The sequence below is a fragment of the Coenobita brevimanus genome, chromosome 25 (assembly GCF_032717465.1).
Source record: "Coenobita brevimanus isolate Jiangsu-jjx chromosome 25, ASM3271746v2, whole genome shotgun sequence".
NCBI lineage: Eukaryota > Metazoa > Arthropoda > Malacostraca > Decapoda > Coenobitidae > Coenobita > Coenobita brevimanus.
This window is the reverse complement of record NC_136978.1, coordinates 10631763-10703851: the sequence shown is the minus strand read 5'-3', so window position 1 is coordinate 10703851 and position 72089 is coordinate 10631763. Positions and strand designations below refer to the sequence as shown.

At 42.0% G+C, this 72089-nt stretch overlaps 1 non-coding gene across 1 annotated transcript; it reads right to left on the bottom strand.

The window, feature by feature from the left end:
* Positions 1–44371: 44371 nt before the first annotated feature.
* Positions 44372–44490, bottom strand: LOC145393919 (5S ribosomal RNA). Its single transcript, XR_013896271.1, has one exon. It is a non-coding gene; the product is annotated as a 5S ribosomal RNA (ribosomal RNA).
* Positions 44491–72089: the final 27599 nt, after the last annotated feature.

Sequence of the window (72089 nt, the reverse complement as noted above, 5' to 3'; positions counted from 1 at the left end):
CCTACTCCCCCTTCCTCCTTCTCTTGTTATCCCCCTTTCCTCTCCTTTTCTACCCATCTGTCCACTCCCCCTTCCTCCTCCTCTTCTACTTCTCCATTCTTCTTCCCCCCGCCTTTCCTCCACTTCTCCCCCATCCTCTCTTCTTCTTCCCCCCCACCTCTCCTATTCTACTCCCCTTTCCTCTCCCATCTACCCCCCCTTTCCTCACCAACTCTACCCCTCCTTCCATTCCCCCCTTCCTCTACCCCTGCTTTCTCTTCTCTTTTACCTTCTTCCTCTCCTACCCCTCCCCCCTCCTCTCTTCTTCTACCCTCCCCCTTCCTCTCTTCTTCTGCCCTCCCCCTTCCTCTGCTCCCCCCCTTCCTCTCCTCTTCTACCACCTTTCTCCTCATCTCTAACCCCCATTTCCTTCCTCTCCTCTTCTGCCCTCCCTTCCCGTCCACCTTCTCTTGTATCCCCCCTTCCCTTCCTCTCCTCTTCTGCCCCCCCTTCCTTTCCTCCTCAACCTTCACTTCTCCCCCCTCCCTTCCCTTCCTCACCTCTTCTGTCCTCCCTTTCCTCTTCAACCTCCCCTTCCTCTCTTCTTTTACCTCCTCCCTTCCCTTTTCTGCCCCCTCCTCCTCCTTTTCTACCCCCACTTCTTCTCCTCTTCTACCTCTCTTCCTCTATCCCCCCTTCCTTTCCTCTCCTACTTCCCCCTTCCTCCCTACTTTTCCTATTATCCCCCCTCCCTTTCTCTCCTCTTCTTTCCCCCCCCCTTCCCTTCCTCTCCTCTTCTTTCCCCCCCCCTCCCCTTCCTCTCCTCTTCAACCTCCCCATTCCTCCTCCTCTACCCCCCCTTCCCTTCCACTACTCTACACTCCTTTCCTCTTCATTTACCTCCTCCCTTCCTCTTCTACCCCCCCCCTTCTTCCTCTCCACGTCTTCTACCCCCCCCTTCTTCCTCTCCACGTCTTCTACCCCCCCCTTCTTCCTCTCCACGTCTTCTACCCCCCCCCCTTCTTCCTCTCCACGTCTTCTACCCCCCCCCCTTCTTCCTCTCCACGTCTTCTACCCCCCCCTCTTCCTCTCCACGTCTTCTACCCCCCTCTTCCTCTCCACGTCTTCTACCCCCCCCTTCCTCTCCACGTCTTCTACCCCCCTTCTTCCTCTCCACCTCTTCTACCCCCCTTCTTCCTCTCCACCTCTTCAACCCCCCCCCCTGTCCTCACCTCTTCTACCTCCCCTTGCTCTCTTTTCTAACCCCCCCCTTCCTCTCTCCGTCTTCTACCCCCCCTCTTCCTCTCCACGTCTTCTACCCCCCCTCTTCCTCTCCACCTCTTCAACCCCCCCCCCTGTCTTCACCTCTTCTACCTCCCCTTGCTCTCTTTTCTAACCCCCCCCCCTTCCCATTTTTTTTATCCAATTATTTTGATGTAACTTGTGCTGTGTAGACAAAAATAATAAAATGGTATAGGTTTACTAATCCATTTTCTTCCCAGCACGATAATTTTATTTAATTCTTGCTAAGAGAGGAGGGGGGGAGGGAGAGGAGAAAAAGAGGAAAGAGGAGGAGAGGGGGGGAGGAGGAGGGGAGATACAAGAGGGAGGAGGGAGGAAGAGCAGGAGGGGGGAGGGAAGGGGGAAGAGAAGAAGGAAGGAGAGGTGGAGGAGAAGAGGGAAGAGGAAAGGAGAGGAAGAGCAAGAGGGGGGGGAGAGGAAGATGGAGTAGAAGGCAGGGAGGGGAAGGAGAGGAAGAGCAAGGAGGAGGGGGAGGGAAGGGGGAGGATAGGATGAAAAGAAGAGGGAAGGGGGAGGAAAAGAGGGAAAAGGGAAGCAGAAGAAGAGCAAGAGGGAGGAGGAGGAGGGGAGAGGATGAGCAAGAGGGAGGAGGAGGAGGGGAGAGGATGAGCAAGAGGGAGGAGGAGGAGGGGAGAGGATGAGCAAGAGGGAGGGAGGGAGAGGAGGAGGAAGGAAGGAAAGGAAGGGCAAGAGGGAGGAGGAGGAGGGAGAAAGGAAGAGCAAGGGAGGGAGGGGGTAGGTGGGGAGGGAGGGGGTAGGTGAGGAGGGGGGGAGGAAGAGAAGAGGGAGGAGGCAAGGAGGGGAAGAGCAAGAGGGGGAGAGAGGAAGGGAGGGAAGAGGGAAGGAGAGGAGGAAGACAAGAGGGAAGAGGGAAGGAGAGGAGGAGGAGAAAAGGGAAGGAGAGGAGGAAGGGGGAGGGGGAGGAGAAGAGGGAAAGGGGAGGAGAAGAACAAGAGGGAGGAGGGGAGACAGCAAGGGAGGGAGGAGAGGAGGGGAGAAGAAAGAACAAGAGGAGGAGGAGGAGGAGAAGAGGGAGAAGGCAAGCAGAGGAGGAGAGGAAGAGCAAGAGGGAGGAGAAAAGGGAGGAGGGGAGGACACGAAAAGCAAGAGGGAGGGGTAGGAGAGGAAGAGGAAGGGGCAGGGGAGGAGAAGAGGAGAGGATGAGGAAGGAGGAGGGAAGGGGAGAAGAGGTAGAAAGATGGGGAGGAAGGAGGGGGAGGTAAGGAGGGGAGGAAAGAGAGAGGAGAAAGGGATGAGCAGAAGAGGGAGGAGAGGTAGAAGAATAGGAAGGAGGGGAGGAGAGGATGATGGAAGAGAGGGAGAGGGAAGAGAAGGAGAGGAAGATGGAAGAGGGGGAGGAGACAGGAGGAATGAGGAGGGGACAACAGGAAGAGGGAGGAGAAGAAGCAGGAGGAGGATGGGAGGAAAGGAAGGATACGGAGGAGAGGAAAAGGGAAGGGGAGAGGAAGGAAAGAAAGGAAGAGGGAGGAGGGGAGGAGTGGATGTAGCACGAGGAGAGGAAGAGGGAGGAGAGTATGTAGCGGGAGGAGAGGATGTAGCGGAAGGAGGGGAGGAGAGGATGTAGCAGGAAGAGGAGAGGAGAGGATGTAGCGGGAAGAGGAGAGGAGAGGATGTAGCGGGAGGAGGGGAGGAGAGGATGTAGCGGGAGGAGGGGAGGAGAGGATGTAGCGGGAGGAGGGGAGGAGAGGATGTAGCGGGAGGAGGGCAGGAGAGGCAGAGGGAGGAGGGAAGGTAAGAGTAAGAGGGGAAGAGGAAGAGTGAAGAGGAGGGGGAAGAGGGCAAAAGGTGGAGGGAGAAATTGACAAAAGACATTTTTAATACATCAAGAATTAATTTGTTAACAAAATCCATTCACAAATACATGGAGGAAAAAAAAAATAATGCTTACTGTACAACTATCAACCACCTGACTGATGATACTTCTTGGAGTTGGTGCACAGTAATGCACAAATGCAGTTTCCTATTTTCTATTTAAAAAAACTCTCCTAAACTGTATTATTGGCATTTGAAAGCCATTGGTGCATCATTATTACCTTAACTAGATCAGTATTTATGTCTGTGTATGTACATTAAAGTGCTGACAATACTAACAAGAGTTATCAACATAAACAAAATAATCATGTAATGACATTTGGTAGGTGGTGGCGACCATCATCCACTCACTTGATGTAGTGCTGCCTACTTCTTCCTTAGCCTTTATCACACTTTTTATGTGCCTGCCCTTCTCTCTTCCTATTTCTCCCATCTTTCCTGCCACTTCTTATTGCTTTTGTTTCCTCAACAGGTGGCTTTACTACATTGAGTGAGAAGCCAAATGGTTTCCTGTAAGCCAAGAAACCATTTACAATGCTGGGTGGTAACCATATAACCAAACCATACTCACTCCCTACGTGTTAACAAGTGGGTTGGTGGAGGGTTAGTGCCCCTCCCTGTAAAACAAATAACTTAAAGTCAAATGGCCACCCCTTACGGGATTATGGCGTCTGGCAATAGATAGACAGATAGATAGATAGAATGACATTTGGCTATCATGGAAGGTGTAAACCATAAACTGCATTAATTAGACCAGTATGGTACTGTACTTTTGTTACAACAAAAATAACATCTACATACCAGTGTACCATAATAGTTGAAAAGATCTAAAACAATTATTATTATAAATATTAACCCACTGAGCAAGATGATGTCATTTTCATGTCACAGTACTATTATTATTATTATTAGTCTTTTATTCCATCTTGGGATAAGCTCTTTAAACTGAAGGAGTTCAATCCAGCTTCAGTTAAATTTTTCATAATTGAACCTTTCCTAAGTTGAATAAAACAATACGGTGTTGATAAAACCTTTCATAATTAAAGACATTCCTCAGTTGAACAGAACAATCTTGCTTCAGCAAGAACAAATTGAAATGGATATTACCAAGACTCAAAAGACTGACACTCTAAAAAGTTAATCATTGTTACCATCCCACATTCTTTTGCCCACTTAAGGATGGAGTACAGTGAGGTCCAGAGTGCAAGGACGGAAAACAAAAGTGGAATAAATGATCAACAAATTACTAACATTCTCACTATTCAAGCCCAAGAATCCTATATTAAGCTCCACAGGCAGATGTATATTGTACATATATTTTTAAACAGATGCACTTCAAATTACAACGAAAACAACTCATTCGGATGACTAAAGTGTAATAAAGTTAAATATGGGACATTAAACTTATATCATATACTCCTCCATACATACTTCATCCAATCAACTCAACCCAGTCCATTCCCTAGCCCCACCATCTTACTGTTTTTGTAAACAGTGCTCGTTCATCATAACCATCTACATTCTTGGTCTACAATACCTCCTCTCACTTTCACTCATTCAAGTATATTTTTTCACTATCTAAAAAATAATGAAATAAAAAATAAATTGTCTCAGATATAGAGTCCAACATGCTTGCATGTGTCAGCCTTGGGCACCTAATGTCAACTCTCCATGCTGCTTGATCTCGAGCAACTTCCCTGTTCAGTCCCAATAACCTAGCAACTGTTTCATAACACAAACTCATCAGTTAGCAGATAATCCCCAACAGTACCTATGGAATACTCACTCTAACACATGCTTATATAAAATGACTGCTACACTAACCAAATAAACCGTCACCTTCCTAAACCCAGACAAACACCTCAAACACACCCTCATGTTACCCTACTCAAGCAACCACTCCCACTGGAAAGACACTTAAAATTCTAAGATCTAGTAAGGGCACATATGACCTTTTCTCAATACATAGATAACAGAGCAAAGGCATATCATAAACTCAATGTCTTGAAAACATTCTATGAACAATTAATTAGAACAGTGACTTACACTAGCACAAGATGAGCCCCCCATTTAAATGGCACAAAAATGGAAATGCTTAAGACAACACAAAACAAAACCTTTGGAATAATGACTGGATGCAAAAAGGCCACCAATTCATATCACTTCTATCACAAAAACAAAAGTCCTTCCACACAAGGATCATAATTATGAGAGACAGAGTTCATTTCAGGTTAAAACTCTTCTCAACCCTGCAAATGCATGTTGCATCACCTTCCACCACAGAGAAACAAAGAGGAAAACCACCAAACACTATACAAATTGCTCCACCAACATTCCTCTTTCTCCACCCAGCATAATATTTCACACACACACACACACACACACACACACACACACACACACACACACACACACACACACACACACACACACACACACACACACACACACACACACACACACACACACACACACACACACACACACACACACACACACACACACACACACACACACACACACACACACACACACACACACACACACACACACACACACACACACACACACACACACACACACACACACACACACACACACACACACACACACACACACACACACACACACACACACACACACACACACACACACACACACACACACACACACACACACACACACACACACACACACACACACACACACACACACACACACACACACACACACACACACACACACACACACACACACACACACACACACACACACACACACACACACACACACACACACACACACACACACACACACACACACACACACACACACACACACACACACACACACACACACACACACACAACACCCTTCACAAACCTCCACCAGACAACACCCCTAAGAAACTACCCAACCCCAAAAGACAAGACTACATCTAACCAGAATGCAACACACTCACCACCCTTCCCTGCTACAACGCCAACACAAAATACAACTCAGAAAATTCAATATGCACAAACTGCAATGCAACCTCTCACACCACAATACACTTTCTCACACCAGGTACCACACAGTCATAACACAAACAATCTTTGGACATAAAACTCAACAAAACATCTATGAGAATGGCTACAGTATGCATTTTACAACTTTTCTAATTTCTTCACCTAAATGGCTACAGCATGCATTTTACTTTTCTAAATTGTTCTCCCAATTAAGACATTCTGTCAGAGTTGCACCCTGTGTATTCCACAGGTCTGAATACTACTCTTAGCAAACACTTCAGATTTCAAAACAGCATAGCCTAGACAGTCATAATAGCCAACCTACACAAAGCCAGGAATTGAGAGTTGCAATGCTGCATGCACTGCAAATTTTGTCCATAATACAGATAAATAATCCACACACAGCTATGTTCATGAGACTAAATTAGTGGTATAATAGGAAATATATCAAAAGCTATTTGAGGTAAGAGACAAAATATATCTGAAAAATATAACTAGCATAATACCAGACTTGTGGTAAAAATAAAATATACTAAAAGAAGCGATATGAGGTATGAGACAAAAATATATCTGAAAAATGTAACAAGCATAATACTGGACTTGTGGTATAACAGGAAATATACCAAAATAAGTGATACGAGGTATAACAAGGCAACATTCATCAAAAAAATGTAAGCATAACACCAGACTTGTGGCATAACAGGAAATATACCAGAAACATGTATGTCGTATAACAAGACAAAATATATCTGAAAAATATAACAAGCATAATACTGGCCTTGCAGTGTAACAGAAAACACCAAAAAGAAGCAATGTAAAGTATAATGAGACAAAATACTTTACCTTCATACTGACTTATAAATATGGACTTTTATAAAATATATTATTATTACACTATGCTTTGCTGCATGTTTTTTTTTTTTTTTAATGAAACTGATTCGCTTTAGGATGTCACCATTATTATAAGATGTCACCAAACCACAAAGTAATCCAAGCACCTCTTATCACTAAACCTCTAAGTAATGTCACCAAACCTCTTAGTAATGTCACCAATGATTTACTGTATATCACCAAACCTCTCTACCTGTCACTAAGAACCTCTCTGTGTCACAAAGCAAATACTGTAATGTAACCAAGCATATATTTTAATGCCAACAACCATATTTTAATGCCAGTAACTGTGTGTTGGTAGACGAAGTTTGTCAATAAATTGCAGCTTTCAGCTAGAGTGATCTTCATTCATGCTGAAGTTTATTGCTCATGTGCCACTCAGGGATGAGTGAGGTTGGTCACTCTCATCTTCATTGTCAGCACCAACTTGCCTAGCCCCGAGCTCCTACGCTCCTCATGGGGCAATGTAGGATTGGATGATGGATGGATGTATGGTTTCTAGTAGCTCTAATATATGATCGTGGAGAGGGATACTTCCATGTGGTGGTGCTGATATAAGTGGGTGCTTCTACTGCCCACCTACACAATCATCCTTTGATTCATCTCCCAAAGGTTGTGAGCTGCAGGAGGACAGTTTCAACATCCCTTGACTCATATCTCCCAAACGGGAGTCGTGGGCTGTAAGAGGACAATTTCAACATCCCTCGACTTATCTCCCAAACAAGGGTTGTGGAATGCAGGAGGGTAATTTCAGGCTGCGCTCCACAGGGTTCATATTTCCAATGAACCTGGAGCCACAGCAACAATATATACATGAAGATCACTCTACCCAGGTCCACCACGAGGAGGTAAGCTGCTCGGACCCACACCATGCCCGTCCCAACCACCCTACCATTGGACATGCTGCCGTCATCATCATTGCATAGGCCTTGCAGTTTTACATGATAGTCTGTCTGTGTTGACTGATGGCAGTAAACGTTTGATTTCAGGAGAAACGTTTCAAACTGGAGGCATTAAATATAGCTTTCAATTTCTTCTTGATCCTTCATCTTGGTCTTGATCATCTTTAGAATACACCAAGAACAGAAACTGGTGTGCGTGTGTGTGTGAGGACACAACACACCAATAGGAACTGGTGTGTGTGAGGAGAAAACACACCAACAGGAACTGATGTGAGAAGGAAAAAAACACACCAACAGGAACTGGTGTGTATGTGAAAAGGAGACAACACACCAATAGGAACTGGTGTGCGTGAGAAGAAACCACACCAACAGGAACTGGTGTGCGTGACAAACACACCAAGAACAGGAACTGGTGTGCGTGAGGAGAAAACACACCAATAGGAACTGGTGTGCGACAAAGAAAACACACCAAGAACAGGAGCTGGTGTGCGTGGAATGGTTAGCTCACACTGAGAACACGATCGAACGCCAACCACAAACAAATTTCCGGCTGCGCAAATGGTCGCACACACATGGCACCTTCCACCCAACTGCTCTAAGAGTTTTAACTAGCAAATCAAGTCAGCCATATCACGGCCTCTGTGCATTTACTTTTGTAAGGTGTAGCTTGGTGACATTTTGGTGACATCTTACTTTTCTAATTATAGAAAAGTTCGTCCAACTTGGAAACCTCATCGTTTGGTGACATAGTATATGTAGGATGCAGGATGTTTTATATTATATATAATATAAAACAATTTCACCCATTTAGAAACCTAACAGAAAGGAGGCACCCTAGGATTATGATGCAGAATATTCAGGTGCTACATGTAGATGTGGCAGAAACAGATCTAAATCATGACAGGTGGTTGGGGTTCTTGCCTACCTAGGCAATGGTGCGTGAAGACTGAGAGGATGTGAAATATGTGTCAGCGTCCCACGTATGACATTCAGATAAGTGCTGGTGCCCTGATTAACGAGCAACACATCGGCCCAGACTATACTCAATTCAACAAGTCCGACACCATCAGGAATGACATCAATGCCTCAGATGTTGATGACCTCACAGATATGGTGCCAGGCTGGGTTAAAATGGCATATAGCCTGATTGTTTGTTGTGCCCAAGGGTTATGGCCTCAAAAGCGTCCTCTCAGGTACATCCAACACCCACACGGCATATAATAAACATTTTAGATCTATCTATAGCCCGACGCCCTAATCCCGCAAAGACATTATTCAATGGAAAAAAATAAAAAACAAGCAACCACGTGATTGTCACACGAGAGGGCCGAGTGCATGTGATGGCCGGAACGTCCCACCTTTGTGACATCTCGCCGTTCACCTTACGTGCCTGTTGTGGGTTCGCGCAGTACATCCTAGGGCCAGGGCATCATGTTTAAGACCCCTTCTTAGCGACCCCCTGGTAAGAAGACCATCCCCACACAACAAACACGCATGGCGAAACGACATCAAATTGACAGAAACTGGCGGGTTGTGTATGTGTGGACTATTCTAAGTACCCAGCCACCCAGACTTCACATGAAGAGAGACAGTGAGAGAGAGATAAGGGGGAGGGAAGGGGGGGACATTTACTTAGTTTAGCCAGTGAAAACACCTGAAATTCAGTACGCTAAACGGTACAGTAATGAACCATACCATGTCAGGGTTTGGCAAATTTTTACGGCCGGATACCCAATCCTGACACCAACCCTCCCCAATTTATCCGGGCTTGGGACCGGCATTGAATTAAGCTGGCTTCCTCCTGGGATCAAACGCAACTCAATGGCTGGGTTAAAATGTCATATGCTCCTTTCAATCTAACTTGCCCTAAAATTGCACTTTTACTTCCATCCATCCATAAAAAATCAGAGAAATAGGACATAACCGATAAATTCAAAAAGAGCAGATGAGGCAAAAAGAGGAAATGTACCATGAAATTTATGACAGAAACGAAAGGAGGGAAGAACTCCATAGAGAGGTTACTTAAACACCTCCACCTCCGACGACTCTCACTGAAGACGAGGATTTAACTTAGATGTCAACAATGACAACAACATGAAGCTTGACTGCAGGAAGCAGAAGTCTGATCTGACTAGTAACTAACGAGATTCTAAAGCTTGACTGAAGAAAACAGAAGTCTGATTTGGCTCGTAACCATGGAGATTCTATAGTACGACTGAAGGAAAGAGGTTTGATTTGACTGGTAACCAACGAAAGTCTAAAACCTGACTGCAGGAAACATATGTTTGACTAGTAACCAAGGAGATTCTAGAGTGTGATTATAGGAGAGGTTGTGATCTGACTAGTAACCAAGGAGATTCTAAAGCTTGACTGCAAGAAATATGGGTCTGATTTGACTAGTAACCAAGGAGATTCAAGAGTATGATATTTGGGATGTGACTAGTAACCAAGGAGATTCGAGTATGATATTTGGAATGAGTGACTAGTAACCAAGGAGATTCCAGGAAAGAAGTATGACTAGAAACCAAGGAGATTCTAACATTTGATGGCAGGATATAGACAAACCGAAGGCCTGATATGACTAATAACCAAGGAGATTCTTAGTGTTAACTAACTCCTCCAGTACCTTTAGCTAGTATTCATCTGACACTGCTTCTTTCTCAGCTTCTCCACTTCAGTTTCACTCAAAGTACTCCTCTCTGCCTACATTCACCACACTCCTCTCAGTTTTAAAATGCATAACACAATCATATAAGCAGATAAACCTCTGCATCCCTCTCTCTCTATTGCTCTTGTGTTAGGAAAATTAAGTAAACAGTACAGTGCACTACACTTCACAGACAAACATAGCTGCCAAAACATTTCAGTATCACAGTTAACAAGTATAAAGGTAATTAAACCTTCCTCCATCCTTGGCTGGGAAAAAGCAATTCGGATGATGAAAAAAAGTTGACAGAAAATTATACGTATAATACTGGAATGCTATTACTCTAAGCAATGGTTTGTCTTCAACCTGGAAAAAAAATGACCCTAAAAGGGATACTGCATGATTATACAAATGCCCTTCAACTCTCTACCAATCCCCCCAAAGATGAATGGTGGACTGCAGAGGGGACCATTTCAACCAGTGATACACTGGGTTTATATCGTATGATACTTAGGCCACAACACTAACAAATGGTTAGATGTCAGCTGTGCATTAAATGGAATTCATGTATAAAATAAAATGTAAAGCCATAAGTTTTCTATAATATGCAGCATTATTCACTTGAGCAATGGTATAATGCATGGGTATAACAAGGCAGCCTAATGAAATACAGTACTGACAACCATTGATTTAACACATGCCAGCCTTCATTCACACCTTTCCATGATAATACACATTTTAAGATGATGAACAACAGATGCTTTAGAAATAATATACTGGGTATATACAACTGCTTACAGAACTACACACATAATATACATTTTATGATAATGATGCACTATACTGTAGAATCCTCTGAAATATACTGGGTACATACAAATGCTTACAGACCTACACACGTTGATGATTTTTTTTTTTTTTTTTAATGTAGACAAATTTTTTTTTTTTTTTTTTTTTTTTTTTTTTTTTGTACAGTAAAACCTCAATGCTCAATGGATACATTAACCAGGCAGTTCCACTGCCTGGTTATACTAACTTCCCTCAACCACTCCCCTATCCCCAGAACAAGTTATGGTGGGCTGCAGAAGGACAATTTGAGTCTCCAGTCCAATACGTTTATCTTCAGATGAACCTGGGGCCTCAAATACATGCCACCAATATGTATCAATATTTCACACCTTTCTCAGGTAAAAACTTGGTGACATTGCTAATTCAGCATTTATATGCACCAAAGGAGCTTTTATATCCAACTTTTTCTGTAAAGTACTGTAAAGAAAATAAATAAGTAAATGAATAAATAAACATGAACTTTCAGTATTACCTATGAAATGTCAATCATTTTCAACACCCTATATCATCACTCAAAAATGCTTTAAGTTCCTACACAACCAATCCCGCCACCTATCAGCTGTGCTGGTCTGGGAAGTGTAAAGCAGTGCTGGTGGGGGATCCCTTCATGTGGTGATACTGATACAACAGGGAGGCTCCACTGCCAATGAGCTTGGGGAAGTAAGCTGCAAGAGGAAAATCCCTTGCCAAGTAAAGACGTACAAAGAACTGTTGGGTCCCAAGGTGTGACAGATCTGAGAAATGTGTGCTGTGAGAGAACTGGCACAAGTACCACTGGGAAAGAGATGTAAACTGGTATGTTTGGATATGATGAAAGGAATGGGGAGGGTGACTGGCTGAAGAGGGTCGCAGATATGTATGCTGAGGGTAGTATACCAGTAGCAGTTACAACCCTAGGCTCATCTGGACTACAAACCTAGTGGACTGCAGGCTTAAGATATCTTCCTCTTGCAGTCCACCTTTCTCCCTTCATGGAGCAAGGAAATAGAATGAGGACCTTTGTACATGTAAAACTGCTACTTCTCTATCTAGAATACTGTCACTGTACACAATACTGGAGAGAGAGAGAGAGAGAGAGACCCAGTATCAAAAATAGCTCCAAGGAAGGATATAGGTCCATGAAAGACACAGTTGCCTCTCAATGGGGGGAATAGGTCTATGTGGAAAGTAGGTCCAAGAAGGGAATACATGCAAAGGTGAAAAATAAGAGGAAATAAAATAGGTCCATGGATGACAGTAAGTCCTTGGGTGATAGTAAAATAGGTCCACGGGTGATAGTAAAATAGGTCCACGGGTGATAGTAAAATAGGTCCATGGGTGACAGTAAAATAGGTCCATGGGTAACAGTAAAATAGGTCCATGGATGACATTAAGTCCCTGGGTGATAGTAAAATAGGTCCATGGGTGAAAATAAATAGGTCTATGAGGAAATAAAATAGGTCCACAGCTACAAATAGATCCCTGGGTGAAAATAGGTCCATGGGGAAAGAAGCTGCAAGGTGAAATAGGGCCCTGAGGAATAAATGGGTTCTTTGGGGAAAGTGGGTCCATTGGGGGACAATACACCACTGAGGGGGGGGGGGGAATAGAGAGGTGTGGGGGATGATGGATAAATGGGGGAAAAATAGATCCACTGAAGGAAAATAGATATAACTCCACCTAAATCAAGGAAAGGAGGAATAAAAAATTACTTTGACCTTTATTTCCCCCTAAATATGGAGATAGGCAGAAAGGAGATACTGGCTGATGAAACTGATTTGAAGCTTCAATTAAAATGAATCCCTGTTCTGAGTGGCTACTTTATACGGGGATTATGCTTCAGTGACATGGAACTGAGAGTGAGTGAAACTTCAAACCTGAGTCTGCAATGAGTTAGGCAAACCATTTGACTGTTGGCTCTCACAGAGTGAAGTGCTGGTGCATGGAAAGGCTTTATCTATGCTCTCCCCTGTAACTGTGCCTGAATCTGCCATCTCTCCACCTTGAAAGGTAAGCTGTGACAACAGATTAACTCTAAGGTATGGTGAAAGTAATGAAAAAATGTCTTATTCTGCCAATGACCTGCAACATATGGTGCTAGTGACTACTTGACGTGTTATGGAATAAGTACCTATAGTAACATGCTTATTCTGCCAATGACCTGCAACATATGGTGCTAGTGACTACTTGACGTGTTATGGAATAAGTACCTATAGTAACATGCACTCTTAATCTGGCAACAACCTATAACATATGGTGCTAGTGACTACCGGAAGTGCTATGGAATGAGATTAGACCTATAGTAAAATACATTTTTAATCTGACAATGACCTGTAACGAATGGTGCTAGTGACCATAGGAAGTGTTATGGAATGAGAACGAACCGATAGTAAAATAGTGTTCTCTTGTTCTAACAATGAGCTGTTACTGTGCAAAATATTAACACTAGTTTAAGGTGCTAGTCACAAAAAGGAAAGTTACAAAAGGGTGTAGAGCCACAGCACTGTCTTAATTACAATTGACCTAAGGGAAATAAGCTGAAAATGGACAAAAACCACTGCTAAGTCAATGCTGTGAACTATAAATGAAAATTACCATATAACTTCCTTCAAGCAATACTAGGAAAAATGACTGACTGAAAAGGAGTCTAGTAAAAAGTCCTGTAAGTACAACCTAACCATGCACCTATGAGCCTTAAAACTCAATAACTAACAGCAATGTGCTATGTCTATTGTTGCAACAGGTACACCAAAAACAGACTGGGACAACATCAGTGTGACACCAGGGATAAGTGACTGATCAGAAAGCCTGCAAGAAATCGAGCAGCGCGGAGACTTGCCGTCAGGTGACCAAGGCCAACACATGCTTGATGGAGTCTTTACAAGCAGCATAAGGAAACAATGACATTAAGATCTATGCCCTTCAGGACAATACAACAACTTGGACTGCAACCCTATGAAGCCAACAAAAAGGTAGAGTACTGCTGAATTTTACACATTTACATTACCTAAACTCCTTTTATCTTTAACTGGCCTAAATTTGCCATCATTTCACGCTGAAAACAGTTACAATAACAGAATAAGACTACAATACATTCAACCTTACCAAGTTCAAACTCTGAAGCTGTTTAAATTTTAGAAATAACCGTGAGCTTTAGAAGGGTGTACTGTAGTATGAATTGAGATAATGCTTTCCCCCCCCCCCCCAATCTATTGAGCAGAATAGACAGCCGCCACTGGGTGATTAAGGCTGATGTATGCAAGCATGTTGGGGCCTTTATAAACGGATGAAACGAAGGAATGAAATGCACCCAGCCGTTCTATTCATCTATCTATCTTTTCTCTTCATATTGACACAGTCTCCTTTTCAATCAAAATTTTTTGTTTCCATTTTCCTGAACATGGATAATCAAATTAAAGTGACTGAAAAAGGCAAGGAAGCATTTATCAGAACAATAAAATTATTTTACTTTTCTTACAATACATTTGACTGGGGAAGGCAGTGGCTCAATCGGTAAAGAGTTGGCCTGCAGTTCTAACAGACCCCAGTTCAAATCCTCACTGGGACAAGGAACAGTTTATGGATTTGAATTTCATAAAAACATAGGCTTTACTGATCTACCACGAGACCCACTGACATGTGGTAAAAACACCCCTGCTAATACCAATACACCAGTCCTGTATGAGAGCCCTAGCATGTATTCAATATGGACAGTGGGTGTTAGTGCCGAAGTGGTGACCTGTGGTGCTGTAGGAGGACTACAGGGCCTTGGGGATAAGCCCTGAGGATAGGTCCTGAAGCCTTTGCCCAGAGTCGGGGGGGGGGGGGGATAAAAAAAAAAAATAATAAAACCTGGGGACATAATCAACTTAACATTTTGCAATGACTTTCATTAAACGATTCCCTAATCTGATTCACTATCAACTAAAAAAAGCTTTTCATTACTTTGTTATAACAAATTACACCTCCAACACCAAACTGGATTCTTGGGAACAGGTTGCACAGCCTTGTCTAACTTCTGCAACAATGTACTGTCTTGCAACATTTTGTACAATAGTAAGTTTCATATATATCTATCTTTGGAGCACCGCATTCAAAACTACCAATAGGTTGCATTTTGGTGGCCACTGTCAAGAATTAAAAATTAAAATTAGTGTAGTCTAAGAGAAACATATTCACTGTCAGCCTGCAAGTAATTCAGGGACTGCATGTGGATTGCTGTATGTTGTCTGAGCATCAATTAAACAAATAGTAAAATTCATAAACAGCCATGTTTGAGCAGTTAGTTAAATGTACTTGAACAATGAACATATTTCATGCCTAGAAGTTTGAACTTGGGAAAGTTGCCTGCATGATGATAGTCATGAAGAAGTACTATGGATATGAGGTTGAGCCAAAGCAATGTCGTTTTCTGCCAATGAGCTACAGAGACTAAGCTACAAGGTAAACACTGGTACTTAGGCCAATTTAAGATAAAATAATTTTAATACAAAAAGCTGTCACAATCACCCACACACTCCAGCACACAAACACATGTGCTGTATACTCACGAAGTTTTTAACACTGCCTATATAGTTGCAACCCAATTCATAAACATTCACGTTCAGAACTTTTGAAGGTACATGCTTTTCAGGAAGCCTGCTGAGTTACAGTTAGTGCATTTTATCTACCAAACATTGTACTGTACAGAATACTTGATAAAAAAACATTGGTACTCTGCTTCAATTGCTACCAGAGTTCACTTCTTCACCAATGACTACTATATTTTTGTCAAGAGTAAACAGTATTGGCAAATTTCATGTTCTAACTTTATGAATTATGGGCCAACCCAGTCCCAATTAAGTTCATAAGTACTCGCACAAAAGCAATTGTATTATGTATGTCCCTGCTTTACTTTTTACGGTTATTTATTGTTTTCTATTTTATGACTTTGTTCTCTACTTATTACAATCATCTGTCCTTTTTTGTACTGTATTTATAATTATGTTCTTATTTTGTATTTATGATTATTTGTCCATGTTCTTTATTGTATGACACTTGTTCTTGCTTTATAATGATTTTGGAGAAGGCCTCCTTCATGTCCTGAAATTGATTATAACAGGGTAACTGCATTATCCAATTACACACAGATCCCCCACCTTCTTTCCTATCCCTCAAGAGGAGGATGGAGGACTAAAGTAAAAGGGAAACTTAAGCCTGTCCAATCTATCTATCTGCCCACATATCTGTCTACCTAACTGTCGATGGATGCTTGAATCCTGGAAGAGGTGGCAACAAATAAATTGCCTCCATGTTAATTTGTCTCCTGCCATCAGCAGTCTCTTTTTCTAACTCAAACCCCCTCACCCATACAGTGTCTCTCCACCCCATCTTTCCATCTCATCTTCGGTCATGCCTCCATCTCACTAGCATACACTCCCCTAGTCAGTGGCTTTCTTTATTCTCTCCACATGGCCAAACTAACTGACAATTATATTTAAACAAAAAGAACTCTCCTACTGAATGGGTTTACCCATGTTGTATCTAACCTCTCCAATTAAAACAAAAACAAAAATAATCTATCGGGCTGGAGAGGGATGTCTTTGTGAAGTGGCACCAATACAGCTGCATGGTGGAGCTGCCCAGTTACACCAATGCCCATCAACTCCCTATCACACTTAAGGAGGATGGTGGTCTGCAGGAAGATGGCAGTTTTAGCCTGCACTGCGTCAGATGTTTTACGGGGAGGGGCAATAAACCTCGGCCGACCCACTTGTTGACACATAGGGAACACGCATGAGTTGGTTATATGGTTATCATCCAGCATTATAAATTATTTCCTGGCCTACAGAAAACCATTAGGCTTGTCACTCAATGTAAAGCCACCTAAAATGAAAAGAAGAGTAATAAAAAGTGACAGGAAAGACGAGTGAAATAGGAAGAGAGGAGGGCAGACACAGAAAAAGAATGATAAAAGTGAAGGAAGAAGTAGACTGCACTACACTGAGTGAGTGGATGATGGTCACCACCACATGGGCACCAAAAATGTTGAACTCTTGCAATTAATGTTTTGACTGAGAGTAAAAAACTTCACATTCTCTTTCAGCTTACCATGCCTGATTTTATTCAGTTCACTGAAAGTCAACACGGCCAATTTATTAAGCTGAATCATCACCAGAAAAAAAAAAAAAAAAATAAAAAAAAAAAGCTCAAAGGCCTTCACTCATATCACTGCATTTTCCTATGGCTGCTCTGTTTACCATAAAAACTGTGCTATACTTATGTCACTTTAAAATGGCTTTTAGCATTCAATTTATAGGAGTACTCATGACTTTTAGCATTCAATTTATAGGAGTAGCCCACTCCCATCAAACAAAAACAATCCTAATAGCACCTTTCCCTGCTACAAAATCAATACAAAATGCAACTCATGCAAAAATCCACTTTGCCCACACTGCAATGCAGACTCTCACACCACAGCACACTTACCACATGCATCATAACATCACAAGACAGAAAGAACATAACCTCAAAAAAATGACCTGGGAGTGACCAGTCAAAGTCACCAATTTCCTGCAGTCAACAGTAAAATGTCACTGGGGTTTCAACAACCAAAACACTAGAATATGAAGCTAATCATGGAAAGCTGCTATGAACACAATGTACGTGCCACAGTATTAGCTTACTCTACCACTGAGCTACAGCATTAAAAAATAAAAAAAATAAAAATATTAAATAAATAAACAAACAGACTGGCATTATAGCTTACATTATTCCCATACCAAAGTTGTTGTAAGGTGAAAAGCTGGTTGGGTAAAAGTTCACAAGCTTTTTTGTGCGGAAGAACATGTACAGTACATTTAAGGACATGGTTTACCAATTATTCTATCTATCTATCTATTGCCAGACGCCTCAATCCCGTTTGGGGTGGCCACAAACATATCGCCTCCAAGTCGCCCTGTCCCCCGCCATTTCACTGCCCTGCTCCCAACTCACACCCCCCTCTCTCATATACCTCTCCACCCCATCCCTCCATCTCATCCTCGGCCTCCCCCTTCCTCTTCCCCCCTCCACCTCACTCACATACACTCTCTTCGTCAGTCTTTCACCCTCCATCCTCTCCACATGGCCAAACCACCTCAGTGTGTTCCTCATAACGCTTCCTATCACATCCACATCCACACCACAACGCTCCTTTATATCCTCATTTGTCAGCCTCTCTCTCCATGTGACTCCACAGGCTCCTCTTAAATAACTCATTTCCACTGCTCTCACTCTTGACTTGTGTCCTTCCAACAACGTCCAAGCTTCACTTCCGTACGTTAGAGTTGGTATCACAATACTGTCATGTAGTAACTTTTTCACTTCCATGCTCACTTCCCTGTTTCTTATCACTGCTTTCAAAGAACCCGCAACCTTTCTTCCCTGCTGTACCCTTACAAGCACTTCACCCTCCAAACCTCCTTCCTTCCTTAGGCATCACACTACCCAAGTATTTAAACGTACTCACATTTTCCAATTCTTCACCATCCAACCTCGCTGTACATTCACTGATTTCACCTCTCTCAAAGACCATCACTTTACTCTTCCCTACATTCACCTTTAGATTCCGTTTCTTACACACTCTCCCAAACTCATCCACCAAGCCTTGCAGCCCCCCTTCGTCTTCACTCAACAACACAGTATCATCTGCAAACAACAGTACAGGGAGTTTCCAAACACTATCCTCTCTCACCAGGGCCACTCCAACATCCACTACCCTACCTTGTACCTCTTTTATTACCCCATCCATGTACAGATTGAACAACCATGGAGACATGACACATCCCTGTTTCAACCCAACTTTCAAAGAGAAAAATTCACTTAGTTCACCATCCACAGGCACTGCAGTCTTCGCACCATCGTACATACTCTTCACAGCATTCAACAACTTCCCATCTACTCCATATATTCTTAACACTTTCCACAATCCTTGTCTATCCACCCTGTCATAAGCTTTCTCCAAATCCATGAAAGCCGCATACAACTTCTCTCCCTTCTCTAGAAACTTTTCCACTAAAGATCTAAGAATGAATATCTGATCTACACAACCTTTTCCCTTCCTAAAGCCTCCCTGTTCTTCTCCAACTAATTTCTCTGTTCTTTCTCTAACTCTGTCAATAAGTATCCTACCATACACTTTTCCTATTATACTAAGAAGACAAATGCCCCTATGATTACCACACACTTCTTTTTCCCCTTTTCCTTTGTACAAGGGAATAATTATACCTGACTTCCAATCCTCCGGGACTCTACCTTCCTCCCAGGCCAATCTGCACATCTTCCACATCCATTCTACTACTATCTCTCCCCCATGCTTCAGCATTTCACCACACACTCCATCAATTCCTGGGGCATTCCCCGATTTAACTTTCTTCATTGCTTCCACAACTTCTATCCTACTGATTTCTTCCTGTCTTCTCACCTCCCTCCTCCTCCCAGCCATTCCCCAGCCACTTATACTCGCATTACTTCCATCCTCTATGTTCAACAATTCCTTAAAGTGTTCTCTCCATCTGCTCCCTTTTTCTCCCTTCTCCACTAGTAATCTACCATTTTTATCTTTCACTCCCCTGCTAACTTCACTTCCACCTTGTCTTACTCTTTTCACCTCTTTCCAGAACATTTTCTTACAGTCCCTCCACTTTACACTCAAATTCCTTCCAAATTCCTCATCCACTCTCTTCTTACTCTCTCTTACTAATCTTTTCACCTCTCTCTTTCTTTCTACATATAACTCTCTCTTCCGCCTCTCAGCTTCTTCCACGCCCCTATTTCTCATCCATTCATTGGATGCTTTCTTCTTTTGTACCACAGCCTGTCTCACCTCTTCAGTCCACCACGCTGTTCCTTGCACCCCCCTCCGTCTTCTCTTCCTTCCACACACATCACATCACATGCTGCACATATTTCTTCTGTAAATATCCTGCACACATCTTCCACGTCTCCCATCTGCTCCAATTCATATTTGCCCAATCGTTCCTCCACTTCTCTCTTTTACTCTGCCTTTTTCTCATCCTCTTGTAACCTTTCCACTCTCCTTGCAACTACTCCTTCCTCTCGTCTTTCCCTTCTTCTATTCCTCCATCTTACTTGAATTCTAATTCTGGCCACCACCAAGTAGTGGTCAGAAAGTCCACTCCCCCAACCTCCATAAACTCTTGCATCCATTACACATCTTTGCATCCTTTCATCCACACACACATAATCAATCATTGCCTTCCTTTCATTCAGTTCACCACCCACCCTTCTCATCACTCGCTATGTATACCTGTGGATCATTTTATGCCTGAAGAGGGTATTGGCTATCACCAACCCCTCCCAGCACAAATGTCCACTAACGCACTGCCATTCTCATCTATCTCAGCAGGCACACCCCACTCACCAACCATTCCATCCACCTTCACATTCCCAACTTTACCATTCATATCACCAATCAAAAACACTCTCTCATTCCTTCCAAACTTTTCCATGCACACTTCTACATTTGTCCAGAACTCTTCTCTCACTCTTCTAGCACGATATAGCGTTGGCGCATACACACACACAATCACCCACATTTGTATTCCAACTTTCAACTTTACCCACACAATCCTTGACCCAACTGATCCATACTGTCTTAAGCTTTTCTTCCATCTTTTACTTACAACTATACATACTCCTTCCTTTGCCCTCTCATTCTCACCTACTCCTGCACATATACCTCATCCATACTCCCATTCTCTCACACTTTCTCCTCTCCATTTTGTTTCAGTTATTCCACATACATCCACTTTTGCACCCTCAAGCACCTGGACAATCTCTCTCTCTTTCACCTCATCATTCGCTCCCCTTACATTCCATTCATTGCGTAAATTGCACCTACTTCACACTTAGGGATATGTCTGTTTCCTGGCTCCTGATTATCAGAATTATCTATGGGCAGATATATAGATAAATCAAAACTCTCTCAGTTGAGAATATTAGCCACCAAAGGAAAGTGGAAAATAGAGAAGATGAAATCCAAGGTGAAGTATTGTCAAACAATACAAGATAAAGCATTTTCTAATTTGCACTGCGCTGTTTTAGGTAATATTAGACGAACATTTTGTAGTTATTCAATTAGGTACCCAGTATAAATAAGTTTAAATGCATACATCATAATGCTGTAACCCTAATTTTAAAAAATATATACTTCCTTCAATTCTGCTTCACCTACTATACAGTACACATTATAATGCCGTATAAATTTTTCTACACACCTTAATCAAAATATTGACAATCACCATCATCATTACTGTTCATCACCAAATAATACCAATCATTAACCATTATTATTAACCCCACAGCCGTATTCCTCAAGACAATTTTAATTCATTCTGGCTATCATCACATACTCATCTCTAGAGAGAGTCAATTGGGCTGAAGAGTTTACTGCAAATGTAAAAGAACATACCATTTTTTATCATTTCAAACAAGTTTCACAGTGCAAAGACAGTATATAATAAAAATAATATTAATAACAATAGTAATTACTCATGATTCATACATTCATTCACTGCCAGACGCCACGTATCCCAAACGGGGTGGCCAAGGGCTAAGTTAATCGTTTTACAGGGAAGGGCACTAATCCTCCACCAACCCCACTTGACACGTAGGGATGCCAACAGCATCTGGTGTTCCCAGGCGGTCACCCATCCAAGTACTAACCAGACCCAACGTTGCTTAATGATAATAATAATAATAATAGTAACAGTAATTCCTCATAGTAAGTCTGTAGCATACAAAATTTACAATTCAGTTCTCTGTATAATTAAGCAGGAAGATAATTTTCTGCCTTAAAAGATTAGCTCCTCTTATTCCAAGATATATATTTTACTCTTGCTACTAAAAGACTATTTAACTGTTAGCGTGAGAAAGAACACTACATGTAATTGGGTGCCTGGTGGTTAGTAACTGGGTAGGGGTGGGGATACTCTTTATAAAGTACTGTAGGTGATAGTGCACAGCACTAAAACTATGTTATCTTGAAAACTATTAAAGCTACAGTAAACCTACACACATCACTGAAGAGGCTGTGTAAAAGTGATGGATGCTGCTCAATTTACCTCTTCCAAAATGTTAGGGATGATTTGATGGGCATGGTTAGTGGTATGGACATAATGAAGGGATATGAAGGGGTGCACCAGGCTTGGGTCCAAGTACATGGACTCGTACTCGTACTTAAGTACACATTATAATGTACTTGTACTCGGGTTCAAAATTTCCATAGTACTTGTACTTGTACTCGGACTCAAAATACTCGACAATTTTACGAGTACTTTCGAGTACAAACATGATATATAAAAGTGGTGAGGGTAACAATGGTGTCCTTGGAAAGGCCAGGTGGCCTGGGTTGGTGAGTCACTGAGGTCAAGTGATGTACAGCCACGCCCACTAACTCCTGATAAGCTGCTTTTAATATGTTAGCACCTTGGTACTAATTGCAGGGAGTGAAAAACAGCTGCCTGGAGCCCTGGACAGCATGTTGTGTCACTGAGAGGCAGAGCAACCCAAGCCTATCAAGGGAGATTCGCCCCAAACTCCTCGCGAATAAAGTCGAACATTCAGTTCAACTCCGGAATCATTTTGACCTTTATGGTCGCTGTTACCCTGATGGAGGGGGAGGGAGAGGAAGGTGATAATCAAAACCAGGCCAAGTCAGGACGCAGGGGTGGAAATTGTTCGAATATTATCTTATTACATGTATGTAAGTACTGTATATATATATAATTATATATATATATATATATATATATATATATATATAAATATATATATATATATATATATGTATATATATATATATATATAATTATATATATATATATATATATATATACCTACATACACACAATAAACTGCTGAAAGCAATTGAGGTTATATCAGTAAAATGTACCCGTACTTGGATTCAAGTACAGCACAAATGTACTCGTCCTCGGACTCGAGTTCAGCTATAAAACGGAGTACTTGTACTTCTACTTGGATTCGTGATACCGTAATGTAATCGTACTTGAACTCGAGTACAGAAAAATGTACTCGAACCCAAGCCTGGGGTGCACGTATGGTACGAGGAACGAGGAAGGCGAAAATATACTAGAGTTCGGAGAAGCAAGGAACATGACTGTGTTCGACACTGTTGTGAGGAAAAGACAGCAGGATGATTACATGTGAATCCGGGGGTAATAGTATCCAGACTGACTACTTCCTGGGCAGGAGAACTGATAAGACGCCGATAAAGGATGTGAAGGTTACATAGCGCAGAGCGTGTGTGCAGCAACACTGGTTACACGACATGGTACAAAAGAATTGGGTACTGAAGATGAGACCTATGCACCCAGGAGGAAAAATGGAGCTATAAAAAGCCAAGCAGCAAGGGATGCCTTCTTTAACCTGTCCCCATCCCGACGTTTTCTGGGCAGTGGTACGCCCCAGTCCCGACATTTTTGGACCTTTTTTGGGGGGGCTCAAACATCCGCTTTTGGTGAGAAACATCGAAAATTCATAGAGAAATCGCTCACCTGAGGTTTAAAATACTCGATCCAGGTAGGAGTACCTCCTTACCTTACAGGGTTTTCTATCAGGCTGGCTGCAAAGAAAACGAGTTCTATGGGAGGATAACTATTCTACACCACTCATAAACGGTATTTATTTATTTGGTACGAATTTATATGTAGTACGAGATTATATTGGTTTTCAAACGGTAATATAGGCATTATAAACATTATTTCACTCACTAACTTATCACCATTCCTGACCTTTTTTTGCCACATTACCTGATCATTATTTCTGACTGTTTCTTCCTCTAATGTTTGTCCTCCACATTGTCATCAATTGGGGAATCACCCTGGCCCTGAATTTCGTACCGTGGCATGACATGGCTTTACTGGCCAGGTCACTGATAACAGGTGAATTGCTGAGAAAAGGTCATGCAGAGGGGGGGGGGAGGAGGTCATGCTGGGTAAGGCACTGTCCCTGCCTGGCATCTTGTAGAGGAAGGTGTCTCGTGTATACGTGCCATAAATCACTCGCGAAAATTGAAAATTGTGCAAATTAGGGACCTTGCTATGTTGCCGCGTTAATTTACGTCTCCGGGATATGAGTGCACATCATGTGAGGATGTGAATTCACATCTCCGGGACGGTGTGGGTTAACAAGATGAGTAAAAAGGTGCCCAAACAGGGTGCTGTAGACAGAAGTGTTCATTAGCAGTGCAGAGCTCTAAGAACAATCTCTTGAGGGTTACTGATTCAGTGTGTAGATGAACAAAGGGCCCACCAAGACACATGGTGATGGGGTTTAGGTGCAGACGCTGCAGATAAGGAGAAAAGACCTCTTTCCAGGAATGGAAAAAGGGTGGCAAGAGAGGAAGACTTGGCTGCCATGCGCAGGACCAGAAGGGAGGTATACAGGGCAAAGTCTGAGTATCACAGACTTCTACTGGAAAGCCTAAAAGTGTCAAAAGGAAGAATGTGGTAATCAAGGTAGCAAAGGAGATGAAGACAAAAAACAGGAGTATCACAGTTGAGGAGTGTGTCAAGAATGATGAAAGGAGTGTAGTGATGGACAGCAAGGATATTAAGATGCTTGGAGTACATTATACCCAGTTGCTGACTGAGCAGAATTACTGGAACAGGGAAGGTTTGAAGTCAGGAGAACCAATGTTTGACCCTTGGCCTTTGACTGATGCTGCTACCGTGAGTAGGGCAATTTGTGGGGCACAGTTAGGGAAGGCAGTGGGTGTGTCTGGGTTGGCTGCTGAGCTGTTGAATATCTCAGGAGATAATTACATGAATGGGTTTAGTTACTGATTTGATCCATCATCCAGTCCTACGTTGCCCCATAACGAGCATAGGAGCCCAGGGCTAGGCAAGTTGGTCCTGATATTTAAGATGAGAGTGATCAGCCTCACTCATCCCTGAGTGGCAATACATAAACAACAGACCCCAACCACCCCTTGGATATAAAACCTTCACCGGCTCAATCCGATTGGAGCACCGTAATTACCCGCTAAACCACCAGGCACCAAAATTTGGTTATATGGTTACCACCCAGGCTAGTAGTTGGTTTCCTGGTGTACACACAGGAAACCGTTTGGCTTGTCACTCAGTGTAGAGTCAGCCACAGGCAGAAGGAAGAGGAAAGAATGAAGGAGAGAAAGACAGAAGGGGGAGCGTAAAGTCACCCGCAGGCAGAAGGATGTGGAAACAATGATGGAAAGAAAAATAGAAGAGGATGAAAGGAAAGAAGGATGGAGGAGAGGAAAGAGTAGACACCTGAGAGCAGCATTACATCAAGTGAGTGGATGGTGAGCACCCCCACATACCACATTACTTCAGTTATATATGAGTGTGTTGTTCCTGATGACTGGCTGAAGAGAACAACTGTAAATGTGTACTGTATAAGGGGGACAATGATTCCTGCAAAGATGAAATCATAGAGGCATAAATATTCTGGATGATAATTAAGGTAATGTAGAGTCTGGGCAGATATAACAGAGAGAGTGAATACTGATCAGATGCAGTTTGGGTTTATGCCAGGCAAAGGGGCCACCGATGCAATATTCAATGTCTGACACTTAAAGAAAAATATAAAGGATGGAAGAGACAGCAGCATTTTGTTTTTGTTGATTTGAAGGTCTATGACAGAGTTCCTATGGAGCTTGTGAAGTGGGCAATGACAGACCCTAGGATCGAGGGATGACTGGTCAGAGTGACTAGAGCAGTGTACTATGGTGTTCGCACCCAGGTGAGCACAAACAGAAATTTGAGTGATGAGTTCTCTGAGAATGTTGGCATGCACAGGGATCAGCTTTTAGACATTATTGTTTATAATGATGTTTAAAGCTCTCTCACATGACTACAGAACTTGACTCTTTGGAGGTGTTGTTTACTGATGACTTGGTGATGACCGTGGAGACTAAAATGGAGGTGAAGAAAAGATTTAGGAAGTGGAGAGTTGGAGTAGGATACATGGGTTTGAGCATAAACGTGGATAAAACAAGTGATGGTTTTAGGGCTGGTGGCAGTACTGTCAAAAGCAGAGGGAGTGCGACCATATGCAGTTTCCCACAAGTGTGTGGGATGCAGCTCCACCTTAAGCTCTGTTTGTGATAAGAAGGTGCACAGAGGTCTAGTGGTATTGCTGGTAGGCTGCAAAATAATGTTGATTTCATGTGTGGTGTGTGCAGGGAAGAGCATACAGAGACTGAAAGGTGGAAAAGGACTCACCTTGCTGGAGTCTCTTGAGAGTAAGCTCGAACTTTGTTTGTGGGATATAATATGTACTAGAGGTGGGGTTGGAACTAGCTCTTTGTCATGATAAGGAGTGGTTGGAAGTTAAGAGAACTATTGCCTCTCCAGACATTCAGAGGACTCTCCCTACATGCTATGGGATCCTTATATGCAGCATGTTAGGAGTGTAATGTTGCCCAGTACAGTGACATGGGCAGTAAAAGAAAGGATACTTATAGGCTCAAATGTACATAGAAGATTAGATTGATATTTGGTGTCTTTGTATGACGGACCAGGGAGGCTAGCATTGCAAACTGATACCTAAGGAATGGATGGGACATGAATGCATTAGTACTGCAAGGAGAAGGGGTTGACTGAGATGGTCTGGACATATGTAGAGTAAGGAGAATGATAATTGGATGCAGAGGGTAAGAGGTGTGAACGATGAGGGTAGGGTTGCAAGAGGCAGACCAAAAAAGACCTTGGACGAGGTCACACTGGGACTGAATAGAGGCTGCTACAGATATAGCAAATGGATAGCTGCCATTTGGTGACCAAGGCCAACACATGCAGGCATGTTAGTGCTTTTACAAATTATGCAAACCAAAGGCTTGAAAAACTACTGTATCTTATATAACACACCCCGTCATCGGTCTGTGTATCAATCTGTCACCAAATCCTTTTTTACCCCTGATTTTGGTGATATAAAGTAATGAGAGAGAAGCCAATCCCATATTACCTCTTTTGAGTAGGGCAACGGTTGAGCTACCACAGTACAGTACATTAACGGTAATAAACCAACTTTCCTAATGACAAAACTGAAAAACCTTCAGTCACCTTTTTGGATCTGAACCCAGGCATGCCATCACACTGACAGGAGTATTGTAACCATATGATCACCAGGTGCTCTAGTGCATGGAGGAATTCCTCTAGACAATAACAGAGAACTGTCTGAGATATTACAGCAGTCAAAGGGTTGACAGATGAATTTATAATTATATTAATTAAACTGATGCCATGATTCCTCTTGATGACATCCCCAATTTAGGTTAGCCATGGTACAGCCAATGTTTTCAATGGACTGGAAGACAAAGTGCTAAAACCAGCTATTCATTTATTCCTAAGTGTGTGTCTCAAATATGAGACAAACAGGACAACAAAATAAAAGTAAAAGGCATCAACAGATCTTGAATTTGGCTGTTATCTTGGTTTTGTCTTTTCGAGGGAACAATCTTGAGGGCTCCTGACCTTCCTTGGAGAGAAAAAAAAAAAAAAGTCTGCTAAGGTACAACAGATGTTTTCTATGGACTGGGAGCTAAATCAACTATCAAATGGACTTAAAATGAGGAATTACTGCATGGTTCTGCCACATTACTGACCTGACAATTACAACCAAAATTTTGCTGACACTTTCCTGCCAGCTGTTGAGTGGAAGGTGATTTATGGTATTAAGAGAAAGCAATATGAACCAAACAACAAAGAAGACTGAGAAGAAATGACACTCTTATCTTTGGGAAGAATGTGTGGTTACATAAAATACTGAAATGCTAAGGAAAGAAAGAGAAATTAATTACAGAAAATATTGTGATGTGATAGCTGCATGAAGGGAATGAGAAAAAATATTAGTCTTTATGTTTGGTAAGGAATGAGAAATCTGATAAATGAAATACTTTGTTGTGAGAAGCACATGACAAATGGGTATGAGGAGGAGGGACACTGACATTCAGGGAGGAATGAGATATAAGGAAGGCAGAACACAATGCTGGCAAGGGACTGTCAGTGAACTTTTGCTTGCAATTATAACTCAGGTTCATGAAAAGCAGTGATTGACTTACCTTGTACTATACTGTACATAAAAATAATAATAATAATAATAATAAAACTATTGAACACAGGCGTCTTCCAGTGTCCATGGTGCAGATAGGAGCTGCCAATATAAATACCCCTCAACTCCCTCCCCCTGCGAGGAGGAGGGGGGACTGCAGGGTGAGGTATGGTCCAAAGCTCTTACACTTAATATGGTATGGGTACAACACCAATTTTCCAGCATCAGATTGTCCAGCTTTTAATCTGGACAATATCATGAGGTCACCTGAAATTCCCGCACCTGCCAGACTAGTTTACCAAGTGGCCATAAATAGTGTTCAGTGTAGTGTGTGCTCATTGGAATGTCTTATGCTGCATGTCTTGGTGATGACACCTGTATTTTGTCTGATTCTTATTTTACTTACATTAACCCTAGCTACGGCTTCAAAGAAAGATGCAAGTGTGAGTGGTGGTGTCATGCATAAACATCAGTCTATTCCAATAGTCAAATCTCCTTCACCATAGTTAAGTGGTCCGCGAAACTACTGCAATGACAAAACCCATCAATAACCAAATAAAGCAATAAATCATTCTTGGCCCACAAGTTAACATTCACTTTTTTGCCTAATACCCAAATAATAATCCCTAAAACGATTGGAAAGGCTAGGTCAGCAATGTTTACACCGATTCTGCTACTGTCAACTGTGAACTAGGCAATCTTTTTCTCTGTTACTTCTAATTAACTTTTTGAGTCACCACCATTATCAATATATTTTGTGAAAACAAAATTCTCGCAATTAACCATTCCTAACCATCAATTTCTGTTCTTGTTAATACACTTCATCAAATGTCTCATTCTTAAGTTACAATTACCCTTATGTACTATATCACCATTTCAGTTAATATTCTTAACCCTTTTGCTTACGGTAAGTTTCAATAAGTTTCACAGTCCACAACATATCAGCTTTCTCCCCTCCCCCCGCCACGCACTCCAAAAATGTGTATTCTCGGTTTACTTTCACCACCCAAACATATTTATTTTGCCACAAACCCACATATTCTTATTCGTCGGGTTGTAAAAAAAAAAAAAAAAAAAAAAAAAAAAAAAAAAAAAGTACGTTAGGGCGGTGTGAATAAACATTCGGGAACATTCATCTCACTTCCCAACATTACAAGTCAAATGTTTATCTATCTCTACATGTTATACTATCACTTGAAAAAGAATTTTATTAGCTTTCGAACAGGGTTGTTGGCATTTTGATAAGAGTTATGGTTTTCGAGTAATAAGCGAAAAAGTAAAACCTATTTCCAACAGACAACAGAGTTTTTATTCGGGGAGCTCTAACAAAAACCTTTACTAAGCCGTGTTATGCTTTTATTTCATCATCTTAAAGTAGAATTTCATGGGCTTTCATTTGAGATCAGAACGGTTCTCCAACGCCTCATAGTTTTTGAGAAAAATGCAAAAAACTATGGAGTACCCATGCCGTATCGTGACTGTAGGGCGGTTTCCCCACCTCCCCCTAAGCTGCTACACGTATTTCACCATTTCCTTGTACGCTAGGTATGCACACTATATTCACAATATTCACTGTCACTATTTTTATAGTTGAATACTCACATTTGGTGCTGGGCAGAGGCAGTGTGTTGATTAGAAACAGCATCACAATCTTCATTGGGCCAACGGCTGATAACTGCCAGGAACGCTTCACAAACACCTAATTTCCAACTGCAAACACCAAATCTAATTGCAATAGTGCCCAAACACTATACATAAGCACTATTGGTAGAGTGACATGTCGTGCGGCCGGGATGGGGGTAAATGAGGAGATTTAAAGGGACAAGACTGCTCACTACCTTCCCCACTTGCAGCTCATTTGGTACTGAAAAACCTGTCTGCGCTGTCGAGGGTATCGGGACCCACTGTTGCCAACTCAGTACTTTTGACGAGAGCTGGGCAAGCTATGATGCCTCCAAAACTGATGCAAATTGACTGAAAACTTTTATTTGGTGAATATTTTGTGATTTTATGACACCAAGGGGCGTCACTGCGTATTTACGGGGAAAGACCCTAATAATACATAACGCATCACCATGTACAAAAGGATTAATGACTACCACAGTAAATTCAAAGGTTTTCATCACTGTTATCTATTGAAACTTTATAAATGAGGGTGGAATGCATAAAGCAATATTACATTTCACAGTTGTCTGCATGTGAAAGCCATTCGCCATGACACAAGCCGTACCATAGTAGCCAATACATAGCTACCCAGCGACCTACTGCACTGGCCACCTGTACCGTACTCTCTTTCACTCACCTGTCTGGCCATAATTGTGTATTAACCCCTAAAACGCGGCTGTGTACGCGCGATCCCCCCCCTGTGGCGGGGTTGTAGCGGGGTCTGAGTACCTGTGGAAAAATATTAGCCAAAAATCATAGATTAACCCTAGAGCATTAAAATTTTTAAGGCATATATTACTTACATTCAGCTATCTCCTGAGCCACATGTTGAGCCTTCGTTGACTACCCAAGGACTTGTGAAGACTTGCAAAGTTGGGTAACAAAGTCTTCACTCTCACACCTCCAGAAACCCGGTTTTCTTTCTACCACAGCCTCAGTCTGTCACAGTACACTTTATACAACAACGTACAGGTTGTTTGGAATCCGTATTTGTAAATAAGAACTGAAAATAAGGCTAAAATGGACAGAGCGCACGGCCGACATGCAGCAGCGGTGGCGATCTTCACGTCAATATTGTCACATTTGCCTTTTCTCGGCAAAAACACGTATACTCCTTTTTTCCATCATAGGACTTAAAACGTTTGCCTGTCACTATTACGGTAATAAAAATCAATGTCACTGCCAGTATTGTGGACTGGGAATGAGGAAGACCACGCGGCGCGAGTTTATTCAGCCTTACGGCACGCACTTTATTCTCGCTCCTGTCAGCCACTGCGCACTTCATTTCTATCGCTCACTTTCACTGTATCTTTTTTTTTTTTTTGCCTTATTCATCAGTGTCACTGTCCAGTGTTATAAAAATAATATTTTATACACAAAAAACTTTTACTTTCAGAACATAGAATAGGAAAATATGCTTTTATATTTTTACACTGGAGTGACTGTCACTCGCATAATACTTATATGATTACTATGTACAATTATTTACAACAAAAAACACTGTAACTGTCAGTGCTTTTACAAGTACATACACTAATTTACACTCATCAGGCTGTCACTGTCAGCACGTAAAAGAAAACTAAACAATATTATCACTGTCACTCTCAGTATTTTTCCCAATATTTTTACCCTTATTTTCAAAATCTACTTAGGCTGTGGTAGTCGAAAAAACACGGGTAAGCACAGAGGGGAACTTTGCACTCTTTGCACTGCAAGAGGTGCGCCTAAAGTTCTTTCCTGCCTGGTAGTGTGGCTGCACACATGAGCACCTCCTCAGTGCTTTCCCCTCTTTGCAGTGGCTGGCAGTGGCTCAGGCGGTGTCGCTGAAGGTAGGCCATACACTGTAGGCGGTCTGGAGGTGTGTGAGGGTGGCGTTTGGGACCTGTTGAAAGCACCTGGCCATAGCAGCTGAGCAGCTGGTAGACACAAGTCTTGGAGAATCTTCTGAGAGAGTAGTTGGCTGGCTTCCTGTTCTTGATTTTATACAGGATGAAGGCGTTCAACATGCACATGTCAATCAAGTGCAAGAACACCTTCCTGTACCAACGACGATTTTTTCCTCAGACAGTCAATCTCTCCAATCATCATATCCGACTTGTCCACCAGCCGCATATTGACGTTATAGTCAATTACAGCATCAGGCTTCATCACAGGCTCGCCAGTCCTTCTGTCGACCTTCCCTGTTGCCAGCATTTCACCCTTGTGTACTGTGGTGAGCATGTTCACGACTCTCTTATCATGCCACCTGATCGCAAGCATCTTGTCAGATTTCTTCAGGTGCACGTCTCCCAGCTTTGACTTTTCAGCCTCTGGGAAGGCAGGGTAATGTGCCCTGTTACTTCTGACAGTGCCACAGGAGCCGACGCCGTGTTCAGAAAGGTACTTGGCGAGTTTTGGAGCTGTATAATAATTGTCCGTATACAGGACATGATTCTCGCCAAAGTACTTTTCCAAAAGCACTTTCACCACAGAACCAGAGAATCAGGGGGTCAGTCTTATCCAAGTCGACATTGCTGGCGGTGTAGATGGCAGTCAGGATGGGAACCCGTCTTGCAGTCTTGCACAGCTTACGAAAAACTTGATTCCAAAGCGGTGGCGTTTGCTTGGAATGTACTGGACGAACGAAGAGGCGGCCCCTGAACAATACCAAAGACTCGTCAATCACGACTTTCTTGAAAGGGCGCAAGAACCTCGTAAACTTATCTTTGATCATGTTCAGGATTCCCCTCACTTTCCATAATGGGTCAGTTTGGGAAGGCTCATCATTATTCGCGAAGTGAAGATAAGTCATCAGCTGCCTAAAACGATCGCGGCTCATGTATTTATTGAATATTGGTGTTGGGCACAGCTCGTCGGAACCCCAGTACTCTTCCAACTTGTATGCTTCCAGTTGTGCGGCATAAGCAACATCAAGGCAATAAATACAAAAGCTCGCGGATCGTCAAAGGCACCCATGATGCCATCCGCGATTGGATGGCGTCGCAGCCTCACCACCTTCTTCGCGGAGTGGCGCACATTGCCCCTCGTACCTGTTGGTCTCGGTACAGATGTGCTCCATAACCTCGTGGTCAAGGAAGGCCAACAGGTAGTCAACACATTCACCATCGTCGTCCACAGGGAAGTCAGCCTGAAGTCCACACTCACTTTTGTCAAGGGCAGATCTTCAGGCACAAAATCTGATCCCTCTGACCACACAAAAGCATCTAAAGTTCCCTGCCTAGGCTGGGAGGTGCTTGGGGCGGCGGGGGTGAGGCAGGTCGTGTGGGAGTGGGTGAGGCAGGCTGGGCAATAGTAGGTAAGGAGAGAGGTTATCCCAGGCCGTGTTGGTGTTGTGGTGGTGGTGGTGGTGGTTGGAGGAGATTATCGCTTGGGTCAAGGTCACCCGCGGTGGCGTGACTCCTGAGTTGCCTAGTGGGAGTTAGCCTAGGGGACTTAACTTTACTCACACGAACACTGGGCCTACGATAACCTCTCATACCTAACATTGCTCGTCTACTTCCCTTTCTCGGTGGTGATGGAGACTCCGATGACTCAGAGACAGGACAGCAGACGAGGAGGACGAAGAGGGCTGGGGAGAACGTGGCGGGCTTGCGGTGGTGTGGCGTGGCGTAGTGGACAATGCCGGTGCACTGCTGTCTCCGCTCCTCTTCCTTTTCTCTCCCTTTCCATATTCGAGCCCCATTTTCACCGGGGCCTTCCCTGTAGAGGTGCTGGGCACAGTCACAGTTTCCTCGGGCACAGAAATCATCACTTCGGGGCTGAATCAGCACTCGATTGTGTCTCTGATTCAGCCAGGCTAGACAAAACACCCACGTCACTGCCGTAGTCCATAGAGGCTTTCAGCAGTTCAAATGCTATGGCCGAGTCACTTAGCCCCTTGGTAGTCACTTGTAAAGTTTTGAAGGGCGTAGAGGTAACAAAACCCTTTTTTGGAGGGCTAGAAGGCACGGAACTAGAAGAGCTAGAGCCTGACATGGTGTCACCGTGGCAGATTTGCGTGGACTGACGCTAATCTGGGGCAAACCGCGCGAAAAAATGACAGTGTGACAACTGGGGAAACAAGCGTTTCCCAATAGCAAAAAGTGCTTGCGAGATGACGGCGCAGATTGACACGTATCAGCCATCCGCGCGTTGCCATATCGCACGACGAGGGAGGGCCGCGCATCGGTGCGTCCGTGGGTAAAAAAAATGAGACTTGGCAACAACCGAGGTCAGTAGTACAAAGGTCAAGTGTGCTAAAAGTAGCTCACGGGTGGCGGGACTGAGAGACAATACCGGCTTGAGCCTGCTTGCCCGCGGTTATTCAAAATTAACTCAAATCGCAAACGCGACGACCCGCCGTCTTGTCCTTTGAGCCGACCGTCGCAAAAGCGACGATCCGCGTTTTAGGGGTTAACAACTATTTGGGGAGATTCAATGCTGTAAGACATTATGCTAAAAACGAAAACAATAAAGCAGGATAAGGTAAAACTGTTGAAAAAAACAGGATCGTGGTGTTTCCGTGTGGAAGGTGTGTGAACACATATGGTACTGGTTCCTCAACTGCTTATGATATCAAAAAGCAAAGGGACAAAATTAATAAAATCCTGATTTTCTAGGAAGACAGTGATTCGAAAAAGCGAATGAACATGAGAAAAACCATGAAAGATGGTTCGAGTGCTGAACGTAATATGGAATGGCTTCGACAGTGTCAGATGAAGTAGACTTGTCAGGTAGCTTGATAACAAACCAGGCTGTTTTTCTATAAAAACTTAAATTAGAACATGCGTGTGATTACTCTGAAGGATAGTGGGTCAGAGGTGTAGTGTTGAATAATTATATGATCTCCAATGGTCCCATGAATTATTAAAAGTGACTGGAAATCGGGTATAATTGTTCCTTTATACAAAGGAAAAGGAGAGAGAGACATATGTGGTGACCATAGGGGTATCTGCCTTCTTAGTGTGACTGGAAAAGTATATGGTAGAATACTCATTGATAGGGTTAGGCATATGACAGAGAAGCTAGTTGGAGAAGAACAAGGGGAATTTAGGAAAGGAAAAGGGTGTGTAGATCAGATATTTGTTCTAAGATGTTTAGTGGAGAAGTATCTAGAGAAGGGAAAGAAAGTATATGCTGCCTTCATGGACTTGGAGAAAGCTTATGACAGAATAGATAGGCAAGGTATGTGGAAGGTATTAAGAATATATGGAGTGGAGGGGAAATTGTTGAGTGCTGTGAAGAGTATGTATGAAGGAGCTAGGGCTACAGTGTGAGTGGATGGTGGCCTGAGTGAGTTCTTTGATCTCAATGTGGGACTGAAACAGGGTTGCGTGATGTCTCCATGGCTGTTTAATATATACATGGATGGGGTTGTAAAGGAGGTGCAAGGTAGGGCAGTGGATGTGGGGGTGGCTTTAATGAATGAGGGTGAGATTTGGAAGATTCCGGTGTTGCTGTTTGCTGATGATACAGTATTGTTGAGTGAAGATGAATGGAAGTTGCAAGGTTTGGTGAATGAAATTGGGACACTGTGTAGGAAGAGGAATCTGAAAGTTAATGTAAACAAGAGTAAAGTTATGGTGTTTGAGAGGAATGAAGTCGCAGTATGTACATTGACGTTGGATGGTGAGGATATGGAGAATGTCAGTGCATTCAAGTACTTGGGTAGTGTGATGAGTAAGGATGGAACGTTGGTGGATGAAGTGGGTGAAAGGGTACAGCAGGGAAGGAAGGTTGCTGGTTCACTGAAAGCAGTGATGAGAAATAAGGAGATGAGTATGGAAGTTATGAAGTCACTGCATGATAGTATTGTGATCCCTACCCTGACGTATGGAAGCAAGGCGTGGTCCTTACCTTGCAAGAGGGGAACAGTCAAGAGTGAGAGCAGTGGAAATGAGTTACTTGAGAGGAGCATGTGGAGTGACAGGTTGATGAATGAGGAAGTGAAGGAATGTTGTGGGGTGGAAGTGGATGTGGTTGAGAAGATAGATATACGATAAGGTGGTTTGGACATGTAGAGAGAATGGAGAATGAAAGACTGACTAAGAGGGTGTATGTAGGTGAGGTGGAGGGAGGGAGAGGGAAGGGTAGACCGAGGATGAGGTGGAAGGATGGAGTTGAGAGGTATATGAGGGAGGGGGGAGTGAGTTGGGGGGAGGGTAGTCAAATGGTGGGTGACAGAGCGACTTGGAGGCGTTTTGTCTGCGGCCACCCTTTGTGGGATTAGGGCATCGGGCTACAGATAGATAGACATATGTAGCCTCGGTTAGTCCAGCAAAATGGTTCATTAAACACGGCTCTGGAATGAGGGATGCCAGAAAAATTGGTGTTGTACCTGTATTTGAAAAATGGGGAAAAGAAACTCAGGCTTCTAACATTTAATATTATTGATAAAGTGCAATTAGTAAGAGGGGTACCTTCATGTGGGGGCACTGATACAAAAGGGCAAAGTATAGGAATGCCCTTCAGCTATCTTTTTTCACATATCCCATGAGGAGGATTTTGGACTGCAGGTGAACAGATATTTCAGCCTGCAGTCCAGTGGGTTCATATCCAAGGGCTTCAACTACATTAATTGAATGTGGCCCAAATCTTTGACCCATCATCCTTTGGCAATATTTCTCAATCAATATAAGTCAGTAGCCAAATTCCATAATCTCAAGCATTTCCGATGGCAAAATAGTAATCTGAGGTCAGGCTAAAGTGAAATGAGTATACATATAACCAAAAGCCTTCATCCCAGATGGGATGGATAGCACTGGCAGAACCATTTATGTACTAGTGCAAAAATTAATGAAAAAATATCTTGTTACTCACAATAGCTCACAAAAAACAGCAGAGGTATTGGTGGTGGGGGTGGTGATGGTTGTGGTGGTGGTGGTGGTGGTGACAGCGGTGGTAGTAAGCACTAGTAGTAGCAGAAGTGTTGGTCTCTTCTCAATTTTCATCTGGAACATGAGGACACTCCCTGAAATCCAATAATGGGCCTTAGTGCTCAGGTCTGAACAGATAACCCTTTTACTATGGAAGAGTTACTGTATTTTCGGGCATAAATGGCGCACTTAAAAAAAAAAAAAAAGTCCCAGAAAATCACCCTGCACCTTATATGCTCAAGGTCAGGCTTTGGGTAGGCTTGGGCTACTGGCAAGTGGTAGTTTTGGTTCTGCAGTAGGCCTACCGGTACCGTAAACGAACTCCAAACACCTTCCTTACAAAAGTGTTTCCTAATTTCTTTAGAATGATTAGCAACTAAATATTATAAATTACAAATATAGTTATACACGTGTAATTATAGTAATAAATAACAAATATAGTTATTCAGTACATAATAAACAACCTGTGTCCACATCAGCTGTGCACTGCTGTTTGTTTACATCTTTTCATATTTCCTCATGTTTTAAAAATTTTAATAAAAACTCACTGGGTTATAGTCATAATAAAATAAAAAAATAAAATAAAAATAAAATAAAATATCTGTTCATACCATAAATATGATCTTTATTGTTCTGTGTTGATTGAGTTTACTGGCAGTTCATTATAATAATATATGTATCGTAATCCTCACAAGTTTGAGGAAAAATAACAATAAAAAATATAGATATTTAAACAAACATATTTCAGTCACTATGACTGCTTAACCCGTCGCGTGCCAGTGCCGTTTTAAAACGGTCTGACATAACTGCGCGGCCAGTGCCAGTGCCGTTTTAAAACGGTCTAAAATAAAACACTTCACTGTGACCGCACTTTTCAAGATTCGCGGGTAAAAATTGGCAGGCATGTAAGGTAACTGCTCCCCTACCATCCCCCACGCTGTCAAGGCCATACACTCATTCGCTCTCCTCCTCACGCTCGCTCTGCCTCACTCTGCCTGTGTGCCTCACCCAGTGCTGTACATAGTGAAGGCATTTTGTAAATATTTTCATGTAAGTGTCAGTTGTAAATATTTTCTTGTATGTGTAAGGACTATATAGTGAAGTCAAGTTGTAAATAACTTCTTGTAAGTGCTAGGACTGTATGAAATGAAGTCAGGTTTTACCTATCTTCAAGTAAGTGTAAGATAATGCATTCACTGTGATAAAGACACGCAAGTTGTGATAGATGCTGAAGTAATAAGTAATCAGAAAAGTGTACTGAACACTGCTATACTTTCCCAGCATAAATACCTGAGTATACCTTACATAGAAAATGGCTTTCTCTCACGTACATAGTGAGCATGAGAGAGCAACTATACCTGTATACGAATATACCAGACTGAATAAAACCCATTTCCGAGCCTTGGTCAGCATTTTAATGGCGGAATTTGTTGTTTCCACATCAAAATCTACCATTAAAAAAAAAAAAAAAAAAAAAAAAAAAATATGGCCGGCACTGGGGTGACCCATAGGGCTAAAAATAGCTGGCACATGGCGGGTTAATAAACTAAATATTCAACAGTATTTTTTCGTTACTACAAGTTCTGATGACTCCACAATTTGCACTGCTATGATTGTTTACAAGTGACCAGGTGATGGTGTATGCTGCTTACACAGTGATGATAGCTTTGTATTAGGGGTGGTAGTTGGTAGTGTCAGCAGTGAAGGTTGATAATATTAATGGTGATGATTGATAAACTTAGTGTTGTTGATTCATAGTGGTTAGAGTTATTAACGATGGCCAATACTGGTGATGGTGGAGGTCAAAGGTGATATTTGGTAGTGTTAAGGTAAGTACTGTGACTTAGTCTACCAGTCTAAATTTTCATGATTCCTGTACATGAAAATTTTATAACCAGTACATGAATGGTTATGTGAGACATTCAGCTAGGGGGTCTGGGGTTAGCTGCATTTTTCTGTTTTTCCCAGATTAGGCCTGTCAAAATTGGGATGTGCCTTATATGCTCGTGCGCCTTACATACCCGAAAATACGGTACATCATAAATCTTTTTAGTTTACAGAATCAGTGCTGAAGAAGCATGCCCTCACTTGCTGGCAATGACATAACCTGGTAGCTCTACTACCTAGCTTTATAAACCTTCAACTCCTTATTCCCCCAACAAAGAATGGTGTGCTACAGAAGGAAAACTTTAGCCCACAGCCCATTTTGTTCATATCTAAATGAGGTTTGATCACAACAAAATAATAACAGCTAATAATCATAATGGTTGAGTGATAAATTCCAATTAATTTTACAAATATCACCTACTGTAAATGAAGAAACAGCAAATCAACTTTATTACTGGCAAGTGAATTTTATCACAAAAATTCTGTAAACCATACTGGGGATTTAACAATAAATAAGGAGGCACAAAAATGCTACTTTACAGTAAGGGACTACCATTTTCATACAACTACCAGTACTGTGAATTGGGAGCTGATAAATTTCTGAACAGCAAAGGAACTTCAATAAGCAATTTCTTTTTAATGAGGACTTTCATCTACCTAACACTGAAAAATAATAATAATAATAATAAAAATAATAATAATAATAAATAATGGTAGTGCTGCTGTCGGGTGTCTGCCCTTTCCTCTCCTCCATCCTTCTTTCCTTCCATCCTCTTCTGTCTTTCTTTCCTTCGTTCTTTCCTAGTCCTTCTGCCTACAGGTGACTTTACACTCCCTCTTCTGTCTTTCTTTCCTTCATTCTTTCCTCTACCTTCTGCCTGTGGGTGGCTCTACACTGAGTGACAAGCCAAATGGTTTCCTGTACACCAGGAAAGCATTTACTATGCTGAGTGGTAACCATATAACCATATTTTGGCGCCTGGTGGTTTAGTGGGTAATTATTGCACTCCAATCGGATTGAGCCGGTGAGGGTTTATATCCAAGGGGTGATGGGGTTGACTGCTCATGTATTGCCACTCAGGGATGAGTGAGGCTGGTCACTCTCATCTTAAAATGTCGGGACCAACTGCCTAGCCCCGAGCTCCTACGCTCCTCATGGGGCAATGTAGGATTGGATGATGAATGGATGGATGGATGGAATAATTATAATGCTGTACCATTACTAGTAAAATATACCACATATAGCAAATGAACTATCTAGCTACCATACAGTCAGAGAGATTTTCATCAAGGCAGTGGCCACAAACAAACTGCTTCCATTTCTCCATCCATCTGCTCTCCATGTCACACCACCTGAAAAAAAGGATAACAATTAGTGTTTTGAAAACTAAAGGTGTATTCCTGTGGGCCCTTAAGGCCTTGTAGCATTTCTTCCAAATCAATTTGAATATTCCACCTTAGCGTTTTCTGGTACGCTATTTATGTCTGTTTAAAAGTGCTGGAGAGGAATGCCGGCATAATAACCCCTACTATTACAATACCTTTGCTCCTGTTCTTCTTCATAGAAACATTCAACTACTTCCCAATCCCTCCAAAGGAGGACTGCAAACTGGACAAAAAGGCAACTTCATCCTGCAGTCCACTATAGTCCTTCCAAAATATCCAGATCGTTTGGGCGTTGTCCCTCACGGGAGTTCCCCTTCGCGACACTGGCGAATTTGTACCAAAACACACCTCTCTGTCTCATGTCAGCTATTTACTACTTCTAAATGAAATTTATTTACAGTATATATAAAATTCTCTAATAAGGCTATATAGTGTAAGAAAATGCCTATTGTTTTTAATAATAACAATGACTTTTTATAAATACCTCAACACTTGGCAACGTTGCTTTCCAATGCTGTCACGCTTGTAGGTGAGGCAGTGAGGGTAGGTCAGCTGTCAATCCGCATGTCACTTCCTCTCTGACCGCCATCAAAGATGGAAGCTCCTACCCCTATTACTCGCCCTCGTCTGCTCCACAGTCGAGAAAAAGAACTTATTTATAGCGTAAATAAGTATTTTTTAGAAGAGAAGGCAAACAGGGAACCTATAATTGATCCCTCAAAAGCTGTTGCTCGAACAGCAAAGGCCACCAACGTGAGAGAGAGAGAGAGAGACAGACAGACAAAGTCAGGAGGCTATTCCTCAAATTCTAATAATTCATAAAACCGTATAGACTTTTCATAGAAATAAATCTCCATAAAAAGTTGATTTTATATTATATGCAGAGAGAGAGAGAGAGAGAAAGAGGTTGTGAGCTAGGAGTGAGGGTTAACCCTTGTCTCTAATCTGATAATTGGCCCAGTAGAAACTGTGGCAACGTCGCACTTAGGGGAACTCCCGTGAGGGACAACGCCTAAATGATCTGGATAATATGGAAGGATTATAGGTTCACTTTCAGATGAGCCCAGATCCACAACAAAAGCAACATCCTAATGCCCTATTCATTAACCCTGAGAGTGATTTGTAGTAGTGAGATATGATTATTATCTTTTTTTATTTAATCAGTTATAGTCAGGCTTGTCTTAGCTTGTTTTAGAAATGGCTTCACTGATCCACCTCCCCCAGTCCATGGCTCAAGTTGCTACAAGACTGTTTCTTGGATACCTGTATCAAGAATGGAGATTAGTTTTCTTGCATCTATATTAATGTTTACATCTTTCCTGTATCTGTATTAATGTTTATGTCTACGAGGGGTGATTAGAAAGAAATGACAGTGAGTCCATAAACTTTTATTAGCATGAAGAACTATCAAACTATGACTCACATTCCTTCAAAGTACTCCCCTCCAACCTCTATGCAGCGTTCCATTCTCTTTCTCCACTTCATGAAGCAAGCATGGTACTCTGAAGACGGTATACTTCGGAGTTCTGAATTGACGGTCCGTGCCAAGTCTTGGATGCGATGAAATTGCTTCCCAGCGATGGCAGATTTAATTTTTGGAAACAACCAAAAGTCACAGGGAGCCAGGTCAGGGGAGTAGGGTGGGTGGGGGAGCAGAGTTATACCTTGTTGTTCCAGGTACTGCATAGTGAGGCGAGCTTTGTGGGTTGCAGCATTGTCGTGGTGCAGCAAAAGGCGAGACCGACGGCGGGTTGGTGCGGTGTTGGCCTTGTGTTCCAAGACTTGTGGAAGGACCTGGTCTGTGTAGTATTGGGCTGTGATAGTGGACTTTTCAGGCATCACATCCACGCATATTGGTCCTTGAGAATTGAAAAAGATGGTGAAAAGGCGCTTCCGGCTGCGAAATCCTTCCTTCAAAATCTGAGGTCGAGGGTCTTCATCGCCCAACCACACCATGTTTGACTGCTTGTCACGGGTTGTGAAGAATGAAATCCAACACTCATCTCCAGTAGCAACATCGGAGAACCGTTTTGGACCATTTGGTTCAAATTCAGCAAGCCAGACACGACAAATCCTCACCTGTTCAGCCTTTTGCTCATCAGTCAACAAATGGGGTATCCATCGACAACACTTCTTCCTCAGGTGTAATTGTTCATGCACGATGTCATATGCACTCCCATAACTGATATTAAGCTCCAAGGCTAAGAACTTAAGAGTTACAGTTGGATCCTCGTCAATGATGGACCGTGCACGGACAGTTGTTGCTTCGGTCACGAATGTCCGGGGGCGTCCAGAGCGTTGTTCATCTTTCAATTCAGTTTTTCCTGCTGTGAAAGCACGAATCCAGCGGGAAACAGTTTCCAGGGAAAGAGTAGTGTCTGGATAAACTTGTAATAATTCCCCTCGAATCTCTGTTGCTTTCTTTCCCAGTTTCCACCTCGTAAAAATGTAGAACCTGCAGCCTTCTTTCGAGTAATCCATGTTTCTGGCCAGAGAGCAAAAACAAGAGTGAAGCATTCACTCACAACAATAAAACAAGAAAAGTCAGGCATACGGCGACAAGTTCAAACTCGTAAGGACAGGCAACTCTGCACTCTCCTTGCTCCCCTACCTCCCATCATTCAAGGTTTTCATGTTATAGCACGAACTGTCATTACTTTCTGATCACCCTTCGTACATATGTCTTCAAACATTTACAATGTAAACTGCAGTGCCCGAGGGCTGAACATCATTATCTCAACCTCTTTACCTCTTTTTCCCACCTATGAATGGGGTGAAGTAGGGTTCAAAGAAAAAATCCAATACAGGATAAACACCTGCCCAGTTCAGATACTTAAAAAAAAAAAAAAAAAAATCTATCTATCTATTGCCAGATGCCATAATCCTGTAAAAGGTGGCTATCTAACTTTGAGTTATTTGCTTCACGGGGAGGGGCACTAACCCTCCACCAACCACTTGTTGACATGTAGGAAGCACGTATGGTTTGGTTACATGATTACCACCCAGCGTTGTAAACGGTTTCTTGGCTTACAAGAAACCATTTGGCTTGTCACTCAATGTAAAATCACTTGTAAAGGAAAGAAAAGCAATAAGAAGTGACAGGAAAGATGGGAGAAATAGGAAGAGAGGAGGGCAGGCACAGAAAATGAAATGATAAAGGCTAAGGAAGAAGTAGGCAGCACTACATCAAGTGAGTGGATGATGGTTGTCACCACCTACCACTCAATAAATAAATAATAACAATCCATCCATCCATCATCCAGTCCTATCTTGCCCTATGAGAAGCGTAGAAGCCTGGGGCTACGCAAGTTGGTCCTGACATTTCAGATGAGAGTGACCATCCTCTCACATCCCTGAGTGGCATTACAGTACATGAGCAAAAACCCCAACCTCCCCTTGGATATAAACCTTCACCAGCTCAATCCAACTGAAGTGCCACAATTACCCATTAAATCACCAGGCGCCAAAATCTGGTTATATGGTTACAACCCAGCATAGTAAATGGTTTCCTGGTGCACAGGAAACCATTCGGCTTGTCGCTCAATGTAGAGTCACCCACAGGCAGAAGGAACAGGAAAGAATGAAGGAAAGAAAAAGAGAGAGTGAACAATAAATAAATAAGTGCCTACAAGTTAAAAAATAAAGGGAATGTAATTCAATCTGACATTCTACTGAATGGAAAGAGATAAATAGTTGAGATTTATAACTAAGTGCAGTAACAGAAGAGTAAATACTCAAAAATAAATACAGTGATCCTATGATTATCCGTAATAACAGAGCCAAAGGCATGATCGGATACGGGCAATGAATGGATACGGAGCAATATCCTCTACTGAACCCACACCCTACCTATATCCATACCTACTCTATATATATGTACAGTACCCCTCCTAATTTAGGCAGTGTTCTGCAGTCTTTCAGCTGTTTATAGACATCAAAACAAGCATTGCAATTTGCAATGTAATCATTCATCATCCATTCATTGCCAGACGCCATGTATCCCAAACGGGGTGGCCAAGGGCTTAGAATTAATTGTTTTACAGGGAGGGGCACTAATCCTCCACCAACCCCACTTGACACGTAGGGAGAACGTTATGCCAACAGCATCTGGTGTTCCCAGGCGGTCACCCATCCAAGTACTAACCAGACCCAACGTTGCTTAACTTCGCTGATCGAACGGGAAGCGGTGTACTCAACGTGGTATGGCCGTTGGCTAAAAAAAAATAATCTGATACTGTGTTGCCCCATGAGGAGCATAGAAGCCCGGGGCTAGGCAAGTTGGTCCTGACATTTAAGATAAGACTGACCAGCCTCACTCATCCCTGAGAGGAATTACGTGAGCAATAAACCCAAACTACCTCTTGGATAAACCTGCACTGGCTCAATCCAACTGGAGCACCTTAAATACCCACTACACTACCAGGTGCCATAATCTGGTTATATGGTTACCACCCAGCATAATAAATGGTTTCCTGATGTACAGGAAACCATTTGGCCTGTCGCTCAGTGTACAGTTACCCGTAGGCAGAAAGATGAGCAAAGAATGAAGGAAAAGAAACCAGAAGAGGGAGCGTAGAGTCACCAGCAGGCAAATGAGAGAGGGACGAATGAAGGGAAGAAGATTGGAAGACAGGAAATGGCAGTCAATCGACAGCAGCACTACATCTAGTGAGTAGATGGTGAGTGGCCCCCCCTCCCAAAATATGCAAAACCATACCAATATGTATATACTGTACCCCTCCTACTTTTGGCAGTGCTCTGTGGTCTTTCGGTTGCTTTTAGCCACCAAAACACACACTGCAATAAGCAATGTAATGCTAATTCTAAATATATATATATATATATATATATATATATACCTCCTTTCCCACCCTAGGGCAGGGTAAGGAGTAGCAATGTCCAAACAGCCCAAAATTGCCCAATCCAATGGGCCACGCTTCCATTCACTCATCATTCAAGCTCCCGGAATCCTGGCTCTTATCGGATACGCCAAAAACATTCACCACGTTCTGTAGCTTCACAATATCGTATCTGACAGAGTCAATCCAGACGCTGCCACGTTAAAAAGGGATGCCAAAAATCCCTGATCATGCACTTCTCTTCACAAAATTCATCCAGCCAGCTCGATCTCCTGTCAGTTCCCTAGCCTCACCGACTTCCAAACCTCTCTTCCTCACACATTCATCCACTATATCTTGCCACCTTCTCCTTGGCCTACCTCGCCTCCTCCCTCCTTCGAATTCACTCAGATATACCTTTTTCACCACTCTATTGTTATCCATTCTCTCCACATGACCATATCATCTCAGTACACTATCTTCAATTCTGGTGTCCACCGACTTCCTCACTCCACATCTTTCACGAATCACATTATTTCATATCCTATCCACCCTCTGTACTCCACATACATTCCTCAGCAGTCCCATCTCCACTGCTCTTACTCTTGACTTTTCATTATCATGCCACACCATAGTCTCCCATCCATATGTTAAAGTTGGCACTAACGCTCCTTCATGTAAGCCTTGTCCAGCTGCAACACTCAAGCCTCTGTTTCTTATCAAGGCCTTCATTGCACCAGCTACTTTTCTTCCTTGTGTCACTCTACTTTCCACTTCTTTTGCACATTTTCCTCTCTTTTCTATCACTGTACCCAGGTATTTGAACTCTCTCACCAATTCCAGTCTCTCTCCATTCACTGTTACATTGCACTGGGAGTCACCTTCTCTCTCAATAACCATCACTTTACTCTTTTCTACATTTACTCCCAAGGAACGACGCTTACAGACATCAGCAAAACTCTGCACTAGCCTACCAAGTTCTTGTCTGGTACTTGCAAGCAGCACCATCATCCACTCACTTGATGTAGTGCTGCCTATGTCTTCCTTAGCCTTTATCATCCTTTTTCTGTGCCTGACCACCTCTCTTCCTATTTCTCCCATCTCTCCTGTCAATTCTTATTGCTTTTCTTTCCTTTACAGATGGCTTTACATTGAGTGACAAGTCAAATGGCTTCCCATAAGCCAAGAAACCATTTCCAACGCTGGGTGGTAACCATATAACCAAACCACATGTGTTTCCTATGAGTCAACAAGTGGGTTGGTGGAGGGTTAGTGCCCTTCCCCGTAAAACAAATAATTCAATGTCAATGGCCACCCCTTACGGGAATATGGTGTCTGGCAATAGAGATATATATATATATATATATATATATATATATATATATATATTGTGTACATGCAAAACCCCTCCTAATTTTGGCAGTGTTCTGCAGTCTTTCAGCTGTTTTTAGACATCAAAACATGCATTGCAATATGCAAAGTAATCCTAAACACTTAAGAAAACAATGCATAAAAAAAAAAAAAAATCTACCAAAATGCATAGCACTCCTCCTAGCTCTAGCAGTGTTGTGCAGTCTTTTGGCTATTTTTAAACATCAGAACAGACATTGAAATGAAGAATGCAATCTTAAAAAAAAAAAAAAAAAAAAAAAAAAAAAAAAAAAAAAAAACACCCAGTGACTTGCAGACAGGCGTCATAACCCGCCAGATTGCAGCAGGTGTGTAGGTATCCCATGTGGTCTAGTGGCTAACAAAGCAACCTAGCAAAGGTCAAAGAACTCCACCTGCTGAAGCCGAGCATTAAGCCAGGACATGTGGTGAGGCAATGGAGCCCTACCCATCTCAGGACTCTCTGAAGACAGCCACAAGATCACATCTAACGGTGACTCAACGGCTGTCAATGTGCTTGGTTGTGGGTCCGAGAGTGAAGATTAGGGTCAAGCAGGTGGAGGTGGTTGTGGTAGGGAGAATCGGCTGGCATTCGTTGGGGTGGCGAGCTTGAAGGAATCTATTTTCTTCATACATTAGGTGCAGCAATTTGGTTGGATGATGATGGCGTCCCCAAATGCCCACAGATCCATGGCCAGCTTGAACGGCACCAATTCTCTGTCTCACTGAAGGTATTCAGCATATTCGAGCACCTGCTCAATGCTGGCTCTCGGCACATCACGACAAGGGAGTGTTGGAGTAGCAGGGTAGCCAGACTCAGGGTCCTCGTCCTCGTTGCTTTCCTCTGTCGGCTCCGCAGAGACAGCGGCAGCAATCTCCTCATCAGACAACATCTGATAACCTGGATCACTGCCATCAATGTCCACATCCTCACCTGCGTTTCATGGCCGAAGGTGGAAATCGTCCACGTCAAATCCTTCAACGTCGCGCACAGCTCATATCCCTGAAGGAGATGAAACCAACCACTTTCCAAGTTACTGATGGAACCTTCCTTCCAAGCACTGGCCCAGTTGAAAATCGCAGACTTGATGTTGTAACGCCAAAGATTCTCCAAAGTCTGCTCCCCACATGTGTCGACCCCTTCCTTGTCCTCAAGCACCAGCAACACCTTGTCAAGGAACCTCCAACGATATAGTCTCTTGGCCGCCACGATAACACCCGGGTCCATTGGCTGAATGAGATCGGTCGTATTAGGTGGCAGAAACAAGCACCTACTCCGCAACCAAAACCCTCTCCGACGGATGCGCAGGGGCATTGTCGAGGATCAGGAAAGCCTTCACCTGGCTGTGAGGGATTCCAAGTTCCTTCATCTAATAAATGATAACCTCCTTGACAAAGTGTCTGTGGAACCAATCTCTGAAGACCTTTGTGGTAAACCAGGCCTTCACAGAATGGTACCACACAAGAGGCACGCTATCCATCAACCCACAGACATCGTGGCTGTTTTGCACATCCAACAATAACGGGTTTGAGGCGGTACATCTCGTTAGCACTGGCACAGCACAACATCGAGACACATTGTTTGGACAACTTTTGACTAGGCACAGCCTTCTCCGTCTCTTCTGCCAAGGTGTTGGTGGGCGCTGAGTGGAAGAACAGGCCACTTTCATCAGCACTATACACCTGACCGAGAGCAAGGCTGTCCTTCTTGATCAGGTGCTGCACTTTCTGGCAAAACAGCTCAACATCCTCCATTGCCGCATCCAAAGCTTCACCACATGCCTTACAGCCAATAAGACCATGTCAAAGTTTGAACCAGAAGAGCCAACCCTCACATGCCTTGAAGTTATGCACGTTGTGCAGGCATGCAAACTTCTCAGCTGCAGCCTTCAGCTCAGTCCCACGTACTAGCATGCTGGCACCCTGTTGCTGGCAGAACCAAACCAAAGTCGACTGGTCGAGGAAAGCGTAGCGGGGCTTGGACATCACCTTCCAGTCGCCTTTTCGAGTGGTATCGCTGTAGTCTTGTCTGTACTGACACAGCTTCTCCCATGATTTCTTGATTTCAGACAAGGTTGGATGGGGCAAGTCAAATTCATGCAGAATGCATGACGGCCAGCCCGCACCAACCTTGGCCAATATTTCATGCTTCTTCTCCAGAGTCAAAACCCTCCTCTTGCGTTTCTTGGGTGGTGGTGGGGCCATCATCACACAAACAAGAATACCACAGATGAGAATTAAGGCCTGCAGAAGGTAGGGCGCCACCACAAATGCAACAATGGATGCTGCCACTGTTTAACCTCAGCCAAGCACGTCCACACACAGAGACGGGCAAGAACTGAGGTGCAGTAGCGCTTAGGAGTGTACAGCATTGCCATGTCTCTACCCACACTTGACTATGAGCATGCAAGCAAAAAGCAGCACACTGACCTATGAGTGCAAAGATCTTTTTTTATTCGCCCAGGTAAATGTCACAATGTGGCAGAAACACTGGATCCCTGTACATCATAGGACTATGGAGTGGCCGAGTAATCCAGAGGGCGATGTGACTTTGACCATTCGATAAGGGGGCAGATGGCCGTGCATGGCCAGGAGTTTCCAACTAATCCAGGCGGCCAGGGGTATTTCAAGTTTTCAACCATACCGTAGGGACCTGTACAGCCATTCTCTCACCTTGTGGATTAAGCTCTGTCTTCCTCGTGCTTCTCCAGAATGTTTCTGGTGATCAGGGTGGCCGGGGAATTTCCACCGTTCAGTAGGGACCCATACAGCCATTCTCGCTCACCTCATGGTTTATTTCTGTTTTCCTTGCGAGCGACCACGATATTTCCATTAATTGGGGCGGCCAGGTGATTTTGATCATACATTAAGGACCCATACAGCCATTTTCGCTCACCTTGTGGGTTAGTGTCTATTACCCACGTGTGGACACTGAAGCTGGTGAGCCACAGAATGAATTTTTTTGGCTGACTGCCATAGCCAGAGCTTTTGTGAACGGTTACGGAAAAATAAATCCAGTTATGGTGATAATATGGCCAAAGCCTAGTGAACGAATACCGAGCATGAACAGATACGGACTGTAAGGATAATCGAGTGATTACTGTACCGTACTGTATAAATAAACTAGTTGGTTGGGATGCCTTAACACAGTGTCCCTGATTTAACTGAGCAGCTTCACAGCACTATTGTGTGCATGTCCCTGTATTCTCTCCTATCCACCATAATGAAGTTGGTACACTACAGGACAACTACAGCCTGCAGTTCAATAGGTTCTTCTCCAAATGAAAACAAGGCCACAAAAACAAGAACAGGAATAATGCAAGTTTCATAAATCAAGGTTTGATACAGTGAGGGTCTAGAGTATTGTACTACCGGCTTAGGTGAGTTGGAAACTGTGAAAGACAGGAAAGAAATGGTTGCATAACTCTTGGGCTTACTGAAGTAACATCTTGCTCTCCAGGGGATGGACAGCAACACACTTAATCTTGAATTTATAGCAGGACTGGCTGTGCTGCCAGCAGCAGTGGGACAACATACTGTTCTCTAACATATCTTCCCGTCCCACAGAAACTACTCTTTATACTTATTTTGGGTGGTAAGATGCAAGCAAAGTGAAATAACTACCAGTTTAGATGGGTTCAAAACTTGTTTTTACACTTTATGGTAAAAAACGAAGGTATCCAGGAAATCCTTTTAGGATGATGTGAATTGTGTTCCAGGGGAGAAAAAATGTATATACAAACAGGTCACTCTCCTCATTTGGTGACACTATCTAATCAAACTTTTGGGACTCCAATTACAGCATGTGATTTTTTTTTAGGGATGGCGGTGATCTTTGGAAGAACCAGTTTCACCCAAAAACAGGCTGACCTACAGTACATACAGAATTACACTCCACGTCCGCTCTGTTTGGTGATTTCTTGTGTGTTGCAAGGACAGTTCTGTCAGTGTTATCAGCACTGTATTTGCCCTGCATCTTTCACACATTTCCTATTCCAAATGCCGCAACCACACCCAGTTCAGCCAACTTGTCCATCCCTGCACCACAGAACATAAGAACATAAGAAGAGAGGATCACTGCAGTAGGCCGGTTGGCCCATGCTAGGCAGCTCCTAGAAGAGTAACTGAACTACTAGAATGAGATAAGGATAGCAAAGAAGAAGGCTCTCCCCCGCCCTCCAAACCCTCCAGCCGAAGCCGGCAGGAAAAAGTCAGAAAGAACACCATGCCGTATAGAAAAACTGGCGTGGACATTTTACAGGAAAGTGTGAAAGGAGAATAGAGACTATCATAATATAACCTGAAAAGAAATTTTTTTTTTGAATTAGTATTGGTTATAAGATTTTCTTTATTCTATATCCACCCCTTATTTGTCATATGCTTATCTAGCCTATGCTTGAAACTCTCAATGGAAGAGGCAGCAACTACTTTACTAGGTAGCTTATTCCATTCGTCTACTACTCTATTACCAAACCAATTTCTACCGATTTCCTTTCTGAAACGGAATTTTTCTAGTTTGAAACCATTATTTCTAGTTCTATCCTGTATGCTCACTTTAAGTACCTTGCTAATATCTCCCTTATTTATACCATTCATCCACTTAAACACCTCAATTAAGTCTCCCCTTACTCTACGCCTCTCTAGCGAATGCAGACTTAGTCTTTTCAGTCTGTCTTCATATGACAGGTTCCGGACGTCATGTATCAGTTTAGTCATTCTTCTCTGTAGAAGATACCACTACTTGTTTTTTGTCGAGTGCTATTTACGCGATACCCATATACTGTACATCCCCATATCTCTCTCAATGTGATGTTTGCTTCCCACGGAAATCGTTTTCCATGTTAGGATAAAGTAAATTAAACATGCTCAGGTTAGAATAAATTAGGTTAGTTACAAAAGCTTGTTAGGTTAGGATAAATTAGGTTGTTAGGTTAGGGCAAATTAGGTTAGATATGGGTAGGATAGAATAAATGAGGATAGGTTTAGATAATTTGGGTTAGGTTTAGATAAACCAACACTAATGAGGATAAATCAGAACCATACTAAAAAAGTGTTTTAGGATGATGGCTGTCTGTCTTTGGCACTGCTGCGACTGTAAACAAAGACCGATATTGAAACACTATTCACTACTTATAAAAAATTATAAGCAGCATCAAAACTTGGAAAAAAAAAAAAAAAAAATTAACATCAATGAAGACGGAGAGCAGCCATGTCTGATTTGCCACAAGGGTGTGGGAAGTACTTCCATCTTGTGCAGTGTTTGTGATAAGTGGGTACATAAGAGATGTAGTGGTATTACAGCAAGACTGTCAGAAAATGCTGATTTCATGTGTGCAGTATGTCGGGGAGAGTATGTGGAAATTATCAGGCATGAAAGGACTGAACTTGCTGGTGAGTATCTTGAGAGTTAGGAACAGTTTTTTAATTTGGGAGACACGTTATGTGCTGGAGGTGGGGCTGGAGCTAGCTCCGTGGCTAGTGTGAAGAGTGGTTGGAAGAAGTTCGGGGATCTGTTGCCTCTCCTGAGAGGGCTCTCCCTCCGTGCTCTGGGATCTTTGTAAGCAGCATGTGCTAGGAGTGTGATGCTGTATGGTAGTGACAGCTGGCCAGTAAATGAAAGGATATTCACAGCTCAAACATACAGTAATGATAATGATTAGATGGATGTTCAGTGCGTCCGTGAATGCGAGGACTGGGGGGTGAGGTTTAAGACTGAGGAGTCGGGAGGTACGATGGGATTGGAGTGTATTGGTATTGTGATGAAGAGAGGTAGATTGGGATGGTTTGGGGATGTGGAGAGGATGAGGGATGATAATTGGGTGCAGAAAGTGAAAAGTGTTAACGTTAACCCGTAATCACCCGTCTTGTCCAAGATGCCGACAAGAGGCCTATTTTGCCTCGTGGACAAGACAGTGTTAGGCCTATGAGGCTGGCTGCCCATGACATCTCAGTCTGAGATGTGCTCTAGCCGTATGAGGCACAATCGAGTGGTTCCTGTCTCTACCATAGAGTTAGAGCCCCACTGTCCGGAATCCCGGACATGCCTGGACCATAGACACATACCATTCATTTTGCAACATTGCAAACAGCAACCCATGCGAGGAACTGAAGCATCACGTGGGACGTGTGGACTCCACGTGTGCCAAGTTTCAGCGGCATACCTCAAGATTGAGGCTGGCTGCAATCCTTAGAAGATAAAAGTAATTTCTTCTCCCATTTTTGACCACTTTTTCCATTTTTTTTTTTCCTCTTCTATGCTAATTTCAATTCGAAATGTAATTAATAGATAATTTACTTTAGAAATGCATGTATTTCATATAAGAAATATGGGAATAAATTTGTGCCATTTCTATATATATATTTTTTTTACCCACAAAGTTTGTCCGGAATCCCGTACATGCCTGGTATTAACATAAGATTCCTAGGCCTGGTGATCAAGGGTTAAGGGTAGGGGTGCGAGAGGGAGACTGAAAAAGACCTGGGATGAGGTCACTGAGTGTGACCTCAGGGATAAGGGACTGAATATGGAAGCTGCCAGAGATCGAGCAGCACAGACAGCTGCCATTAGTTGACCAAGGCCGACATATGCAAGCATGTTGGAGCCTTCAATAACAAAACGATAAGGACTTCAATTAAGAAAAACTGAAGAAAACTGCAAAATAAGGCAGTCCCAACAATTAAGAAAAGCCGGAGAAAACTGCAAGTTAAGGCAGTCCCAAGTCTGAAGAGTACCAAGGAAAAAAAATTTATATCACTGCAATAGTACCCTGGAAACTTTAATATTTTTTCAAAGTGAGGAAAACTGCATAATAATGTCCCATGCCTCCTGAAAAAAAAAATAAAATAAAAAAAAAAAAAAAAAAATAAAAATAGCATGTAATTCATTTATTATTTACATCGTTAGGTTTGACATCTATGGCTCTGTTTTTTTAATTGTGCAATATCTGGCTTTACTTCACATTAAAATAGGTTTATCCCATGATCATAATGTACTGATCGATTATTACTTTGAAAATAAGGTAAAAAGGTAAGACTTGGAAAAGTTCTGGGACGTAATATAATGATAATTGGTAACGTTGGTTACTTCTAAAGTTATACCGAAAATAGGCCCCTCAATCCCTAATTACTGTGGCTGGCAGGTCAAAAACTATGAAACTAGTGATTTGCAAACCATCTGATGGTCGTTTTTCAAAACGTACCAAACCATATAATTTCATGTCTATAATCCAGTGTTATAGTTTTCTAATAATTTAAGTGCTGTATATAAAGTTATAAGTCTACCTTACCTCTAATATGTCACTCCAAAAACATTTTTCATGCTACCTCCAGATAATTATAAATTCTTAAAAATACAAACATAATGTTAAACAACCGTCCTAAACGTCCTCACAACTTGTTATCACTGGCAAGGGTGGACAATGTTGTCTGAGGGTAGCATGAACGAAAAAATAATACACCTAGTAAAGTGTAATACATCAGACTGAACCGACGCCCAGGTGACGCTACCATTTTCGACGCCATTACCAACGATAGAAATATAACCTGTTTTCACTTAAAATTCCTTCTTAAAACTTTATTCTGTGTGTTCCAACTGATCTCGAGTCTTGAATCACTCAGCATATTCTGTCTATTTCACGTAAACTATGACATGAAAGAAACAGAAGAAACAAATAAATATCACTCACCTACGACAAAGCGACGCCCTCCTCCAAGTTTCCGTTCCAGTATTGACTTAAACCTGATACAGGACCAATAAAAGTAAAACAGTCACCGTAAAAAGTCAAAATAATGCTTTACAGAATACATAAACAGTTTACTTTACAATATGAGATTATTTTCTGGTTACTAAGCCTAACATAAATAACAATAATCAAGACAAGAATCCGTTTTATGCAGAGTTTACTAAGACCATTTCGAGTTTTGGTGCCCGAGATTCGTATTACCAAAATTAACCATTTTTTCTATTGGATGTGGTATGCTACTTGGGGTCAATTTTAGCATGTAGATGAAAGAGATGTAGCTTTTTTCTAATATAATATGAAGCTCTACCAGTCATTTTTGTGATTGCAAGTCATTTTATATCTATTTTCTTGAGAGTACTGTACTTAGCGCTAATCGAGTGTTTTTTGCTCTACTTCCATTTAGCAATTATATTAACTTTTAGGTGCTTTATATCTTTCTATATTCTTTAAATATCTACATATTTATCGGTAATCCGTGGATTATATCATGTTTTTGCGATGTGCTAGAGTTTTGCTATTCAATATTCTAGCAGAGTTTGAGAACAGGTCGGTCTAGCAGCATTGGTAACACTCCTTCCTCCGGCATTTAAAGATGGGCGGGTCAACATCATAAACTAGGTATATCGTTAACTAATCTTCTATATTATGGTTCTTGGGAGGTACGTGGCTTGATTACTTATGAATAAATGTTTTCACACTCGCCATGGATTTAATTACATGCAAAAATTCTAAGAGAGATTAGCTTTTCTTGCTGTAAAGAGGACTGTTTATGGTCACTTCACAGAGCAGGCCGGTAGCCCTTTAGATTCATTTAGCCAGCGATCTTCCAAATTTGGGTGTCATGAATGAATTGTGCAATCTTTAATAACATAAAGGATATTTCCACATGATCTGGATGTCCAAAATGGATTTACAAATGAGAAACCCCTGTTCTAAACTTAGTTTGTTAATGGGAACTCCTGCAGATTGTCTCTATATTATTTTATTTATCTAGTAACATAATTAAACATACAGAAGCTAGCCCATCTGTGAAGGCCGTGCACAGTAGGAATATGATTTGAAAATTTTATTGCCAAAGAAAATCTTGATCTAACCTTACCTCATTTAATTAATGCAGGTTAGCCTAACCTAACCTAACCTTATATAATGTTCATTAGAAAATATAGGCTCCGTTATCATCAAGATTTTTTTTACATGTATGGATAATCATCAGGAAAACGATATTAACAAGAAACAGTCACAAAATACAATTAAAAATCAGAAAAGAACACTTAATCCCCAATTTAACAAAACCAATTTAGCATGCAGAATCCTTTCTAATATTCTGTCTATCTATCTGTCTGTCTACTGTTACTGCCCACTATAGCAACCATATACAGTAATTCCTAGTTATTAACTTTTTTTTTTTTTTTTTTTTTTTTTAGGTCACTTTGGTTATTCAGCTGGAAATTTCAGAAAACTTGCTTTTCAAAGACCCATTCCAACCCATCAAGCTGATTTGCCACATTCTCAGATTCTACAGTACCGACTGTGTGAAAGAAGTTTGTGATATTTTGAAAGTGTCCTTGATTTATAATGAGGACTGCATGTATAATATATCTTTTTGAATATGTGTTTTCCTTGCTCTTTAAACCCAGCCTCACTGCGTATGTGTTTTCCATGCTCTTTGAACCTAGCTTCACAGTGAATGTGTTTTTGTTGCTCTTTGAACCCTACTGCAGTGTGTGTGTGTGTGTGTTTTTCTTGCTCTTTGAACCCATCCTTACTGTGTGTGTGTGTGTAGCTTTTTGAACACTAATGAAGGGTGTATGTGTTTTTCTTGCTCTTTGAACCCATCCTCATTGTGACCGTGTGTGTTCTTGTTGCCCACTGAACCCTACCATAATGTATATGTGTTTCTCTTGTTCCTTGAATCCCACCTTACTGTATTCATAGGTGGGAAACGAGCTGATGATACTGGTTTACTTACATATATTCATCTTGCAGAGCAGCTTTCTTGCCCTCATGGATCAGGATGTCTTCATGCATGACTTTTTGTTTCAGGTGCGTGGTGGTCTGTTGGTTAGAATAGCTCAGTTGGGGTGACGGCCTCGCATACATTCAGTTCCCAAGAGGTGGCTGGAGGTTTTTGATCGAGAGGTGCCACCCGGGGAAGAACAGACTACAGGGACCAAGGTAAGGAATTAGAGCTGGATGGTCAGAAAGTCCTTGGTTTGTGTGTGTGTGTGTGTGTGTGTCCAATCCCCACTAATTTACTGAAAAAGAAAATGACAGTTTAAGTTCCGTTGGTATGAACGTCCCCAGAAGTCCACAGACAATCCTTGCCAGGATTATGCTCTGCCCTCCATACTTCTCAGTCCTCCCTGAATGACAGAGTACCCTTCCTTCTCACACTCTTTTATATGTTTCATATTATCACCTGGTTGTCAGAAACCAGAGGCAAGTGCTTGTTGCCAAAAAGACTCTTCCTCCAGTGTGCCACTATCATTCTAACATAAGCAGTGAGGACCCCACCTCGTTCTTAAAATTAGCACTCCAGAGCCTAACACATACTGATGTTGTAATGATAAGCAAATGGCACATGATGGCAAGTCGTGTGCACCGCGAGAGTACCCACCCACCTACACATCAGTCAACCTTTTACAACCCCACGAGGAGCATAAGGACCTGGGGCTTAGTGGACTGCAGGAAGAACTACCCTTTTGTAGTCCTCCAATCTCCTGTTAGGGGATATGGATGGGACTGAGAAATGTTAATACAAGCATCTCTTCCCTTTAGTCCTATTGGTTCCACCACATGAAGGTGTCCCTCTCCAGCACTAATACTTTGGGGGTTAAGTAAGATCAGTATTGAACTCCTGCACAGAGAAGGAGTTAATTACCAACATACCTGAGATATCTCCTAAAAACCTGTCATATTTTTAGAGGCCACTTGTGCTACTCGTGTTGCTTTACCTGCTACTGCTGTGGTTGGAGGTGGTAGTGCTGCGCCTAGGGTTGTTGCTGTCACTGCTGCTGCTGCCCCTGGTGTTGGCTGGTGATGCTGTTGCTGGTGGTGTTGGTTGGTGATGCTCCTGTCACTGGTGTTGGTTGGTGATGCTCCTGCAACTAGGGTTGGTTGGTGATGCTGCTGCCGCTAGGCCTGTGACATTGGACTCCAGTTGCTGCAGCTACTACTACCGGTACAGGTACTACCAACCTCCTGAAATATGTGAGTTGCACATTATTTGGTTTGTCCACCTTGACTTGGCGGAGATTTTTGTTCTTTGGCGGCCTAATTCTCGTTACTCAGAAGCAGAGTAAGACAAGGATAGCAATACTATGGCTCTGCATCCTTTTTAAATAACTTTTAAGCCAAGTTGATGTGGATAGAGTATGCTCCCCTACTTAGGATTTTTTTCTCGAGAATTACACACCCCATCCTTGGGTGGGAAAAGAAGTTAGGGCTCATGATGATGATCCCTGATGATGATGATAATTGTGATCAGTGGCAGTGCTAGGCTCCACAACTGGATCATTCCACCACTGGGGTATACAAGTCCAGGTACTTCATCTAGCTCATTTTACTCGCTAATGGACAACAGTGATGATGATGCAGTGCCAGGAATCAGTCCTTGGTACCATCAGGTTGACAGCTTCTAAGCAGTTACACTAGTCACAAGGCCTAATAAAATCTCAAGCTAGTAAATCTTTAGTCTTGTCAACAGGAAAGGTTCATAGCTCAAATGTTTGTAAGTGGGAGAGCAACTGTCTTTATTCCATCTAACACCAGATTTATTTTTAACTGAGTGCTTCTTGGGGGTCTAAGGATGATCATGATCTTTAGTTTATAACCTATGTATTTAATTATATTAGGCTGCAGTATAGCAGTATTTCATGACTAGCATTATTCAGTTTGATAAACTGTAACTGTTGCTGAGATGGTATATTTATGGTAAATTAGAGTAATGAGAGTATTGTAAGCAAATTCCCAAGTTATACCAGTACCGGGTAGCTTTGAAACCTTTCCATTGCACATCTTCATGATTAGCATGTCTCCATGCTAAACTATTGCATCAGCTTAACATTATTGAAAGTTGATAGACAGATAGATAGACAAGTACACAGGTAGATAAACAGTACACAGATACACATAGGTAGTAGATAGATTGCTGTAAGTGTTAGCCAGAGAAATAGCTAGAATTTTGAGACAGAAAGGTTCCCCATGTTATTTTTTATGCCTTTGACCGCTAATACAGCATTTCTCTCAGTTAAACAAAGTCTGGTGTTAGTTCAATGAAAGTGGCTTGTCTTCTTTGTGGCTGTGGTGATTTCCTAACATAATTATTTTAGCAAGCCTCCTATGCCACCCAAAAGACAGCCCATTGAATCATACATGTGATTATTGACTGATTATTGTCATTATTATTATTATTATTATTATTGTTGTTGTTGTTGTTGTTGCTGTTGTTGTTGTTTGTGCTGTACTTGCAACATGTGCAATGGACAGATTTCTATACCCTCTGGTTTGCCCAGTTGTTTCCATTCAAATGCCTATGGTGCATGATGTACTGGTATATATTGTAAGCTCCCAAATCAGATGATCAATTTTCCAAAAACCTTCAGTTACCAATATACTTTTTCAAGCAAATTTCCCTTCAGCGTTATCTGTGCTTTAGATTCTTCCTTGAACTTTTGGAGGTACCTGCTGTGTTTTCCGTTTCAATCACCCACACCAGTCGACTCTGCGATGTCGACAATTCTCTTAGTATACAAACGTTGACCCTGTCAATTCCTCCTTGTTTGTAGTTAACCATATCGTTCCATCAGTGTGTGTGCAGCAGGAAAAGCGATGACGGTGTTCATAACATCAAACAGAAATTGGATGTACTTTTTAAAATGTGCTAAAAGTTTAAGTAAGGTTAGTAACAAGTGTGGTAGAGTATTGTTGGCATACTTTTGCACATGCTTGCAGTACATCACAACAGATGCATTAAGTCCTGGTTATATGCCACAGATGCTCAAAATACAGGGTGGTTCATATGTAACATGTCTGATTACATGTATTTTGTTCTTTCTTTTTGGACCATACCTTACCCCATCCATAGGTGGGAAGAAGAGGTTAGGATGATGATTATGATTATGATTGCAGTGATGAGTATAATATAAAGGCTAATGTTGATTACTATAATGATTATGATAAATGATGATGATGACTGATGTGGTGAGCAGCTCAGTCAGCATTACCAGTGTCTACTGTGCATCATTTTGTTTCACATAACCCTTTCTTACTTTATAGTGATTGTTTGCAACCACTGTTTGCATTATTTTTTATAATCAAATATCTCCTCTTGCATTTGCTACCAGTAATTCCATAAAGTTCACTTATTTTAAATAAGCAGAAATTTTTCCCCTCCTCTGACTCTGTCTATTGCCAGACACCTCAATCTCATATGGGGCGGCCACAAACAGATTAACTCCGCATCATTCAGTCTTCTCCAACTCACTCTTTCCAACTCAAACTCCCCTCCCTTGTATCTCCCCACTCCATTCTTCCATGTCAGCCTTTGTCTCGGCCTTCTCCTCTCCCCTGCCACCTCAGTTATACACTCTGCTGGTTAGTCTTTCATTCTGCATTCTCTTTGCATGGCCAAACCATCTCAAAATATTTCTGACAATACCATAACGCTTCCTTACTTCCTCATTTGTCTTTCTGTCTGTTCATAAGGCTCCACACAATCCTACTTCATTTCTACTGCTCTCACTCTTGATTTGTGCCCTTCCAACAGGATCCAAGCTTCACTTTCATGTTCACTTCCCTATTCCTTATTACACCTTTCAATGATCCAACAACCTTTCTACCCTGCTGTACCCTTTCAAGCACTTCCATCCATCCTTACTCATCACACTACTTAAGTACTTGGATACACTATCATTCTCGATTTCCTCACTGTCCAGTCTCACTGTGTATGTTGTGGCTTTTTTTCTCTCAAGACCATAGTTTTACTCTTCTCTACATTCTCATTTAGATTCAGTTTCCTACATACATCCCCAGACTCATTCACCAAGCCTTGCAGTTTACATTCATCCTCACTTAACAATAGTGTCATCATTAAGCAACAGTCCAGAAAGTTTCCACACCTTTCCCTCTCTCTTTAGATACTCAATATATTCACTTCCCCACCTATTATCTCTGTTATAGCTTTGTCCATATACAAATTGAACAACCACAGAGACATGACACACAGAAATATGACATGAAAAAAATGACAAAAACATAACACAAGGAGATATGACACACACACACACACACACAATGAGATTTTTGTCTTTATGAAGATTTACTTCCCATGCCCCTCTGGCAGAATAAGATGGCACTGTGGCCCAACACCCTTTCCATAGCAGTTCTTCATGACTAGCACCATATTAGTCTTGTTTCAAGTAGCATTTATGAAGGAGAGATGGTAATTTAATGCCCTTGACTTAAACGGAGCATAGTTGACTATCCGGTAGCTATTTCTGAAAGTCGTCAAAGTACCTGCATCCCTCATACTAGCAGACTGAGGTGACAACACAATATATATATATATATATATATATATATATATATATATATATATATATATATATATATATATATATATATATATATATATGGGCAGACCTGTACTATGGTTCAGTAAATTGTGGGTTGCTGTTGCCGTGGTCCTGTATTCCTCTGTAGTAGTGCTGTAACCAAACCACTTCTCTGAACCAATATAGCGTCAGTTTCGGCATTTTTACAGCACTGTACAGTACTTGCTCCCTGACTAAATGAAACAGTGTCAGTTGTTTGTGTAGCTTATGTGTGTGTGTGCTGATCATCTAGCTTCTTCAATGAGACGTTGCAAAATGAGCTGTGAAATTTTGCTTGTCATTTTCCAAAGTAGACTGCTGGTAGTATTATTCACACACACGTCTGAAAAAGATTATTAAAGAATAGTCTATGTTGTAAGGATAATTTTGGAGGTTTCTTTCTTTTCCAAAAGGTCATTATGCCTCTTTTCTTTCATGAAATTCGAGTCTTGAGTTTCTCTAGCATTGTGATTCTTAATTATTAAAATGATCCTGGGACCACCACAACAGCATGTATTATCACCCCCAGTTGATCATTAAAAAATGTGGCAGATAAAAGGACGTCTGGAGTCATAGTTTTTTTTTTTTTACCCAACAATAACAAGAGGTGTTTTGCATGTATTATCTTACCTTGAATACTGATTGTTGTTGTGTTGTATTTTTATGACTGTTTTCTTGTACTGATATGTTATTTTTTGCATTTGTATTATTGCCATGTCAAACTGATGTACTGCACAGTCTGCCAGAGGAAGAAATATGCTGAAAAATATGCACCTGTAGTTCTTGTTTGAAAGATTTTAATTGGGAACAGGTCAGCTTTGAAACTGTCTTCCTCAATCTGTATTTCCCTCCACCTGTGGCCTCCAGTCTTTTAAACACAATGTGTATAGGAATTTCAAAATCGGATCTTGAATTAGTCTCTCTTTTTATTATTTCTTAAAGCCTTCTGTTTGTTCTCAGCCTTAAAAAAAAAATACTGCCCTGAATATCTTTGAGAAAATAAAAACTAACGGGCATCCTTAATTGACTATTAATGAGCATCTTGAGTTGTTTCCCATCATTTATATCCTAGAATAACAACCATGCTGAGTCGATTCCCTTCATTAAATATCCCCACTTGATTTTCTTCATTTATGTCAGAGATTAACGACGTTGAGATTTTTCCCTTCATATTTACGAACATTTGTCATTGATACGGTTTGTTTTTTAACTTTTTTTTTTTATTCCCTGTGGCCGACTGTACATTTATATATTGATGTGGGTATGTTTTTTGTTGCTTTTTTATTTCTGTTGAGTTATTCTGTAGTCAGTTTGTTTTCACCTGACATAGATTATCGTTACTTCATAGCGTGGTTGATGGCCAGGTGTTGTCAGACTAGAGATTTAATTGTACTAGTAGCCAAGGAGGCTCATCCCTACCTCATCACAAAGGCTTTTTGAATTATTTACACCCATGATTTAGTACTGAAGTTATAAAGTTGGCTAGCTCTGTCAGATGAAAACAAACTGACAGTAGTTATGTATGTGTTACTCTGGGCATAGGCTTTGCAGCCTGCTCCCAAGGCCCAGTAGTCCTCCTACATACCACACACCTCCACATGTCACCACTTTGTACTGAATACATGCTAGGGCTGTCTCATTCAGGACTGGTGTACTGGTATTAGCTGGGGTATTTTTACAACATGTCGGCGGGTCTTCTGGTAGATCGGTAAAGTCTGATTTTTATGAAAGTCCTTAAACTGTTCCCTGCCCCAGCGGGGATTTGAACCTGGGTCCGGTAGGACTGCAGGGCACCTCTCTACCGATCGAGCCACCGTCTCCCCAACTGAACTACTGTATTTTGATATACTGTTTCAAATGACATAGTCATTTGCCATATTTTCTTAAGCATTTGCAAGATAGCTGCCTGTCAGGTCCCTATCATCTATGAACCCATTGTAGCTCAGAATTCAGCAATATTATTCGAGCAGAATATTTTGTGCAGTATGCAGTAATAGGTTAGGCAGAGTATGTTGTATAAAGTTGTAAGCTCTCTAACATCACAGGCAATTGCATATTAGTTAGAATAATATATCCAAGGCTGCTCACTGGGTATGCTGTTGATATTTCTCACACATTGATGCTTTCTGTGTGTCTGTGGATCTTTTTAGTTCATGGTGGTGGTGATTTTTATGTTTATTAGGCGTATTCAAGATTGTTAAGGCTGTTCTTAGGCTATGCTGTTGATGTTTCTCCTGCTTTGTTGCTTTCTCTTTGTCTGCGGATTTTTGGGTGTTTTTGATGGTGCTGGTGTCTGTTAGGTTGTGGCGGTTTGTGATTTGAGAGAGAGAGAGAGGGGAGGGGGGGTGAAGTATCTAAATGACTGGTTTAATATCAGTGTTGGAGCAAGCAGGGATGTGTGATGTATCCATGGTTTTCTGTGTGTGGGTGTGGGTGGGCGTGCATGTGTGTGTGTGTTGAAGATTTTGGGATCTGAATGGTGAGTGAATGAGTATATATGAACCATTTCATTGGGCTAGTAGACGGCTAGTTTCTCCCTATGTTGGGTTCCCTCTTTGATTTATGAACCCTGTAAATTTCATCCATATGTAAAAAGAAAAATGGATAGAGTGGTGGTGATAATTGGTTAAAAAATTAATGGTTACGCTGATGCTTGAAAAACTAATTAGTTACAGTGATGATGATGAGTACTTCACTTCACTGGGCATGGTACTGATAATTCTGCCTATGTTGGGTTCCCTCTTTGATTTATGAACCCTGTCTATTTCATTCATATGTAAAAAGAAAAATGGATAGAGGGGGGGTGATGATTGGTTAAAAAATTAATGGTTACGATGATGCTTGAAAAACTAATTAGTTACAATGATGATAATAAGTACTTGACTTCACTGGGCATGGTACTGATAATTCTCCCACATAAATACCTCCTCATTCTTAGCTCCTACCTGAAGTGGTTTTAGCTGGAAATGAAATTGAGAGAGAGAGAGAGAAATTGGAAGAGAGACCCTGGTGCCCTAGTGCTAAAAACCATAACAGGCCTCTGACCCTCCCATCACCTATACTGACAGTCTCTCCCCTCACCTACCCTTCAAGCAGAGAAAATAATTTATACAATATCTTTTATTCCCTTGTCAATAGACAATAGACCTATTAATTCAAGATTATGCAGCTTTGAAGAATACTTATTATATATTAGTAGATCTTGCCATGGTTTGTGGGCCGCTTCTCGGCTCAGGCTCCTGTCTTTTGGCACATCCCCCTCTTCCAGGCCCTGGATAAAATAGATGTAAATTGGTTGATGGTGGTGGTTACAACTCCAGGCTCATCTACACATAACCTAAGAGGACTGACTATAGAAGTCCAGACAGCCCCTATGATATACGTTGAAGGATTGCTGTGTTAGAGTGGTGGCTGTGGTGAGTGTGTTGTGGTGTGGGAGGATGCATTACACTGGTACATGTGCCGAGTGTTTTGTGATGTGGGAGGAGGCATTGCACTGTGGTACATGTGGTGAATGTTGTGGTAGTGTGGTGCGGTAGTATGGTACATGTGATGAGTGTGTTGTGGCGTGGGAGGATGCATTACACTGTGGGCATGGTATATTGTTTGTTAGTTGTATTTTGTGTTGGCACTGAAGCAGAGAAAGGTGATGGTTGTGTTTGAGTCTGGTTACACTCATTTAACTCCAACTTGGCACAAATTTTCATGTTTATGCAGCTTTTTTCACATTGCTCAGTGGCAGAAATAGGAAATATTTCACACCTACATTTATTCCATAGCATTTCTTCTTGGCAAGCATCATATTTTAGTGCATATGTATTGTATTCTTACAACCCAGCATTCATGAGAGAGCATAAGGTATTTTTAGACCAAGTATGAGTAAATGAGAGAGAGAGAGAGCATAGGTGTATTCATGTTTCTCTGGGTAGGGTTGTTCCTGAATGCTGGATGTCTAGTGTTGGTTTTTGAAGGTTCCTGTTTGGCTGGAGATTTTTAGATGGCTTTAGTGGCCATGTACCTCTAAGTGGTGGCTATGTACAGTCTGACTTAGAAGAAGAATATTTAAAAAGTGGATGACGACCACATTCATTGGCGGAATGCAGATAGTGCGGATGGTCGGAGCCGATGACCTGTACTGTGAAATTCCATGTGCTTTTCACAGCACATTTCCTTCTGAATGGGGGTCGTTTAGGTAGCAAGAAAAAAAGTGTGAGGTTTTGTGTTGGTAGAGGAGGAAGAGAATAGTGTAGTGTTGGGTAGAGGAGGAGGAGAGATGTTGTTGAGGCACTGCATGTAGTGGTGTACGTTTTGAATGGCTGTAGTGGCTAGGTAGTGAGTATGTACAGGATTAAATATTTTTAGAAGAAAAATTTATGAAAAAACAGGCCATAATTAAACACTAATGCAGTTCCAGTCACATTTATTTGGATGGAGGTCGCCTTTTAATTAATTTGGGCCATTGGTGAAGTGAGAGGTCTAGTACAATTTTTATGGTGGATTTAATGGCCATAATGCATTTATTTTACTATGATAAAGTGCAGTCAGACTGGGGGGTCAATTTAACTAGTAACCAAGGAGACTCATTCCTGTCTTATAACTAAGTCTAAGTTTCATGGGATTGGTCCAGTTCTGTCAGATAAAAGTGAACTAACTTATTGTGAAGAGGTACATAATGAGGCTGCGGAAGGAGACATCATCATAAGCCTGTGTGAAGGTCTTGTTGGGGTGTGGTGGTTGTTTACGTGTTCGTGTTTTTCTTGATTGAGAGTCCTTTGGTTGTCCTGTGTCTGTGTGTTTAGCCACAAGGGATCTTTAGCATTGAGAACACCAGCTGGTATTGCATTGGTGTGTTGGTGTGGAATGGAAAAGCCATGGAGCTGATAATTACAAAGCTTATGTAGAGTAAAATGTGAGATAGTCTGGATTCCAGAGGCTTAAATGGTCGGTGAGTAAGCATCTGGCTCTTTACACTGGACATGGCCTGTTTATATCGGTGCCATCACATGAAGGTGTTTCTCGAGCACCACATTTGTGTAGCAATTGAGTGCGGAAGGTGAAAAGTGTGAACGTAGGGGGGTATGGTTGAGAGAGGCAGACTGAAAAAGACCTGGGTTGAGGTCATAGTATGTGACCTCAGGGATAAGGAACTGAATGGGGAGGCTGTCAGAGATCGAGCAGCCTTTATGTATCCAAGGCCAACGCATGCGTGTTGCAGCCTTTATAAATGACATGAGACAGACGTTACGAAAATACCAAACCGCTTCTACAGGACCATCATATTCTCTGAATTTCAAGTTATGTATTGCAGGAACTCACTATGTATATGCATAGGATTTAAATATCTTTAAACATATCATCTGAGATCTAAAGGCACATCTTCCACACTATTACAAACTGAATATGCGTAAATTGTGAGTATCATTTGTGTATAATGCCAGCAAAAAGTAAATCCTCATATAATAATTGATATATTCCCGTAAATTGCTGATAGGTGAACAAATTTTGAAGTTAAGGTTAGGTCCCAGCAAGAGGGAATTTATCACAAGCATTTAAGGATCATATTCAAGATTGCAAGTAAGTAACAAGGTATTTATTAATGCTAAAATAAAATTATTGATATTTGTAAATGAATTATCCTTGATCTTTCACAGCACACTTTTAATATTAATTAAGAAGTTTGCGAAAAGTGCTTGTATTTTGACTGACAGATTGAGAGAGGAACTGTGCTTAGCAAAAGTATCTTAAATGAGGAATTACTGATAGGGGCTTCACAGTTAGTGGTTTTTAATATTATTATTTTTAATATTACAGTATTATTATTTAACTCTAACAAGCAATTTCTGAAGCTTAAACTACTGGTACCTCTTGTTGGCATTATACTGTACTTCAAATGAAAACACATTGGAGTATTTTTTTCAATGTGTTTTAGTATTTCATATAGTTATGTACTGTTCTATGCACCCTCCCTCTTTCCACTTCCTCTTCTCCTCCACCTCTTCTTTTCTTTCTCCCCCTTCCTCTTCATTTCTTCTTTCCTCCTCCTCACCTTACCACCACCACCCTGCAACCCGCCTTACCACTACCACCCCCACCACCCTGCAACCCACCTTACCACTACCACTACCACCCCCACCACCCTGCAACCCGCCTTACCACTACCACTACCACCCCCACCACCCTGCAACCCGCCTTACCACTACCACCCCCACCACCCTGCAACCCGCCTTACCACTACCACCCCCACCACCCTGCAACCCACCTTACCACTACCACCACCACCATCCTGCAACCCACCTTACCACTACCACCACCACCATCCTGCAACCCACCTTACCACTACCACCACCACCATCCTGCAACCCACCTTACCACTACCACCACCACCACCACCACCACCACCACCACCACCACCACCACCACCACCACCACCACCACCATCCTGCAACCCACCTTACCACTACCACCACCACCACCACCACCACCACCACCACCATCCTGCAACCCACCTTACCACTACCACCACCACCACCACCACCACCACCACCATCCTGCAACCCACCTTACCACTGCCACCACCACCACCATCCTGCAACCCACCTTACCACTACCACCACCACCACCACCACCATCCTGCAACCCACCTTACCACTACCACCACCACCACCACCACCACCACCACCATCCTGCAACCCACCTTACCACAACCACCACCACCACCACCCTGCAACCCACCAAACCACCACCACCACCACCACCACCACCACCACCACCACCACCATCCTGCAACCCACCTTACCACCACCACCACCACCACCACCACCACCATCCTGCAACCCACCTTACCACCACCACCACCACCACCACCACCATCCTGCAACCCACCTTACCACCACCACCACCACCACCACCATCCTGCAACCCACCTTACCACCACCACCACCACCACCATCATCCTGCAACCCACCTTACCACTACCACCACCACCACCACCACCACCACACTCTAACTTACCCTACCGACACCCTACTCTGCTATCTTTCCTGTCCTGCCCTTCTTCTCCCCTTTCCCTTCCCAGTCTTCTGCCCTGCCCTTCATTGCTCTGCCTTGCCATCATTGATATGCCCTCCCTTGCAGTACACAGCCAAGCCATCTCTTACCTCCCATGCACCCTTACTGTGCCCTGCCCTGCAATCTCTGCTATGTTCTGTTGTTATTGCCTTGTGTCCTGTCCTGTCCTATTCTTGACCTGCCATGCTGTCCTTCCTCTGCTCCCTTCTTCCCTTCCTTGCCTTATCCCTTCTGTAAATTGTGTACTTTTGTTATATATTTTTTCATAATTTCCATTTCTTAGTTTCTATTATTATCAAATAACGAGCAGAATTATTGTATATTTCTGAATATATATTCATGCTGAGCTTTTGCATATTCATAAGTCCTGTAGGCTTATAATTTTGTAAGTCCAGTTGCTGATAAGTGCAAAATTTGTCATAGTTAAAAAATTATTCAATGTCCATGCATAGTACCAAGTGATCTCGCCTTCATACTATTTGTCTTATATTTTTTTTTCTGATATTTTTCAAAGTCCACATTTATATATATAAGTGATGTACAAAGAAGGTATAAAATAAAGACACTGTAGTAAAAGACATTGGTTTTATTTCCACTAGATGTACACAAGAGTGGTGGAAGTCAAAAAATAAACTATCTCGATAAATGGGCCAGAGAAATAAGGATTGGTAACCCCAAGGTGTGAGGGTTGCCAGTCCATATTTTCGTGACCCATTTATCGAGAGAGGTTCGGCGCCCTTCCCCAAGATGGTTCCAAGAGCGTGCCCTGCTCATCACTTTGTATATGCCATGTCTCGTATTGTTATAAGCTGAGCAGAGCTATACAAAGAAGCATGCCAATCAACAAAGGATGAGAAGGGCTTTGTTAACATGCATTGATTGCTAAACACATTGTGCACCTTGTGTTTGCATTAATGCATGTTAAACATCAACACAAATTTGTTTCGTACACAAGTCAAAATGCCACATCGAAGGACTGACCAGGGACAATTTACCTCTTCAGTACAAGGACATTTCATGCCTGCTGACACCACACAATTTTACTCAGCTTAAGGGGGTGATTTCTCACATGTAGGACAGGACAAGACCAGCAAGGATGGTACAAGACATTCCTAAGCTGAATAAAATAGTGTGGCAGCAGCAAGAATAAACTTACATAAAATCACGTGGAATGTAGCAACAATACACTGATAAGACATCATGGTACTGAAGGGGTTCTAAGATATTTACAGGCACTGATTGTGATGTACGCTTAGTATCAGTCTACAATATCACATTGCACTGAACTTAAACATTTTATACTCTTCACTGTAACTTGGCCCAATTTTTCATTCTTTTCTGGCTGTCAACTTGAGGCACAGAAAGGCAATGCTATGGCTCAAAACCCTTTTCACAGTGTTTGTGGCTAGCATCATGTTTGAAGACTATTACAACTCGTAATTCGGGCTGCACAAGTTAAAACTTTTGGCCAAGTTAAGTGTTTCAAGTATAACCTCAGGAAACAAATCTTTAAAAATATGTAACTCGAGGCCATATATATACTATACCGGAATATGTCAAGGTGTGGACAAGCTATCTGTCACTACTTATAACCAGATTGACAAATTGCCTCCCCGTCCCTTGCCATTTTTATGCCCTCCTCCAACTTACACCCCCCTCTCATATACCTCCCCACTACATCCCTCCATTTCATCCTCGGTTCCCCCCCCACTCTCCACCTCAATCACTCTGTCTCCTACTTTCCATTACCCCAAATTACACTACCCTCTTATATATATCTCTCCACAACATCCATCAGTCTCCCCCTGACTCATCTTTCACCTCCACCTCACTCACATACACTCCTCGTTAGTCTCATTCTCCATCAACCTCAACTTACACCATCCTTTCTCCTATACCTCTATTACATCTTTCCATCTCATCTTCAGTCTCCCCCTCTGCCTCACTCACACACACTCTAGTTAAGTCTCCCTCTCCATCATCTCCACTCCGTCCCTCCATATCATCCTTGATCTCCCAGTTCTAATTTCTGGAGCAAAAGACAACAGAATGACCTATTTCTGACTAGATTAAGATGTGGAATGCTGGCATAACACCTACCAATAACAGATCTTAGAAAAAAATCACTCCAGTGATGATATGTAAGGCCACAAGTTATATATTTTAAAAGTTAGGAAGTAACATTTCTCACCTTTAAGACTTTGTTTCCTTATAAAACAAATTAGCTTGTACTTTTATGAACAGCCTCTTGCAGTTTAAACTACTTATTTTCTTTATCATAAATAAACTGACACATATCTTAACTGAGATGGGCTTAAGTTTAAATTTATTGCTCATGGTCTGGTGCAAGTAGGCAACTAATAGTATATAAAAAATCGGTATGCTGTTCTGGGCCTACCCATGCAACTGGCCTTTGATTAAGTTCAAAATGACAGATGAACACTACAGTTGATACTTTTTAGGCAATGTTGTTTCTAGAATGATTTAAATATTTTATGCAAGATACAATGAACCAAATGCTAGAATGCCGGAAAGATTGTTCCCTCCAACAAAAAACAAAGAGCCAAATTAAAGATCCATTAATTCTGAGATGCCTAGACATAGCATATACAGTACAAGACTGGAGGGTCATGGGCCGTAGGAAGTGAAAAGGAAGGCAGTTCCAAGAGTTGACCTGTAGCATACATGAAGGAATGAGAGTAATGGTTAACTCCTGCATTAGAGAACTGGGCAGAAAAGGGACGAGAGTTTGCTGATAGATGGGTGCTACGTACCCACCACAGTGGCGGGGAGATGCGAGCAGACATTTCATAGAAGCAGTGACCATTGACGTAGCAATACAAATGATAAACATGCAACAGTTGAAGTCAGTGCGAATAAAAACTGGCATGCTGTATCACTATGTGCCACTAAAGCAAAATGTCGGGATGTTTCAAATAATTTTTTGTCGGCACCAGGATCATGGATTTTTTTAGCTGCAGTTCTCAGGTGTGTTTAGTGTTCTGATTAAGTCACAAAAATTTTTCACTCATGGGCGAAACTGATGTATGATTTTAAAAGGCACGATTAATTTTACTACAGTACCTCCAAAAATATCGGAAATTCTACGAATGCCTTTTAAAAATAAAGTGTTTTTTTTTCATATTACGTAAGTCTTAAAGGTGATAAAGTGTACTCCACTGGATAAAATATTAACACAAAAAAAATCATTTATCAAAATTAAGAACAAAAAATATGGTCAGCACATACAAATATGTAAGTAATGGATGTGGGATCATGAGGGCCACTCTCATAAAATCAATGGGTCTGACTCATCCATAAATATATTTGGTGCATATTATACAGATGTCCTTGTTTAAAGTAACAGGTATGGTCTATACTAACAGTATTCCTTCCATTCAACTGCAAATGAAAATTTTTTACCCTGCTTAATAAGCTTTATAGGCACACTTTTCAAATGACAGAACTGGTAAAAAAAAAAAAAAAGGTGGGGGGGGGTTGCACTGTTAGATCCATAGTTATGAGGTATGAATCAGTCTCCTTCGTTACTTTTAGTTTCATATCACTGATAAAGGCTCCAAGACGCATGCATTGACCTTGGTCACGTAATGAAAACCATCTATGCTACTCTAGCAGTCTCCTTGTTCAGTCCCTCATCCCTGAGGTCTCACTATGACTTCATCCCAGTCTTTTTTGGGTCTGCCTCTCACAACTCTGCCCTGATTCACACCTCTCACCCTCCAAACCCAACTGTCATCCTCCATCCTCTTCACATGCCCAAATCATCTCAATCTACCCCTCCTCATCACTACACCAATACATTCAAGTCCCATCCTCTCAACACAACTGCAATCTTAACATTCCCCCACCTCAGCCTGTCATTCAAGGATGCACTAGACAAATCTATTCATTTCTGTATGTTTGACCATACAAATATCCTCTTCCTTCACTATCCAGGTCTCACACCATACAAAATTACACTCCTAACACATGCTGCATACAAATATCCCCAAACACTTAGCACTGAAAGAAAGCCCTCTCAACATCAGGAGAGGCAACAGCTCCCTGAACTTCCTCTAACCACTCCTTATCCTAGCCAAATTTAACTCCAGCCCCACCTCCAGCACATAACATGTCCCCAGAATAAAAAAAAAAAAAAAATCCACACACAAGACTATCCTTT